Consider the following 72,089-nt stretch of genomic DNA (forward strand, 5'->3'; position numbering starts at 1 on the left):
GCTTCTCAAAATAAAGAACATTTTCTGGTCTAAAACCTATTAGATTGAGTACTCCTCCAGGGATTTAAATCCCAGCACCCAGTATATATATAATGCTTGGCATGTAGAAGATGCTCAGTAAATGTTTATGAATATTATAAATCTGGGTTAAGAATGACCCAGATTGCTTGTCTAATGGGTTATTGATCTCACATCTTCTACAGTAGAAAGCTATAATGTCTCTACTTCTACTATAGTACTATTGATTTATAAATTGAGTTGAATTCAAATCTCAAAAGAACTAAAATCTGTTTCCTACATTAAGCTGCCCATGCTCTGGGATTCACAGAATCATCACATATTAATGTAAGAAAGTATCTTAGAGAGTGTCCAGACTAGAAGTTTTCAAATGTGTCCTTGGGAACTCCACAATTTCATGCACAGCCTAAGGGACTTCTGAGGGGATATAGAGGGCGCCTTAATTCAAACTTATATTATGGTTCATCTAGGAGGAGAAAAAATAGCGGTTTTCAGCTTTGCAGAGTTTGAAAATCACTCGTCTTGACCAACTGCTTCATTTTACAGAGAAGAAGTGGAATTCCAGAAATATTCAGTGGCAAGCTCAAGTTCACAGTGTCAGAGCAAAACAAAGACTAGAACTCCTGGTGCAGACTGAATGCCCACAGCAGTCTCCTGCAGTCAGCTGTGCTGTCCCATGGTAAAAGTTACATGACATTTCTCCTTTTGTGGTCACATTGACCCACATGCATTTGAATATGTTTGCACATTGCTTAAAGTGATCTTACATTTCCATCATGAGTGTATCTTCCACTTCCCGAAATTGATTGTAATGTTCTCAGGGATGGGAGCTGAAGCCTCTATTTTCTTTGTGCCCTATCTCCAACACCCAGTGGAGTCTCAGTAAGTGTTATTCATAGGTTGACTGACTGACTGAACATGGAAGCTAAGATAGAGAGGCTTGGGAAAACTTTGGGGTTTAGCCACAGAGGGCAAAGGTACGGTTTCTAATCTATCAGACAACCTTTTTCTGCTGTGTTATTTGGAGACATGGTTTTGAGAAACAGCTGTAGGGCTCCATCAGTCTCCTAAAGCTTTAGAAAAATTTACTGCATTGTCAGTGCTTAGAAAATAGATTGTTACTGTGTTTTGTATATTTTAGAAAAAAAAATGAGGATAAGTACTCATAATTTCTCACCCACAGTGGAGAAAATAGATACATGAGAGCTGAGTTGGTGAATTAATGTAACAATTAATGGTGACTGTGTCTCAGCTAGGATCAAGTTGACCTCACTGAGGTTTAAATGGCCACTTAGATTGTTGCTGTTTTTTTCTGGGTTTTCAAACTTCCACAAAGGAAGGGAGAATAGGGAGGAGTGGCTTTGCGCATGTGCTTTGGAATCAGTCTATTTTTTCAATTTCAGTTTCACCATTTACTAGTCATATAACCTTGAACAAGTTACATAACCTGGCTAAGGCTCAGTTTCTCCATCTGCAAACTGCAGATAATATTTCCTCAATAGGATTTACATAAAGATTAAGCAAGACGTTGTATATGAAGTGAGAAGTGCTCATCAGTGGTTGCGAATATTATGGTGTATTCCTAGCAGTCCAGGATGAAAGCAAACTTTTAGATTACTGTTTTGCTATTACTGTTTTTTAGTTTACAAATGAGAGAACCTGAGGTGGCAAAATGATGAACTGCCATCTTACTTGTGTCAATTGACATTTTAGTTTGTTACCGATGTGTACTTTATGTATTTAGCAATGTTGCTGCTGGTTGTAGTATTTGAGGTAGCCATGAGGATGTGCCTCTCAGATCTCTCACCGCAGGAGCAGAATTGACTGAAGGTCTCGGCTGCTGAGCCTGGAAATCCATACTGGAATTGGTGCTGAAGCCATACTTGCTGTAGGCTGCTGCCAACCAATGACTGAGCCCAGCAGGGATCCCGAGGATGGCTCATTCCTGTGGGGGAGGACTCCTCTGGTGGACACCTTGAGCTGTGTAATTCCCTAGCTGTGTTGCTGAACTTCTTTGACCCTGCACTGCCATTTAAGATTCTCCCACCCAACTTGCCTTCTTCCTTCTGTCCTTCACAAGGGTCAGACCTACATAAGGATATGATAACTCTCATAGCCTCTCCTGGCTCCTTTCCCATGTTCCCTCACAGGAGTTTGCCTTAATAAAATACTTGCATATTTAACCCTCTCTGGATACCTGCTTCTCAGAGGACCCAGACTAACATACTGTGACCAGGCAGAGAGCAGGGCTGAAGCAAGTAACCTTCCTTTTTCAATAGGCAGTGCACCTTCGATAGCTAATGGTGATGACCAAAGAATCTCAGAACCATAAAGACACCCACAGATATATGGTTTATTCATCCTGGTGGTCTTCAGATGGTAAACACTTAAAGAGTGCACAACACATGTCTACTGCCTTGTTAACATATCTCAGATTTGCCTCATGTTCTTAAGTGGATGAAACTTCTGGTGCTGATAATCAAAGTCGTCAGCTGGTGAATGCCGAGCTGAAGTTAGAAAACAGTTCTGTTAAAAGCAATTTCTTTGCTGACTGGCCAAAGTGAAGAGTACTTAAGAACTGTTGTTCTTATTACCATAATAATCATCATTGAAAGAATTTTTAAACCTTGGATGAAGGAGTAGAAGGCAGAAGAAAGAAGTGACATTTGCATGGATTAGATAACTTACCAGTTCATTTAAAGAGGCCTATGAGGAAGATGTTATTATTTCCTTTCTGTGTGCAAGGAAATTGAGACAGAATGGTAACTTGCTCTAGGTCACTGTCTTAGTCTATTTTCCAGATGTTATAACAAGATATCATAAGGTGAGTAGCTTATAAACAACAGAAATTTATTTCTCATACTTCTTAAGGCGGGACAATTCAAGATCAAGGTGCCAGCAGATTTCGTGTCTGGTGAGGGCACACTTTCTCGTTCATAGTGTCTTCTCACTGTGTCGTCACATGGTAAAATGGGTGGCGGGGGTGGGGAGGGTTTCTCTAGGGCCTCTTATATAAGGACACTAAGCCCATTCATGAGGGCTCTGCCCCTATGACCTAATCACCTCACAAAGGCCCCACCTCCTAATACCATCACCTTGGGAATGAAGACTTCAACATATGAATTTGGGGGCGGGGGGTGCATAAACAATCAGACAATAGCAGTCATATAACAACAAACAAGAAAGAAAGAAAGGAAAGAAAGAAAGAAAGAAAGAAAGAAAGAAAGAAAGAAAGAAAGAAAAAAGTCCCTGAGCACACGTTTTTCAGATTGAATAATTCAGACAGATGCTTCTGTGTTTATGGAGCTGGCTATTGGTTGTTTTCTAGTATGGACCTAAGAAACTGGACCAGAGATTTCTAACCCATACATTGATTTTCTTCCTCAAATAGAGAATGTGCCTGCTCATGGCATGATAAGCTGAGCATTATAGTGATAGTAGGTAAAGGGAGTTGGAGAACGTCTGGAAGAAATGGTGAGGCATACTGAGTTCCCTAAGGGGAAATTATTTGCTTGCTATTCATTTCCAGAGGGATTTATAATTAGAGAGTGTTTGAATATATTACTCTCTAGATGGTCAGCTTCCATATGTGGCTATGCCTGGGTAGCAGTTACTCTCTATTATTCAGACAATTTAGGTCAACCCATACTTTTTCCTCACTTACTTTAATATTTGACAAGGCAGGTGGTGGCAGATATCAACCAATTATAGGAAAGAATACTGTGTTGTAGGAAAAGCGTTTGACCAGGGGTCAGAAGAGCTGAGTTCTTAGCTTGATTCCATTGATAATCAGCTGGGAGAGCTTGGATAAGTCTGTTTACTTCAGGCCTCAGTATCTTCAGCAATGAAATGAAAGGGTTGGAATAAATGAACCTCTAAAGACCCTCATAATTTAAATACCCTATAACTTGATGATCTTGGCTCAGATTGACTGAGGACTCTTGTGATAGTCCCTGGGTCATTGCCAGCTTCACTCTGAGCAGGGATCATTTGGTTTGAGCACACTTCATACCATTTGTCTTGTCTGGGCCAATCATAAGCCTTCTCCTCCAGCCTGGGCCTCAGCCAGGTGTCTCAGTTGTGGTGTGCTCTAACCAGAGCCAGCACCACCAAGATCTGTTCAAAACTCATCTAATCCTGCATTCAAAGGTGATGAAAAATTATTTGAGCCACCTATTAAACCATAGGAGCCTCTTAGAACATTTAGTTCAGGTTCCTTCTGAGTGCAGTCTGATAAAGGTATTTCGAGTAATCACAATAACAATATTATTATGAATCCCAAATTTCCATTCTGATATGAAGTCACCTTCATAAGTGCCCCCATGAAAACTCAGATATGGCAGGTGGTGTGTGTGTACACGCATGTTTACGTACATTTTTTTTAGATGCCCAGAGCAAAGTTACTCAATATCTCTAGAAGTGGCATTTCTCATTACAGTTCCTGGTAGTGCTGTAATGCAAAGAACAGGAAGTTGGAAGCTACTGAGGTACAATGTTTGTTCCCATTGACCTCTCCTCTTCCTGACATTTGTCTGAGTGACATTTAATGGACAGATGTGATGATTCCAATATCCATACTGGTTTCTTCTTTTCAAATATCTCACACATGTACATCTTACTAAGGATCTTCCTTAGAAACTCCACTAAATCGAAAGTAGAGAAATCTAAAATAAGCTTCAATATTTCATGTAGCATTTTACCCAATAGGATTTATATTTGAATGCCTTAGTTAATCACAATAGTTTAAAATTCAGATCCTTTTGAATTTAGATTCTTGGATGGTTCTTCTCTTGCCGCCTCCCTGAAAATGCTTAAGATCAGGAACATGACAATAATATCTACTTTAATGTTTGTTTGTTTATTGAAAAAACTCCTCTCCACTTTGAATATTGCACTGGTATCCTCTCCAGTACAATAAGGCAGGAAAAAGAGACACACAACACCTGACTGTAAAGGAATAAGTATCGCTGCTTTATCCTCAGAAAACATGACTATCTATGCAGAAAATCTGATGAAATCTACCCCAAAACTACTAGAATAAGTAAGTTCAGAAAGACTGAGAATACAAGGTCAATATACAAAACAATTATATTTCTATATGCTAGCAACAATCAGAAATAGAAATTAAAAAAACATTTACACTAGCCTCTAAAATATGAACTATTTAGATATAAATCTGGGAAAAGATATGAAATACCTGTATAGTAAAATCTCTAAAACCCTCCTGAGAAACATTGAATAAGACTGATATGGTTTGGCTGTGTCCCCACCCAAATATCATCTTGAATTGTAGCTCCCATAATTCCCATGTGTCTTGAGAGAGATCTGGTGGGAGGTAATGGAATCATGGCAGGGGCAGGGGTGGGTCTTTCCTGTGCTGTTCTCGTGATACATGAGATCTGATGGTTTTGTAAAGGGGAGTTCCCATGTACACACTCCCTTGCCAGCTGCCATGTAAGACATGACTTTGCTCCTCATTCACCTTCTGCCATGATTGTGAGGTCTCCATAGCCATGTGGAACTGTGAGTCAATTAAACCTCTTTTCCTTTGTAAATTACCCAATCTCAGGTATGTCTTTATTAGCAGCATGAGAACAGACTAATACAATGACCTAATTTAAAGATATCTTGTGTTCTTGTGTCAGAAGACTCAATATTGTCAAGATATCAGTTCTATCCAAGTTCATCTATGCATCCAATGCAATTCCAATTAAAATTCAAGTAGGCATTTTAAAGGCTATGGGTTGGGTGTGGGTGGAATTGACACACTAATTCTAAAATTCACATGGAAATACAGAGGACCTACAATAGCCAAACAACCTTGAAAAAGGACAAGATTGGAAGGCTAAAGTTAACTGATTTCAAGACTTATTATAAAACGACATCAATCAAGACAATATGGTATTGGCATAATGATAGACAAATAGATTAATAGAATTAAATGTAGATCCCAGTAATAAACCTGCACATATATGAAAAACTGGTGTTATACAAAGGTGTAAAGACAATTCAGTTGGGGAAAGGTTAGTCTTTAAAATAAATGGTGTTGAAACAATTGGATATTCATATGAAAAAAATTAAATTTTTCTCCATATCTCATACATTATACAAAAATTAACTCAAAATAAATCATGGACCTAATTGTAAGACTTCCACAATATTTCTAGAATACTGATATGGTTTGGCTCTGTGTTCCCATCCAAATCTCATCCGAAATTGTAATCCCCACATGTCAAGGGAGGGAGGTGATTGGATCATGGGGGCTGTTTCCCTCATGCTATTCTCGTGATAGTGAGTGAGTTCTCATGTGATCTGATGTTTTTATAAGCATCTGGCATTTCCTCTGCTTGCTTCTGTCTCCTGCCGCCATGAGAAGGTCCTTGCTTCCTCTTTGCCTTCTGCTATGATTGTAAGTTCATGAGGCCTCCCCAGCCATGTGGAACTGTAAGTCAATTAAACCTCTTTCCTTTATGAATTACCCTGTCTCAGGTATTTCTTTTTTTTTTCTTTTTTTAAATTTTATTATTATACTTTAAGTTTTAGGGTACATGTGCACAATGTGCAGGTTTGTTACATATGTATACATGTGCCATGTTGGTGTGCTGCACCCATTAACTCGTTATTTACCATTAGGTATATCTCCTAATGCTATCCCTCCCCCCTCCCCCACCCCACAATAGTCCCCGGAGTGTGATGTTCCCCTTCCTGTGTCCATGTGTTCTCATTGTTCAATTCCCACCTATGAGTGAGAACATGCGGTGTTTGGTTTTTTGTCCTTGCGATAGTTTGCTGAGAATGATGGTTTCCAGTTTCATCCATGTCCCTACAAAGGACATGAACTCATCATTTTTTATGGCTGCATAGTATTCCATGGTGTATATGTGCCACATTTTCTTAATCCAGTCTATCATTGTTGGACATTTGGGTTGGTTCGAAGTCTTTGCTATTGTGAATAGTGCCGCAATAAACATACGTGTGCATGTGTCTTTATACCAGCATGATTTATAGTCCTTTGGGTATATACCCAGTAATGGGATGGCTGGGTCAAATGGTATTTCTAGCTCTAGATCACTGAGGAATTGCCACACTGACTTCCACAATGGTTGAACTAGTTTACAGTCCCACCAACAGTGTAAAAGTGTTCCTATTTCTCCACATCCTCTCCAGCACCTGTTGTTTCCTGACTTTTAATGATCGCCATTCTAACTGATGTGAGATGGTATCTCATTGTGATTTTGATTTGCATTTCTCTGATGGCCAGTGATGATGATCATGTGTTTTTTGGCTGCATAAATGTCTTCTTTTGAGAAGTGTCTGTTCATATCCTTCTCCCACTTTTTGATGGGGTTGTTTTTTTCTTATAAATTTGTTTGAGTTCATTGTAGATTCTGGATATTAGCCCTTTGTCAGATGAGTAGGTTGTGAAAATTTTCTCCCATTTTGTAGGTTGCCTGTTCACTCTGATGGTAGTTTCATTTGCAGTGCAGAAGCTCTTTAGTTTAATTAGATCCCATTTGTCAATTTTGGCTTTTGTTGCCATTGCTTTTGGTGTTTTAGACGTGAAGTCCTTGTCCATGCCTATGTCCTGAATAGTATTGCCTAGGTTTTCTTCTAGGGTTTTTATGGTTTTAGGTCTAACATGTAAGTCTTTAATCTATCTTGAATTAATTTTTGTATAAGGTGTAAGGAAGAGAGCCAGTTTCAGCTTTCTACATATGGCTAGCCAGTTTTCCCAGCACCATTTATTAAATAGGGATCCTTTCCCCATTGCTTGTTTTTGTCAGGTTTGTCAAAGATCAGATGGTTGTAGATATGTGGCATTATTTCTGGGGGCTCTGTTCTGTTCCATTGATCTATATCTCTGTTTTGGTACCAGTGTCATGCTGTTTTGGTTACTGTAGCCTTGTAATATAGTTTGAAGTCAGGTAGCGTGATGACTCCGGCTTTGTTCTTTCGGCTTAGGATTGTATTGGCGATGCAGGCTCTTTTTTGGTTCCATATGAACTTTAAAGTAGTTTTTTCCAATTCTGTGAAGAAAGTCATTGGTAGCCTGATGGGGATGGCACTGAATCTATAAATTACCTTGGGCAGTATGGCCATTTTCACCATATTGATTCTTCCTACCCATGAGCATGGAATGTTCTTCCATTTGTTTGTATCCTCTTTTATTTCATTGAGCAGTGGTTTGTAGTTCTCCTTGAAGAGGTCCTTCACGTCCCTTGTAAGTTGGATTCCTAGGTATTTTATTCTCTTTGAAGCAATTGTGAATGGTAGTTTACTCATGATTTGGCTCTCTGTTTGTCTGTTATTGGTGTATAAGAATGCTGTGATTTTTGTACATCGATTTTGTATCCTGAGACTTTGCTGAAGTTGCTTATCAGCTTAAGGAGATTTTGGGCTGAGACAATGGGGTTTTCTAGATATACAATCATGTCATCTGCAAACAGGGACAGTATTTCTTTATAATAGTGTGAAAACGGACTCATACAGATACATTAGGAGAAAACTTTTGTGACCTTAGGTTAGGTAAATATCTTTTATATACAACAGAAACATAGCAATCCATAAAAGAACAAATTGTTAAATTGGCTTTCATCCAAATTAAAAATGTCTACTCTTCAAAATACATTGTTAAGAGAATGAAAAGACAAGACAAAGTCTGGGGAAATGTATTTGCAAATATTTATAGTAGACTTATCTAGAATTTTTTTTGAAAAAAATCTTAAATCTCAAAAATAAGAAAACAACCCAACTAAAAAATGGGCAAAATATTTAAAAATATGCTTTACTAAAGAAAATATGCAGAGGACAAATATGCACATGAAGCAATGTTCAACATTGTTAGTAATTAGGAAAATATAAATAAAAACCACAATGAGATACAACTACATATCAATTAGAATGGCCAAAATTCCAAAGACTGACCATATTGTATGTTGGTGGGGATGTGGAGGAAATGGAACTCTCATATGCTGCAAATGGAAATGTAAAATTATACAACCAATTTGCAATTCATTTTGGCAGTTTTCTAAAAACTTAAACATATACCTACCATATGATCCAGCTACTTCACTTCTAAGTATTTACCCAAAAGAAAGGAAAGCATATGTCCATACAAAGACTTGTACATGAATGTTCATAGCAACCTTACTTGTAACAGCTCATATCAAAAAAAACCCCACATGTCAATCAACAAGTGAACGAATAAAAAACCATGATATATCCATATAATGGAATACTCTTCAGCAAAAAAAGGAATGAACTATTGATGCACATTGTAGCATGGAGAAAACTCAAAATAATTTTGTGTGAGTGAAAAAAATGATACAAAATGATTATTTGCTAAATGAGTCAACTTATAAAAAATTCTAGGAAATGCAAACAGATCAATCCTAACAGAAAGCAGATCAGTGGTTGTTTGAGAGTAGATAGGAGGTGAGGAGGAGTGGAAGGAAAAAATTGCAAAAGTAATACAAATATCTATTAACCTGTATTTATTTCCTAGTAATGTTTGCAGGTAATTTGGTGATGGTTTTTTGGATGTATGCATATGATTAAATTTATCAAATTTTATACTTTAAATATGTGCAGTTTTTTATAGGTCAATTAAAAAACACTGCAAACAAAAACTGGTTAAAGATATGAAAATGATAATAAGATAAATAAACCTCTGGCAAACTGCATGAAATGAAGAGAATCAAGCAAACAATATGTTAGAAAAAAATTAATATGTATAAAGATAGGAAGCATTAAAAATGGTTAAAATGGTAAATGAATAGTTTGTAATATAATAATAAGCCTGAAAATATGTCAAATAGATAGCTTTGTAGAAAAACATATATATTATAAAATTTACTTAATATTAATAGAGAACTTCACTAGATCAATAATTATTAAATACATGGAGTTAATAAGAAAATCTCCACATCCAATCCAAGAAGAACCAGGCCCAGATTGTTTTAAGGACAACTTCTTTTGCCTAAACTTCAAGGAAGAAATTATCATTCTCTTTAGTTATTTTTTCCAGAGGACAGAAAAACAGAGAAAGCTCATTTTGTATGACTTTTATTAACTCAAGTGGTAAAGTAAGAAAAAAATACATAAGCAAATCAAAATTCCACATAATAGAAAAATAAAAATTTTTAAAAGATATTTCACTGTGACCAAGTAGGGTATATCTTAGGAATGGAACAATATTTTAAATATTAAAATTCAAATGACCACATTAAAATATTATTAGAATATATAAGTCTTTAATAAAATTCAGTATACATTTATAATTAAAAATTTTAAGCAACTTACGAAAAGAAGGGAGTATCCTTAAGCTAAACCATAAATCTATGGTTAACATCATACTTAATAGTAAAATGGGAAACATTTCTTTTCAAGTAGGAATAGGATAAGGATGTTTGCTGTCATTCTTATTGCTGAATATTGTGCGGGAGGTCCTAGTAAATTCAATAAGACAATAAAAAATGAAGTATAAAGATTTAAAAGAATGGAAACTGTCCAATTTGCAGATAACATATGCATACAAAAAATCAGAGTGAATGAACAAATAATACAACTAATAAGAGGCCTTGAAATGTTTGTAGGATACAAAGATCAACATGCAAAAACAAAATAGCTTTCTGGTGCTCTTAAAATAACCAGATGGAAAATACAATAGAAAAGAAGAACACAATCATAATAGTAAGAAATAGTGAAAGGCACCAAGAAATAAACTTATTAAACATTTTTGTAAGATTGTTATATAGAAAACTATACAACTTTAAGGATGAAAGAAAAACTTGTATTATGGAAGAGATGTGCCATACTAAGGTTTGAAAGACTCAATACCATAGAGATGTCACTTCTTCCTAAATTCATCTGTAGATTTCATGCAATTTAAATAAAATTACAAAATGGCTTCTCATGAAATTAAGTTTAACAAATATGGAAGGATAGCCTACACACTTCTGACAATGAGTAAGAAGAAAGAAGGTCTTGCCCTTTCATTATTAAGATTTATTATAGAGCAATAATAACTAAATCGGTGTTATACCAGCACAGCGATTAGACAAATAAACCAAGGGACTGGACTAAAGAAGCAAAAAAAAAAAAAGGAACCAAGAGCCATATATTTCCAGTCAATGAGTTCAGTTCAGTTCTACCACTGATGGTAATGGTTTGCAGGAATGAGATCCTATAAATATTTAATGCCTGAGTGACTGCTGAGGAGTGGAAGGGACAACGAGTTTGCCTGGGATGCAGATGGGGAGTTTTTGACTGAGCTCCCTTCAGTCAGGACAACTTCCAGCAAAAGATAGGATTTTCCGAGTGCTTTAAAGAAAACCAGAAGGCTTAAAATCCAAGAACAGGAAAAGTTTTTGATACTTACCCATGTGAGAAAAAGCATGCACAGAGAAGAGGAAATTCTGATGAAGGGAGCAATGACTGTGACCATCTGGGAGGCAGCACAGCTCAGTTAACAGCAAGGACTTTGGAGGCGGAAAGTATTTAATTCAAATCTTCTTCTACCACACACAGGCTGGATGACTTTGCCAGGTTCTCTATTCTCTGTAAACCTTGATTGCTTCTTCTGTGAAATGGAGCTAATGATATCTCCATTTGGTGTTGTGAGGATTATGTGAGCTCATGCATGCAATGCTCTTAGCTCAGTGGCTGTCCCATGGTAAGGGTTCAATGAAGGCTCCATGGCAGCTTTCTAGGGGAAGACAAGAGGGAAGGTTGGCAGAGAGGAAAGAGAGGTCTGTCCTGGCCAGTGTTGCTCAGGGCCCGAATCAGAGAATACTGAAATTCATGGCGGCATTTCCAAGAGGGTAGAGATGATTTTGAAGTACCTAACATATGTTGCCTTTATTATTTCACCATTCAAAAACTTTAATTCTATTTCCCATTGAATTTCAAGTTCCTCTATAGCGGAGACAGGTTTGTATAATCTTGGTAGTTTCTTTACCTGACAGGCACACAGTGCGTTCTCATTGTTAAAAAGGGTGAGGTGGGCAGGGTGCGGTAGCTCATGCCTATAATCCCAGCACTTTGGGAGGTTGAGGTGGGCAGATCATGAAGTCAGGAGTTTGAGACCAGCCTGGCCAATATGGTGAAACCCCATCTCTAATAAAAATTAGTGGGGCATGGTGGCAGGCACCTGTAGTCCCAGCTACTTGGGAGGCTGAGGCAGAAGAATTGCTTGAACTTGGGAGGTGGAGATTGCAGTGAGCCAAGATCATGCCACTGCACTCCAGCCTGGGTGACAGAGCAAGACTCTGTCTCAAAAAAAAAAAAAAAAGGGTGAAATGGGGACAAAGGGCAAAAGCACCAGGGTCAACATTAGCATTCAAGATTCCCTGTAGAAAAATGAAAAATGATGGTTTAAGTGAAGGCTCATAGTTCTTTGTTGGCAGTAATGGGTAAGAAATTGAATGAGACTTGTGTGACTACCAAGGGCAGGAGACAGATAGAGGGAAAAGTGTCAGAACCCTGTAATGCTTAGATTGAAGGAGAGATGGAAAGAGAAACCACCTTAATCAGGTTTTCCTTCTTGGAAAAGAAAGGGCAAGATAGCGGCGCCAACCTACAGCTAAAATGGAGATTGGAGAAGTGGTGCACTTTAGAACGGCCATGAACAGTTTTGTCTCCACTCTATTTAATTTGTTCTGGTTGCAATTTATCCACTTTTAGATGCTCAGGGTCTGCACTTTCTAACTACGAAAACATTTGTGGAATGTAGTAAGCACAGGTGCAGTGTTGCTTTTCACGGAAGTTTATGGTTTCAGTGAAATCCAAGTAATATAAATCTATTTACAGCCTATTTAGTCTCTGGCAAAATGTTCAATACTTATAATCATAATAGTTATCATTTACTCAGCATTCTTATATTCTAGGCTCTGGGCTAAGTACTTCATAAACATTATTTGTAATCCTTGAACTACATGAAAAATGGGTATTATGTCCCTTTTAAAAAGGAGAGACCCAAGATTAAGGAATTTGCCCAGGACCACCCAGCCAATAAGGAAAAGAGCAGGAAATTGAACTGGATCTGTCTGAGACTAAAGCTGTATCCTCTCAAGCACACCTGGCTGGCGATGCCTGGGACGTCATGGTCTTTGACCTTTTGATATAGACCCCGCATGGTGATTCTTATTAGTTGTATTTTACGCCATCGACCCATGATCTTCCTGACTTCTCTGTAAGTATCTTTTCCACTTATTTTGGATCTCCTCTTTGAGTAAATGAGCTTTGTGAATCCAGAGGTCTTTCTTTTGCATCTGAGCAGAAAAACCAAATGGAACAGAACAAATGTTGTTAGTGTGATCTCTGTACACATCTTTCTGGGTCCTGGCTTGTGCAGGCCTTTTCCAGAGGCAGAGAAAGGGGTTTCTAGGATTTGGCAGTGTCGGGCAAAAAGACCATGCTGGAAAAAAAAAAAATCTCTCTTTGGTAGTTCTGTCTTCTGTAATAATTTATTAAATTTGACTGTAATTTTTAATAATTTGTAATATCACTTTGTCTTATGATGCTAATGATTCATAAATCCAAAGCTCATCTAAGAGGGGTAATTCAATAATGCATTGGCAGAAATTTAAAAAAGACTTAGCTGGAACGAATTTTCTGGATAAAAGGAAGGTGCTGAGAAATGCGACACGATGTCCACAAGGTTTATTAGGAGAGGGCTGAGAGAAAGACCCTAGGTGGGCAGAGCTCCTGGGAGGGGCAAGCCGTGCAGGCCACCTCAGTACCACATCGCTGGTCACTGTGGCAACAAGAAGCACTGGGCTTCCAGGGGAGAGAGAGAGAGACAGAGGTGCGCAGAGTGGGCAGCTCCCCATGGGCCATCTCTACTCTAACACTCCTTTCTCCTCTCACATTGAGAACTACTTTTCTTCCATAAGTTTCATCCAAGTTAAGCGAAAAATTGAGCCCAGGAAATGTTAAAAGCCAGAGGAATGGAAAGATCAAGAAGGAGAATCTGCAGTACCTATTAAAGCCTCCCTCTCTCCATACCTTCTTAACAGTTCTCTGAGATTGCAAGAGCACATCAAACATGTACATTTTAATACACAAATACTGTTTCACATATTTGTGAAAAATCTCAATGCCAAGGAGACAGGGAAATGATTTTGCAGAGTGGGCATGAATAAGAATTAAAGCCACCAGGGCAAGGTCCCAGACCTGTGAGACTTGCGTGACTACCAAGGGCAGGAGACAGATACAGGGAAAAGTGTCAGAACTCTGTAATGCTTAGATTGAAGCATACAAATATACAAATAAATCTGTAACAATAATAATAACAAGGAGGCTATGGATATAATGTCAACTGAGTTCAGGGGAACCACAGGATTTACTGATTGTGAGTCTACTTGAATAATAAGAGAAGCCTATAAAAATATTAAAAACTTAGAGCATAGACAATGTGGGGCTGCAGACAAGGATCTTTTTCATCTTTCTGGAACTGTGTAGACAGATCAGCTGGATGGTCTACATAAGCAGAGAAAACAGGTAAATGAAAGGCCCAGGCCAGACCCTCCATCACAGGATCTTAACAGGGAGAACCTGTGAACCACCACTGCTATAAAGGACATTTTTTTAGCCTTTGAGTGAACCAGACCTGAAGTGCCCAAACCAAAGACATGAAACAAGCTTAATTTTTATAAAGATACCCAGGAAGACTAAAACCACAGATAACTGAAGGGATTCATTTCATTGGAGATGATTTATATTATTAAGAAAGTCTTTCCTATTATTATCTCAAATCCTTCCCAATGCAGATTGAATTCACATGGAATTAGGCAGTAGTAATTTAAGAAAAGCAGTTATGACCCTGTCTTTGAAATAATCTTCCTATTATGAAGAGAAGAAAAATAGCATCAGTGTTTTTTTGCAGTCTTGTTTTTGAGCCGGTACATACTTAAATTCTTGTATTTCTAGTTACATGAAGGCTTTAAGTGAGAAAAAGTTCTCATAGCCTCATTAGATTTGTTTACCTTGTTTTCTCTCCATCAACTCCATGAGAAAAGGGATTTTCTTTCTGTTTTGTTTAATGCTATATTTCCAGAGCCTAGAAATAGTGCCTGACATGTAATAGACATTCAGTAAATATTTGTTAGAATAATGAATCCGACTTTTATATCATCTAATCACTCTCCGTCTCTTATTTTACTCTATCCAATCTACCCTCAACTCTCCCAAGACCAGAGTAGTGTTTCTAAAACATGAATCTTGATGAAAGCACTCTTCTTTCTCAAACTTTTCAAAAGATGCACACAATGTAGGATAAGGCCATTATTTTATTATTATTATTATTATTATTATTATTTTGACAGAGCTTAGCTCTTGTTGCCCAGGCTGGAGTGCAATAGAGCGATCTCGGCTCACTGCAACCTCCACCTCCCGGGTTCAAGCAATTCTCCTGCCTCAGCTTCTGGAGTAGCTGTGATTACAGGTACCCGCCACCACATCCAGTTAATTTTTGTATTTTTAGTAGAGACGGGATTTCACCATGTTGGCCAGGCTGGTCTCAAACTCCTGACCTCAGGTGATCCACCCGCCTTGGCCTCCCAAAGTGCTGGGATTACAGCCATGAGCAACTGCGCCCGGCCCATTATTCTTTAATAAGCTATTCAAGTGCCTCTGTGATCTGGTGCCAGCTTATGACTTCAGGCTCACCTGCCACAGCCTGGCACCTTGTGCACCAAGACTGACGCTGTCCTCACTGATGAACCTTCTCTGCCAGGGCATTGTTCTTCTCCAGTTTTCTTCTTCCCTTGGCAAACTTTCATTCATCCTTAAAAACTCAGAAAGAATGTCTCTCCTTCTGGGAAGCCTTCTCAGACTAACCCCTGCACAAGATTATTTACTTTGGCACATCATATGCTTCTTAAGTGCTTCTACCAACATACTTATGATGTATTAGGATGCTGGATTTGTACGTCAGTGTTCCCTACGACTGTGTTCCTTGCTATTACCTCCATGTTAGTATCTTGGGATTCTGTAACATATTACCTCCATGTTAGCATCTTGGCCTACTTGGGATTCTATAATAAAACACCATAGGCTGTGTGGCTTATGAACAACAGAATGTATTTTTCACAGTTGTAGAGGCTGGGAAGGCCAAGATTAAGGTGCCAGCACAGTTGGATTCTGGTGAGGGCCTTCATTCAGGTTGCAGACTGCTGATTTCTCGCTGTGTCCTCACATGGTGGAAGGGTAAAGGCAGTTCTCTGGAACATGGTGGAAGGGTAAAGGCAATTCTTTGGGGTCATGTTTATAAGGAAACTAATCACAATAATGAGGATCCCACCCATAATCTAATCACTTGCCAAAGAACCCATCTCCTAGTTTCATCACATTGGTTACTACATTTCAATACATGAATTTTAGGGTTGAGTGACACACACATTCAGACTGTAGAAGTTAGGTACTGTGGCTTAGTCACTTTTGTAACGCTAGTGCCAGTGTGTTTGCTACAAAATTAATACTTGATAAGTATTTGGGGATAGAAACACCAAAAAGCGATTGTGCAATTACTGGCATTTAATTTTTTGAATAAAATGTTAATTTTGTTTGTAAATCTTAGTATTATTAAAAATAAGTTGATGATATTTGTAAGTTTTGTCTATTAAGTACATGGTACACAGTCTACCTTCACAAGTCATGAGTCTTCATTATTTTTATTGTAGTAAAATATACATAACATAAAATTTGATCTTCAACAAAATTGACAAGAACAAACAGTAGGAAAAGGACTCTCTATTCAATAAATAGTGCTGGGATAACTGGCTAGCCATCTGCCGAAGATTGAAACTGGACCTCTTCCTTACACCATGTACAAAAATCAACTCAAGATGGATTAAAGACTTAAATGTAAAATCCAAAACTATAAAAACCTTAGAAGACAACCTAAGAAATGCCATTCTGGAGATAGGACCTGGCAAAGATTTCGTGAAGATGCCAAAAGCAATTGCCACAAAAACAAAAGTTGACAAAAGGGATGTAATTATGTTAAAGTGCTTCTGCATAGCAAAATAAACTATCAAGAGTGAACAGACAGTCTACCGTATGAGAGAAAATATTTGCAAACTATGCATCCAACAAAGGTCTAATATCCAGAATCTATAAGGAACTTAAATTTACAAGCAAAAAACACCACCATTAAAAAGTGGGCAAAGGACATGAACAGATACTTTTCAAAAGGAGACATACATGAGTCAACAAGCATATGAAAAAAAGCTCAACATCACTAATCATTAGAGAAATGCAAATCAAAACCATGATGAGATACCATTTCACACCAGTCAGAAATGGCTATTACTAAAAAGTCAAAAAATAACAAGTGCTGGTGAGGTTGTAGAGAAAAGGGAACATTTATGCACCACTAGTGGGAATGTAAATTAGTTCAACTATTGTGGAAAGCAGTTTGGTGATTACTCAAAGAATGTAAAACAGAACTCCCAATCTACCCAGCAATTTCATTACTGGGTTATATACTCAAAGGAATAGAAATCATTCTATCATAAAGACACATTCGCATGTATGTTCATCACAACACATTCACAATAGCAAAGACATAGAATCAACTTAAATGCCCATCAACATTAGACTCGATAAAGAAAATGTGATACATATCCACCATGGAATACTATGCAGCCATAAAAAAACAAAATCATGTCCTTTGCAGGAACATGAATGGAGCTGGAGGCCATTATCCTAAACAAACTGAGACAGGAACAGAAAACCAAACACAGCATGTTCTCACTTATAAGTGGGAGCTAAATACTGAGTACACATGGACACAAAGAAGGGAAGAACAGACACAGGGGCCTACTTTATGTGGGAGGTAGGAGGAGGGTGAGGATAAAAAAACTACCTATCAGGTACTATGCTGATTACCTGGGTGATGAAATAATTCACCTAACCCCTGTGACACACAATTTATCTATGTAACAAATCTACACGTGTACCTCTGAACCTAAAATAAAAGTTAAAAAATAAAAGTAAATAAATACATAAAAATTTACCACTTTAACCATTTTAAAATATACGTTTCAGTGGCATGAAGTACATTCAAAATGCCATGTGATAGTCGGCATTACTCGTTCCCAGGAATTTTTTATCATCCCAAACAGAAATGCTATACTTATTAAAAAATAATTCCCACTCTTTCTGCCCCCAGACCCTGGCAACCACCACTCTACTCTCTGTCTGTCAGGGCTGAACTAGTCTAAGTATCTCATAAAAATGGAATAATATGCTATTTGTCCTTTTGTGTCTGGCTTATTTCACTTTGCGTGATATTTTGAAGATTCACCCATGTTGTAGGATTATCAGAATTTTACTCCTTTCTAATTGCACATATAACACATTTTGTTTATTCATCTGTTGATGGACATTTGGGTTGTTTCCACCTTTTAGCTATCATGAATAATGCTGCTATGAAGACTGATATATGAGTATCTGTTTGAGTCCTTGTTTTCAATTCTTTTGGATATATAACTAAGAGTAGAATGGCTGGATTACATGGTAATTCTGTTTAACTTTTTGAGAAACCATCAAACTATTTTCCACAGCAGCTGCAACATTTTATATTCACACCAGCAATGCATAAATGTTCTAATTTCTCCATATTCTTGCCGACACTTGTTATTTTCCATTTTTAATAATAGCCACCCTAATGAGTATGAATCAGTGGCTTTTGGATGGCATGGACATCTAGGTGTGGGCTATATTTATATTTTCAACTTTAAGCATAAAATTTGAGCAAAAAATTGTTATGCTTAAATTGTGGAAAAATTAGAAATTCACTGTTATTTATAAAACCATCCCGAGCTGGGGTATAGTTTTGAAACAATAAAGATACAATATAGGAGTAGAAAAAGAGGGGAAGGATGATAATATTCTCATGACCTGCATACAGCCATTTCTTTTGAGTTAATAACCTTCACAATGTAGTCCACAGGCACTTCCAAAAACATATTTAATTGACAAATGTATGAAGCAGGATCATGCCAGTAATGATCTCCAGTGAAATTGGTTTCTTTTTTTTTTTTCATTAGTTTGAGCATTTTTATGATTTCAAGGATGGAAAAAAGCTTACAGAAAACCACATATATGCAAATACCATGGATGTGAAAATATGCATAGAAACTGTGGCTTATTTTTATAAAACTTTTTTTTACAGCATATTAAGGCAAAACCAATGTTATTGCAATATTAAAGTTCAGAATTTCAGCAATCTATTAAGGCCTCTGGAGGAACATTAGTTACAGCAGGGAACTCCAGCACTTTAGAGGGCTGCCAATGAAGAAAGATGGTTCTCTCGCAGATTTAACTCAGGGAAGCATTTAATAGGAGGAATTTTTAAAAAGTGACTTTACAGCATTCTTTAAAGAAAATCAAATGCTCAGAATTGATTCATTCATAGTAGCTTAGCCTTGTTGTCCTAAAATTAATCGGCTGCAGGCAGTATTTCTCGGGAGAAGGAGTATTTCATGGAACAAGGAGTAGGAGGATGACCATCCCTTACATTATATGCTAGTACCATATCAGTACCATCATCCACAGTTGTAAGATTTCTGTGAACATTTTACTATACAGTTATTAAATAAAATCCTCCTTATTACAACCTTGCGATGTAGGCATTGCTGAGACTGTCATCTCTATTTGGGCAAAGCGACTCCAAGACCTGGAGATGGTTAGTCTCTTCCCCGAGCTCACACAGCTAGTCACTAGATAGGCAGTGTAGAATAGCACAGGATGTATGGGAGGGAGACAGACTGAAGTTCAAATCTCAGCTCTAGCACTCTCCAGTTGTTTCCTTGGAAAATCTTCCTAAGATCTTTAAGCCTCAGTTTCACTTTCTATGAAATAGGTTCGTAGCATCTACCTCATAGTGTTGTTTGAGAATAGATATTTAATAAGAGGAGCTATTCTCTTCCCTTTCTCCCAGCCATGACCATGTCAGACATCATTAACCAATACAGCACACTTTCCCACTGAGCATGGAGCAGTCTTAGAAGCCTTCTCAAGCTGACATTCTGGACAGCTGTGCTATAGCAACTGATCAGAGTAGGCAGTAGATGTGGGACTTACTTGTCATCCCGGTCCTTAGGGTTATGCTCACTGCTGCCTATATTGATCCTTTCATCTGTCCTTCCAGAACCCTCTTCATCAGCTTTTATTAACATCTTACATGAAAATCCAAGACATTTTTTAGCTGGGTCCATTTTCTCAGAATTCTCTCCTTCTCCTTCCTCCCCTCTGTTGCTACTAAGCCAACATGTTCCTATCCGACTGACTCTATCCCTGAGCCTGCAAAAGGCAAGCAGAGGAGAATAAATTAAATAGCTAAATGGAATAGAAGAGTGAGATGGGAAAAAATATCCAGACCATCTTGTGTCTTTTGTCATGTGCTTTCTAATTTTCTGATTTTATTGGCATTTTTCATTTGAGGAGTTTGGTCTAGTGACAGTATTCATTGAAATAGTCAAATCCCTTAGTCTGAAGGTTAGCAGTTATACAAGTATTTATAAATATATATAAAAGAGGTGCTAATAATATGTTCAGGGTCACCCAATGAGGCATAAATGAAAGTGGTAGACAGCATAAGTTTGAACCCTTGATAAATCTGTGGTTATAAAAGTGAATTCTTGAATTTAACATTTACACAATTTTTTTGAAGTAGTCATCTCTTCTTTTAGATTTCAATCTTGTGATCAAAGAATGTACCTTTAAAAAAATATTTCAAGTTCGAAGTTTCATTTTTCTTGAATGAAAACTTCAAGTAATTGAATTTTCTTTCAATTGAATTGAAAATTCTTACACTGGAAAGAAAGCATGAGTTCTTATTTGCTCTAATGCTAAACAAAGAAAATGTTATCACCTCCATCTCTCAGGCTCAAATGTGGCTGAAAAAAACTTCACACAAACTCTGAAACAAAGCAAAAACAGCTCTCCCACTGGATTTATCAAATATTTGTGAGCAACTGACTTAAAAGCTTCAATTGAAGTCCTTCCTGACTTAGAATTCTCCTTGACTTGGTGTCAGTGTTCAGATTATGAACAGTCTATTTAAACCCCACATAGTGCTTGGTTATCTTCAACCTTAAAACCATGCCTTGTGTTTCAGATTGTCTCCTAGATTCACTTGTTACCAAAATTTGTCCTGGGCTGCATTTCCTTCAGTGGCTCCACATAAAACAGATGGAAAATGGATAGAATATTGTCTGAAGGTCTAGACATAATTAACAAGATTTGCTTCCCAAAACCTATGTAGTAGGGTGTGGAACAGTGGAGACAGTGTACTGTATCAAAAGTTCCCCATAAATAACTATAGATGTGGACTACCTGGGCTAGTCCTGAGGCTAACATAATTCATTCAAGCATCTCAGTGGATTCATGCCAATCAATGGAAGACCCTAAGAAGTCCCTTCCAATTTTGAGACCACATGTTAGGCTGCAGAACCCAGTCCAAGCAGCACTCTTTACTATTTGACCATTTGGCTTTTGCTCTGCAGAGGACAGATCACCCCAGGGATAAGCAGGAAGATTTAAAAGCCTTGTTCTTTTTTTCTTAAATGTCTTCACGAGCTGAAGGAACATTTAAAAATAAAAACAGACATTTGTTTCTCAACAGTCGCAGTTCAAAATTGCATGTACAAGTCTCCCTGCGGTCATTTTTAAAACTTCAAAAGCTTTTTATGTTGCTTTTTAAACAGAAAAGCAATTTGGAAATAAAGGAAAGCATTTAGCATTCCCAAACAGTGACCCAGAGTATTGGCCCCCGTAGAGCACTATCAGATAACCTCGTTCTACCAGGACAGAAGAGTCAAGAGTGTGAACAAGACATATGTTAAAAGACCCACTTTGCAGATGTACATTGATTCTGGCTATCACTGGGGAGGACTCTGGGGAAAATTAGGAAAGACATTTATCTTTGGCATTTCCTGCACTGTGCCACAGTGAAAAAGAACATGGGCTTTATAGTCGGAAATGTGGATTTTAATTTTAGCTCCACCATCAAGCAGCTGGGGGACCTTGGACAATTATTTTAACCCCGTGATCCTCAATTTCTTCAGAGCTAACATAGGAATGATGGTATCTCCTTTCAATTTTTGTGTTAAATGAGATATAGGCTATATAACATAACTAGCACATGAAAGACACATAATGAGTGGTAATTTCTTTCCCCTGCCTTCTCCCCACATCACCAGCTACTTAGATCTCCACTCAGGGCAGCCTTCCTGGGCCTCACTTGGCTGCATTATAGGGTGGCATTTCCTATTAAAATTTACCCACACCATGGTGTAATTGTGTTCTCCGATCCCAGCTTGTGCCAGGTGGTCTAACCAAAATGTTCAACTCTCATATCCTTACGCTCAGCTCACAGATCATCGAAACGGTGCTGTTGGATTAACCTCTTATTCCTCCTAAGTAAGAGTAACATTTTACTTTTAACCTTTAGAAAAACAGTGTCTTAATGTAAAGGAATACCTATAATGGGGGGTGCGACTTCAGGCAAAGCAGGAATATGTGTGTATAAGGGGGATCATCTTCCAGTATTCACCCTTCAAATCACATAAACAAGTGCCTCCCTTCTACTTCAACACACAGAGCTAAAACTTGCTTTTGGTCCTCTGATATTAATGGTGACCTAATGGTGGAACAATAGGACTAGTGACCAAGTGCCTGTAATGTGTATCTAGAGGTTTCCCAAACTCCAGGCCTCTGCCTACCCTACACCCTTGCAGCTGGAATCCTTAGGCCTTACCTGGAGTTTCAGCCCCACACAGAACCTAGAAACAATTGCAGGCACTCTGCCTGAGGAGCTCTCAGACTCTGCAACCTCTGGTTCAGGAGTTGGCCATGCTCTGGCTTGATATCAACTTTCAGTGCTGACCTTTTCTTTTTTTGCTCCTCTATCACCAAGCTCCACACTACTTCTCCCTTTTAGTAACCAAATCCTTGTTTGGTGTCTCAATGAGGAGCTCAGATTCTCCCTGCTTGGATATTCCAAGGCTATCCTCTCATTTCCCTTCCACCCAGTCCAACCCTTCCTCCTTCCTGTTCTCTTAGAAGCTAAGGTTCTGTGCCTGAATTCCATCCCTTCAATAAAGAGTACACTTGTTTTGGGATTTGTTGAGCTGCCAATGTCAGTGATACCACAGATTTGGTAGATACAAACAAGGAGTACCTTGTCCTTGCAGGAAAGTGTACATTGAAATGGAAAATGCAGCATAGCTAATGATGAAAAGTATTAACATCAATATCAGGCAGACCTAAGACTACACTTCCTACAGCTTACTAGTGTTGGCAATTTATTTACCTTTCCCATGCTCTGGTTTCCTCATCTCAAAAACTGAACTAACAGTGCTTATCTCATAGGGTTGTTGCAAGGATTAGATCAGAAAATGAATATAAAGAAATTAGCACAATGCCAGAGACAGAGTAAATGCTCAAGAAAAATCAGATATTTTCATTAGTGTTAGCATGATGATTATTTAATAAGAGACATGTATGAACACAAAAGAGAACGGTGGAACAGGAGGACTAGTGACCAAGTGCTTGTAATGCATATCTAGAGATTTCCCGAACTCTCGGCCTCTGCCTACTCTACACCTTCACAGCTGGAATCCTTAGGCCTTACCTAGAGGTTCAGCCCCACACAGAACCTGGAAACATTCCTGACTTCTGCCTATGAACCTCAATGCATCAAATAATGTAGAAGGCAAAGATAAGTATAGCTTATATTCTTGAATAATATTTTCTCAAATAAAGTTTGAGAAAAAAATTGGGAGTTCAGTTGACATGTAGTTTCTATAGTGACCACATTAATAGGCAGCTGTAGTACATGCAAAGAGGTTGCCTATAAGTCAGGGAAGATATTTCCCTAGCAATGGAAAAGACAGCAAGACCAGACTCAGGAATAAAAGTTTTGCTTGGGGGTGAACTCAAAACACAGAAAGAACAAGAATGGACATTGGAAGTATTTGAAAAGATTTATCTGCCATTTCAGGTTAGTTTTTTGCTGCGTTTTGGAAAATGACATCCTAAACTTCCAGAAATTAAGTAATTCATCACTATAGAGATAGAAACTATAAATTCTGCTCATGTATTAATCATGGTTTTTTATTTTCTATATTTCATGATGTTTTGACATCTTGGGGCCTTGTGGATCTAGTGAAAAACTGACTGCCCCTCTCAGGGTTAGTTAATTCCTAGGGAAAGCAAAAAACTTACCTGTGAACACAGCTTTCATATGTAAACCAACCAATCCTGGATCCCCATGTGTCTTCTATTATTGGATTTTTACAGTCCAGATCACACAGGGCTAGGTACAAAACAATCAGAGACCACTCCTACAGCCCAGAGCTCGCCCAAATTATTCAAACCATGCTATCCTAAGCCTGCTCAGCTGCTTAATCTGCCTCACCCATTTCTTCGTGCAAAAGACATAATAAAGACTGTGCCCCCTCCCTCCTTCTTCCTCCTGATTGACCATGGTACTTCCCTGTGGCCCTGCACAGTATTTGAGCCCACTCCTCTTGGACACTATGACAAACTATCATTTCGGTGGCAACCATCTTATCTGTTGGCCTCACCATACCTGAATAAAAAGAAAATCCTAGGTACACTTGAAGCAACCCAAAGCAAGAGAAATCTACATTCAGAAGCCTCCAGCTTCTGGCTGGATTATCTTGGCAAGGCTCAACCGTTTAGAGCCTCAGTTTCCTCATCTATAAAACTGAAATAATAATTATTATCTAGCAGAGCCATGGGGAGAATTTATACGTGTGAAAGCACTCATCGTAGTTTATGCTTACCTAATGTTTGTTCCTACATTTGTTTAATTACCCATTCACTCATTGCTATCCACCTGTAGTCTATAAACACAATTCAATTATTACCTTGTCCATCCTTGTTAATTCTATAGTAAATTCTGATGCCCTTTCCAAGTGTATCTATGGCTTCTGAGCACTGTCATGAAATCTCACTCTTTTTTCACTCTGTGTGTGACTTCACCGAGAGCTCTCCCCTAGAGTCCCTTAGTTGATTTCTGCCACAGCTATTATAAAGTCATGCAATTTTGGAAAAGGCCAGTCTCACTGTTTATGCTGACATCTGTCAATCTTATCAAGCAATTTTGTCTACAAAAGGGGAGTCAAAAACCTTCTGTTGGGCAGAAAAAGAAATCACATTTTTGGCAGATAATTAGTAAAATAAACATCTGAAAGCTGTAGATAATTTGTATTGCCCTACAGGCTTTGTGGATGTTTTACCGCCTATGCTCCTCTAATTAGGGAATGGGGCTGATAAATGCTGAAGTGGAGAGAGATCCCTGAGACACAGAGCCAAATGCTCCAACTGGACTAAAATTACCAAGAAATCAATTAAAAGAAGGAAGATGACCAGTGTAGCAAAGAGCATCAGGGTGGGGTCAAGTTTGAGACAGATGGCAAATGAGGCAACTTCAAGAGAGACAGGCTGTCCCAGAGTTTTTTATTGTATTCCTGATGAACAAGACTAAGGAGAAATCTGAACACTTAACAAGAACTGTGCAAAAAGATCTGGCACCAAATGCAGGGTGGGATAAAGAGAGACACTGGCCTTGGACAGCCCAGACCTGGTTCACTGGCTCAGGCAGTTCTGCCAATGAGGTTTCCCTTTTTAGGGATGGCAGACAAGAGACCACTGCAGTGGTAAAGGAAGTAATATTTTTTTAAATTGTATAAATTATGAAGAGCTATATAAGAAGGGCTATTATCAATGACAGAATTGCTGTGCTTCAGTCTCTTGTTTGAAAGAATAAGTACAAATGTTTAAAAGCCCAGTGTCTGGAGTCAGATTAAGTAGGCTCAAATTCTAGCTTTGCTACTTGTTCTTTGTGTGAATGTAAACAAGTGGCTTGACGTTTTGAATCCTCAGCCTCCTTACTGCAGAAATAAATAAAATCATAGTGCCTACCTCATGGGCTGCTGGAAAGGTTAGAGGAGGTCTGCACGTAAATCTCTTCTCAGAGGTCCTAGTTCATAGGAAGCACTCAATAAGTATTATACATTAATATTTGCCCAGCCTCCTCAGGTGCCTGTTGCAGGTACAACTGCAGGATTTTCCAAGCGCAACGGCGAATTATCTCCTGCCCAAGCCTCTGACACTCCAGCGAGGCTTTCTCTGTGTGAGTGGGCCTGTTAATGTTAATGGAGGTGCAGGGGGCATTGAGGTGAGGAGGCTGACTAGGAAATTCCTATCATGGCTACAAGTTCCTGTGGAAGTGTTACAGTGTTTAATGTAATTGTTCTAATATCACCCATATTTGATATCATTGTTTGAGATTTTGGCTCAGAGTCCACAATTTACTATTCTGTGGAGTTGTTGGACTCTTGGACTGACCTAAACATTTCTAGAGTGAGATATGAATTCTACACCTTGCCTTGGATAATTATTACCTAATTAGCAACTTAGTGAAATACCGTTTTTGTTTGTTTGTTTGTTTGCTTTTTTTGGCTAGTATTTCCACAGCACAGAATTTCTCCACACAAATTCACTTAAGCCTTTTGATGGCAAGCTTGAGGAGCAAGTGCCTTTTTGTTGTTCTTTGTTAAAACAATTCCCCTGTTGTACGTGTCTTGCATGAGGCTGCTGTCAGTAAGAAATGCCTCTAGTCACCATTCAGCCATCTAAATATAAGACATTCCTTTGTACCAACTTTCACGTATGTATCTCCAGGCTGTGCAAATATTAAGAGTAATCTGGTTAAATTATCTCTGACTTTAAAGGAGTTCTGTACACCGTAGGATTTCATAGTCCTGTGACTTAACCCTTGAATTTCTCTAATAACCAAAAGAAAAAGGTTCTAAAAAGTGCTTATTACCTTTTTGTAAAGTTCTACTCTTTTCCTGCCCTTTCAAGTGCCTGAAGATCAACAGTTGTGCAATTAATGCAGTGCTCACTGCATTTTTTTTTTTCCAGATGGAAAACATACCCACTGTTAAGTAGTTTGGGACAGCGTCTCATTTGAGCAGCTAAAGAGCCAAAGTCCCTGCTACCCCACTACATAGAATCCATTGTATATCTATGAATAAGAAACCCTGGCATCTGGGGAGCTGGGCAAAGTAAGGGGGCTGGGACATACACTGTGCCAGGACCAAGTTCCTGTGCTGGATGGCCGATTGTAGAAGAAAAACAGGCATCAACAGAGCTGGTTGCAGTGGCTCACGTCTGTAATCCCAGCACTTTGGGAGGCCGAGACAGGCAGATCATGAGGTCAGGAGTTCGAGACCAGCCTGGCCAATACGGTGAAACCCCGTTTCTACTAAAAATGCAAAAATTAGCCAGGCGTAGTGGCGGGCGCCTGTAGTCCCAGCTACTCAGGAGGCTGAGGCAGAAGAATGGCTTGAACCAGGGAGGCGGAGCTTGCAGTGAGCCCAGATCACACTATTGCAGTCCAACCTGGGTGACAGAGCAAGACTACATCTCAAACAAACAAACAAACAAACAAACAAAAAACAAACCAGACATCATCAATTCAAAATTAACAGATGGGAAGAGAAGACTGATTTGCTAGGCAACTGGTTTCATCTGTAATGAAGATTATAGTGCTCAGTGACCAAGTCATATCTAATGAGATAAATGTGTTAACGTATTTTGGATACCAGAACGCTAGACAGCTGTATAATTTTAGGAACTCTCAGGGTTATTTTAATTGTTGATATTATTATCTTATTGTAACTGGTAGACACGGAAATTCATGTCTAGGTGCATTCAACATGAAGGAGTAAATTACTACAGTGCTCTGAATATTTCTGATAATTGGAAAACATTTAAATCCCCCAATTATTTATTTTAAAAATAGAACATCTATAGAAAAGTTGAAAATAGTACGACTCCCCTTTTTTCCTTTACTAAGATTGTGCAATTTTACCATATTTGTGACACTTCTCTCCCTGTCTTATTTATATTTATTTATTTAAAGTATGTGGAAGTACTCACCCAAGATATTGACACTTATTCCATATTATCTAATGTGCTGTCTACATTTAAATTCCCCCAATCATCCCCAATATATATTTTATAGAACTTTTTAAAATCAAAGATCCAGCCAAGTTAGCATGCTGTATTTTGTTGTTACGCTTCTTTAATCTCTTTTAACTTAGAAAATTCTCCTCCACTTTTGTCTTTTTTGCTTTTTATGATATTGGCTTTTTTGAAGAGTCCAGGAGCTGTCACAGAGTGTCCCACATTCTAGATTTATTTCATTTACTCCTTAAGTTTACATTACTTTGAAACATTTCTGGCAAAACTACTACATAGGTGATATTGTGTGTTTTGCTGCTTCTCATGAGGGGGCACAAAATGTCAGTTTGTCCCTCCGTTCCTAACAGTAACGCCTTTAAGGTTGGATTTGGCTGGGCTCTCTTAGGGAGCATTAGCATCAAGACTTCTGGCCACACCCCTTGGCACACTGCCCTTCCACAGCTTTCCATGAGGGCATGCCTGCTGATGACCCTGGGGACCAGGTTGGGCCATCAAGAAATAACCAATAAGAGTGATTCTGGAGAAGCTTCCCTTTGGAGCCTCCAGTTTCATATGACAGTCTCTGAGCCAGTCTATCCAGAGGAAAGCTTAACTGGCAGTTGGCATGCTGCTGAGACTGACACCCGTTAAGCCTCACCTTTATAACTCCAGATTCCTTTCATAATGATGGCTAGCCATGTACTGGCTAGTTTCCAGTTCTAGGCATGACTAGGTGGGCAGTGATATACTTTCGGTTTTCTTATTTGCTCAGTATACATGTGCATGGGCAAAAGACTTCACACATGACATTCATGAAATTTAGTGAGACTTGGCTAAAGATTACCAAACATTCTTAGGGACCTGTCTACCTGAACGAAGGAGATGAAGCAGGGAAATGAGAAAAAATAAATAAAACCTCAGATTCCAAAAACATTTATTGAGTATCTGTTATGCACTGGGTGCTTTCAAATGCACTGGCTCATATTACATTGCATAACATTGATTCTTCAGAAATATTGCTCCAGGATTATAGAATGGAACTATAATGTTTTATTATCACATCTAGTCCTTTAGCGGGTCAGACACAATTTAGTAGGACTCAGTGAGATAAACCAAGTCTTCAGGGGTTGTCGAGCCTTACAGTTTACAAAGCACTGCCACAAACAGGAGCTCATTCAATCCTCACAAAAGCCCCTGTATAGCAGGCTTTATTATTCCCATTTGCCAGTCAAGAAGTTGAGATCCAGGTAAAGTACCTTAGGGAGGTGACAGAGCTGGGGTGCTGATTCGTCTCTTCTGGTCCCAAGTCTGCTGCGCCTTCTCATGCTCTGGGGAACGACGTAGATCTCATGGCTGATTGTACTGTGGAACCAGGGCCCTCAGTGCTCCTTTCCATGTTGACTGTATTAATTTTGGTCCAGCACATAGCCACACCCATAATAACAGCAGCAGCAATAATAATGACTACAGCCACATTAATAATAACAATTACTTACTTTTTTGAAATTTGACATTGTCCTGTCTTCAGGTCAATTTCTCCAGCAAGATTAACTTTCCAGAAAGTTAACTTTCCAAAAGAGTTGATGTAAGTACCTATTATAGCATTACTAATATTTAGTTTCTTTTTCTTTTCTTCCCCCAGTCTAATCGAGATATAATTGACAAATAAAAATTTTATATCCTTACAGTGCACAATGTGATGTTGTGATATAATATGTATATATTGTGAAATCAATCAAGCCAATTAACATATCCATCACCTCACATAGTTATCTTTTTGTTACTGATGAGAACATTTGAGATCTATTCTCTTAGCAAATTTAAGTATAAAATACAGTGTTTTAAACTATAGTCACTATGGTCTACATTAGATCTCCAGAACTTATTTATCCTGCCTAATTGAGTTTTGCACCCTTTGATCAACATTTACCATTTTCCCCACCTCCACCTTCACCCCCTCCACAGGCCCTGGCAACCACTGTTCTACTCTGCTTTCATCTATGAGTTTGACTTTCTCTTTTTTTAATTTTATTATTATTATACTTTAAGTTTTAGGGTACATGTGCACAATGTGCAAGTTTGTTACATATGTATACATGTGCTATGTTGGTGTGCTGCACCCATTAACTCATCATTTAGCATTAGGTATATCTCCTAATGCTATCCCTCCCCCCTCCCCCAACCCCACAACAGTCCCCGAAGTGTCATGTTCCCCTTCCTGTGTCCATGTGTTCTCATTGTTCAATTCCCACTTATGAGTGAGAACATGCAGTGTTTGGTTTTTTGTCCTTGCTGAGAATGATGGTTTCCAGTTTCTTAGATTCCACATAAAAGTGAGAACCTGCGTTATGTCTTTCTGTCCTTGGCTTATTTCTCTTAGAATAATATCCTCTAGATTTATCCGTGCTGTCATAAATGACAGAATTTTCTTCTTATTTAAGGTTAAACAATATTCCATTACATGTATGTTTCTGTCTGTCTATCTATCTATGTAATCTATCACATTTTCTTTATCTATTCATCTGTCAATGGACACTTAGGTTTTTTGAGTAGCCTTCCTATTGTTTTCCATACTGACTATACCAATTTACATTCCCACCAACAGTGTGCAAGAGTTTCCTTTTCTCTACACCCTCACCAACACTTGTTATCTCTTGTCTTTTTGATAATGACAGACTCAACAGGTGTAAGGTGATATCTCGTTGTGGTTTTGATTTGAATTTTTCAGATCATAAATGATCATCTATTGGCCATTTTTATGTATTCTTTGAATAAATGTTTATTCAGCTCATTTGTCCATTTTTTAATACTGTTATTTTTCTTGCTATTGAATTGATTGAGTTCCTTATATATTTTGAGTGTTAACCCCTTACCAGATGTATGGTTTGCAAATATATTCTTCATTCTGTAGATTATCTCTTTCCCTATTGGTTTCTTCCTTTGCTGTGCAGAAGCTTTTCAGTTTGAGGCAGTCTCATTTGTCTATTTTTGCTTTTGTTGCCTCAGCTTTTGGGGTCATATCCATAAAATCATTGCCCAGACCAATGTCAAGAAGCTTTTTTCCTATGTTTCTTTGACAGTTTTATAGTTTTAGGTCTTACATACAAGTCTTTCTTCCACTTCAAGTTGATTTTTGTATATGATGTGAGAAAATGGTCAAATTTCATTCTTCTGCATTGGATATCCAGTTTTCCTAACACTATTTTTTTATTTTTATTTTTTATAAGATGGACCTCATGCAAGAAATAATTTGGGGTGAGTCTATAGAGCAAAGTGACAGCAATTTTATTAGGAAAATAAAAGAATAAATTATGGTTACTCCATAGGCAGAGCAGCCATAACACCATTTATTGAAGAAAATGTTCTTTACCTTTTATGTGATCTTGGCATTTTTGACAAAGACCAAGTAACCATAATGTGTGGATTTGTTTCTGAGTTCTCTATTCTGTTCCATTGGTCTGTATGTCAGTTTTTTATGCCAGTACCATGATGCTTTTATTACTATAATTTTATAGTATATTTTAAAATCAGGTAGCATGATGTTTTCAGCTTTGTTCTTTTTGCTCAAGATTCCTTTGGCTTTTTGGGGCCTTTTGTGGTTCCATATGAATTTTATGATTGCTTTTTCTATTTCTGTGAAAAATGCCATTGGGATTTTGATAAAGATTACATCAAATCTGTAGATCACTTTAGGTAGTATGGACATTTTGACAATATTAATTCTTCCAATCCATGAACACAAGATATCTTGCCATTTATTGTGTCTTCTTCTATTTCTCTCATCGTCTTATCATTTTCATAGTAGAGATCTTTTGCCTTATTGGTTAAATATAGCAAAAGCTGTACAAGAAGAAAAAACATTCCACCCCACTGGGAAGAATTCATCAGGATAGATTTCGATGAAGCACGATCTTCAAGTCACATGAATGTATGCAACAGAAGATGGGGTTTTGCCCTCGTTGGTTCCACTTGACAAATGAGGAACAAGCACAGCTGACTGTATTCATCCAAATTAGTACTCACAGTGCTTCCTAAAGGTCTTGACTCCAATTAGGAAGGATCCCACGAAAGGACTAAGTGGGAATGAGCTGCATTCACAGTTTCACCAAGTGTGGTATTAATATAATAATAAAATCTGCAATTTGTACCTGCATTAGTTCCTGTTGCTACTGTAACAAATTATCACAAATTTAGTTGCTGAAATCAAAATAAATTTATTTTCTGATAGGCCTGGAAGTCAGAATTCCAAAGTCAGTTTTACTGAGATAAAGTCAAGGTTTTGGCTGGGCTTGTTCTTTCTGAAGGCTATTAGGGGAGAATCCATTTCCTTGCCTTTTTTAGTTTCTCGTGACTACTTTCTTCATCTTCAAAGCACATGGCTCCAGTCTCAGCTTCCCTCATAACATTACCCTCTCGTTTTCTGGAGTCAAATATCCTGCTACTTCCCTCTTATAGGGACAGTTGTCATTTTATTTAGGACTCGCCCACATAATCCATTACAATTTCCCCATCTCAATATGCTTAATTACATTTTGTTGCCTTTTTGCTGTGTGTTAATAAGAAAGAGCAGTGAATGAAGAGGCAGAAGAATTCAGTTCAAATTCCATTAGTTTCCTGAACATAGTGATTTCTTCATGTAAAAATGCAATTGATAATAAAATCAGCTACCATAAAGGTTGTTGTGAGAACCCAATGACACACACATGTGAAAGTGATCAGTAATTTAATCACAGCCATGAAGCCTCTTCTGCTATATGAGGTACTGCTCACAGGTTCTGAAGATTAGGATGTGGATATCTTTGGAGATCATTATTCAGCCTACCCCGGTACCTCACTAAGCACTTTCACATATATGTGTCATCGAGTTCTCTTGATTTTTATGGTAGCCGATTTTATTATCAACTTCATTTTTACTTGAGGAAATAACTATTTTCAGCAAACAAATAGAGTTTGAATTTGAACTGAAGTCTTCTGCCTCTTCATTCATGGCTCTTTCTTACTAACCCACAGCAAAAGGGCAGGGAAATGTAATGAGACGTAAGGCTTTCCAACAGGTTGAGCTTTTGGGGTCATATCAGGTCAGTAAGGGGTCAGAATCTACATCTTCAGTAGAGAAAATTACTACAAAGAATTGTTAACCAGATACAGGCAGTCTGCTTGGCACAATTGTATGGGACTATAAAAATGATTTTGCAAGCTGTACTCACACAAAGCAATCTTAATCATCAAGGAGAAAATTGTGATTGTTCTGTGACCCTTAATAATTTTTATAAAAATATTAAAAATCTCTTATTATTGGTTGTAAATGTGTAGGGAAACGAAACACATAATAAAACAAACATTTATTTGGAACACTATAAAGCCTTAGAAACATGGAGATTTAAATATTTTCTATCTTTCTAAAAACCTTTTCAAGAATAATTTGAACAATTATTGACAAGAAGAATAATTCTTCTTGTCTTATAATGAACACTACTGAGCAAACATGTTTTCTGCACCTTGGCAAATTGTCATACTCCTTTCTAAGTTTGGATCAGCTTTTAACATTTATCTTTCTTGCCTTCAAAGTCATAAAATATCTCTTAGAGTTTCTTTAAAGTGAAGTTTGTTTTTTTTTTTTTTTTTTCCAATGTTCCTTTCTTTGGGATATTATCATCCTTTATGCCAAAACCATGTTTCTGATTTATGTTACATTTCGTTTCCCTGGCTTCCTCGCACCACATATCCTGACTCTCTCAAATGACAGCAGTGTCAATGGTCTCACGGTCCCCTAATTTTTTTTTTAACAACTTCATTTATGTTGGGTTTGAATTTCACTTCCAGTGGTATCACTTGTCAGTTCTTTGCTGCATTTTCAACTTTGCTGGCCGATTCCCTCTTTTGATTTTCTGTTTCTATAAAATGTTATGTGGGTTTATCACTGGGAGGCAGGGAGGCAACACATCCATATGCTCTGCTATCTGTGTGTGAACTGAATAACAGATGCACAGTAAACAACAAATGGATTGGGGGAAAAAATGACGTGATTGGTCACTTATCATGATACACATGTTATGTATGCAGATTTGTGGACTTAAGAGAACAATAAAGCTTGTACTTTGCAATTACTCACAGTTAACATACCATGGTAACTGAAATTTGACTGTGTTATTGGGGGTACTGACATTATTTAGCTAAACTCTTAAATTCATGCACCTCAGAACTGTGCAAAGTGAGGACTGCCTATATTAAAGAAGTGAAGAGGCAAGAAAAGGATACCAAGTTATCATACAGGCAGTAACTGCAGGAGGCAGCTATTACACATAGGGCTGGGGAAATAAAATGAAACTTGGGTGTTTTTAAAGTTTAGAGGCTTGGAGGAGGGCCCCATGGGAGCTGGACTTAGGCTTCTGAAGAGCTGCCATGAGGCTGCTGTAACAGCTGCTACCGGTTAAAGATGAGATGAATGCTGCAGTGACGCAGACAAGAGCAAGTAGCAAAGTGAAAAGGGTGGGTCTCTTTCCTCTCCCTCTCCAAGCCTTGCAGCCTTCCCTAGAACCTGATTAGCAGAGCCTAACGTGGAGCCAGGTGATGAAGGAAGACTGGTTGGCAGACTGGCAACATCACAAAGCAGAGAGGAGAAGGGTAAGCCTGAAGTTGAGATATGAAGCTGAATAACCAGGACAGTCTTATAGTCTCGGTCTGGGTCAGGATCCTTTCCCTGTTCTCCCTCCTGTAAGTGCTCCTCCTCATTAGCTCTGCAGACACAGGGCACCATGGAGAAGCTGCAATGGGAGCAAAGTTAGGATCAGGTTCAGCAGTGGCAGGTGAGGTTTGCTGACCCTACTACCTGCACAGGTGGCAACTGTGACATTTTAGTTCTGCTTGCAGTCTTGAGCCCAGGAAAGGCAGGAGCGAAGAAGAGAGGTGAAAACAATGTATATGGTGACCTTCTAGGGAACAGGATTGCTGGAAACAGGGAATAGGAAGCACCGGCACTTGGCTAATTAGAATCATATGGTGCTGCGCCCTGAATACTGAAGTGTCACCGCTGAGCACTCATACTAAGTAGCCAAATGCCCAGGGCAGATTCTGGACTCTTCTGCTGCAATGCTCCAACAAGACTGAGTACCAAAGTAACACTGATGTCCTTTCCCTGGGTCTTCAAGCTTTTACTTTACTCAGTTCTAATAGCCAACTATTCCACAGCCTTTCCTATTTACCTTAATAAGAATGCTATATATTTGGATAGCACTCCATGTCTTTCAAAGTATCAAAGTTCTTGAGCTTGCTTATTTCATACAGCAGTTCTGAGAGACCTGTGTAAACAGGAATGTTATTAGCCCCAACTTACAGATGAGAAAAATGTAACTTCGAGGTTTTAAGTAAACTGGAGCCAGAACTTCTTAATCTTCATCTCATGTTCCTACCTCTCTGCTGAGCTGATCTCCAAACCTAATCCGGACCACTCCCTCTGAAAACTGCAAGGATGAGCCCAGAAGGAGTCAATTTCTGTAAGCCAGTGTCTCTTTCCTCATTTTTCTCTGGGTACCTTACCTAGATAAGATTTTCCCTGCCAGAGATTCTACGTGAAACCTCATGGAGTTTATTGCAAATGTGGCCAATTTATTTACATTGGTAAGGGATAAAGGTAAAGATCGGGAGAAAGATAGCTATAGCTTGATCCCAACTGTATTGCTTTCTAAAAATATATAAGCTGATCAGAGTTCTTTATTTTGGCCTTCCTAAAAGGGATACCTCTATCATTTAACATTTTTCCTCATGCTGGAATTTTCTTCTGTGTATTCACACATCTTGAATGACTGGTACTGGGCACGTTAGCTATGAATCATCTACATTTCTAGAACCCTATTAATTCTCTATAGAATTAAATTAGGCCTAGCTCTTAATGAGTATTGCCAGTGAAGAGAATGTTTGTTCTTAATGGGAACATTTTCCATTAGACCAATATCTGTACCCCAAATAGAAACTATTGACGGGATCTCTAGTGTTAGCATGTTGCTTTATGTCCCTTGGCCTAACCTCATTTTGAGCATAGAGGAAAGATTGTGGGGTCCTAAAGTCAAAGTGATAGTCTTCTAAGCTCTAGATTCTCTTGAAAGCACTTGGTCAAATTTTACAAGAAGAGAAGATGATGACAATTTCAGAAAGAGGGAAAAAAGAAGAAAAATTATCTCTCTGTTCCCACAGGCAAAGAAAGCCACAAACCTAACATTTCCCAACAATTTAAAACCCACAGCTTTACAGTTTCTGGAAAAATTGCCAGAGTGTCTGCGGCAGAGTTAGAAATAGAAGCCAGGTGTTGGCCTCTCGTGTTCGTGCTGCCTTCCCTCTGTTCCTAGATGACACGAGGTCAATTCTTTCCGTCACGAGGTCCTCAGGGTTCTGCAGCTGTCATGTCTGGGAGCTATGTGTTAATGTGCACTGACTGCTGTATCTGATTCCTTTGGATAATGGGAAAACTTTGCAATATGTTCGACATGTCTCCCCGCCTCACTCTGTGTGTGATATGAATTCTGCATGTGTTCTGCATTGACCACCCATTCCAGGATCGTTTTTATCAATGTAGATGCCCTACCATCTGAATAATTGTAGACCAAACCTTGTTCTCTGACTACCAGATCAGGCCTTTGCTGACTTAGACCTGAAGAGAAGGAAAATATCACCTCCTGGACATTTGAATCCTAAATAGATGCAGTTGGTGTACATTTCTTTACATCAAGTGTAAAGAGCAGAGAATCAGTCTGCTAAGCAGGGCTTTAAGAAGGAGAATTCTCACATCTGCTGACAGGCAGTGATAATTCCTAGAGAGGGCATAGTGAGAGAATCCCAGTTTCCTGCTTTTTGTCCTGCAGTGATGATCATTGTTGAACATTTTGCAGAATTTTGTATTTTCTGTGTGCTTTTCTGCTTTCACACTAAATGCTTCTGGACACTGCTACATATTATTCCCATCAAGATCTCACTCTTTATAGTAAAGATGCTTGATTTTTAGAACAGGCAAGAATCTGAGGCAATTTGATCTGGCTGTAAATAAAGTAATCTCTTAGGTAGCAGTAGCCAGAGCAAAACCTAGCTCCTTGCTTCCTACTATAATAAAGGCTTTCCCAAACATACTTTCTGTAGGAAACCTTCCATTGACACTGATGACCTTTTTTTTTCCTTTTTAATTTTATGCTAGTTTGAGTTGTCTACTAATTTTTCTGTCTGTGTAGTAATGCATCCTCACTTCAACCTTGGGTCCCATAGGGTAGAAATTAAACTTGACACTTCTTCGCCTGCCTCTAACACAGTCTTGGGCAAGTGGCAGGTGTCCCTGAAGTTCTTGTTGACAAGTGATGGATTGTTGGCTTCCTTGAAATTCCTATAATTTTCTCTCAATTCTGTCCCCTAAGTTCTCTGCTTCTATTTTTACAGTTACTGTATATATTTAACTATTTACTTAGCATGTGTTCTTCAGGAAAATTTTTCTCCCCAGTTTTTTTCCATTCATTGCCTACAGTTTTGTAAAGTATGGCCTTAATATCTCTGCTCCTATTCTCCATGACAATACATAAGCTTCCTGAAGGCAAAAACATTTTTTGACACCATAAAAATGACTGATGCAGTAGTACCTTAAAAACTTCTTTTGAGTGAATGATTGGATAGTTTCCAAGTCATCCCAAAGTGTAGATTCTTGACTTGTAATGGAGATGGGGCAGATTACCTATTGTCTCTTTTTTCCTGTGGATATCTAACAGCTTTCTATGAGTTACTCAGTTAGAGGAGGAGTGTTCAGGTTCTCAGAGCCATCTCTTCCTGGAGAATCCAGCTATGTCTATTAAAATGCAACATACAAGTAAACATACATACACATGAAGAATATTTGCATTACCAGGATAAACCTTAGATTTTCTTCTGAGGACTAAAAACTAACCAATCTACAATGTTCTCTCTGTATTTCTAAACCATTTAATTGTTGTTGGTAAATAATATTGACACTAATAAAAATGCATGTATTTATTTTTATAGTTTTTTTAAGCATTCCTTTATAATCCGACAATGATGATGCTTTCATGAGCACTTTGTTTAAAATGAGTAGATTCTAAGCGTCTGGACAGTACTCTAAATTTCTGTAAGACATCTGTCAACCCATTTCAAATCAAGGGCAATTTTCAAGCTATATTTTTTCCCCACTTGGTTTTTTGTATGGAATTTATTTTGAAGTGGTTTTTGTGTTTTTTTTTTTGTTTTTTTTTTGTTTTTTTGCTTTTTTGTGTGTGGAGGAAAGAGCCTGCTGTTATTAAACTTAAAAGGGAGTTGGGCTGTTTTCTCTGGTAAAATTTCATTTGGGTAAGGTCAGTGAATGGCACCTGCTTTTCTTGAGAATTTGCATGAACACTGTAGTTATGGATTTCTTCCATACCTAATGTCAACACGTTGTCTCACAAAATGCCCATAGGGAAGGCCCCTCATCATTTGTCATCTGGGGCCTGTCTGCTCTTCTGGCTACTCTGGAAGGCCATCTGGCTACTTAATAAAACCAGTACATCTCTTGGGTCTGTTCAGTGATGCCTACATGCAATTTAGCTTTTTCATAGACTTTTCCAAGATCTGTCCTGGATGAGCATACTGCATGCCTCACAGAAAATGTCTCTGCTCTTTTATGCTTTCTTTGTTCTGAGTCTTGGAAAGTGTATAGAAAGGTTTCAGTGTTATGAGCACACACGGAGAGTAATTAATGGATACTAATTAAGCAAGGGGTGGGAGGTATAATGCTGTGTTATTGACCATTTTCAAGTATGTTGCAAGCAGAGTCTGTACTTTGTGTTCCTCTGTTCTTAGTATGAACACGACTTGGCATGAGAGGAGCTTGGCCATGGAGTGAGTAACCGGTGAGCAACTGTGCAGTTGATGCCCCAGGACATGGTACTAAACCTGGCTAGTTGGGTCTCTTACAGTTCCCTGCAGACTCCCTTCCTCTAAATCTGGACTGCAACCTGTCTCTAAGGTCCAGCTCAAGGCCCATATTATTTAACAATATTCATAAAATATTTGTTGAGTGCCTACGACATGCTGGACAATTGTTGGGGAGACAGTGAAATCTAAGACAGACATGTTCTGGCCCTCAGGTAACTTGCATTCTGGTGGGAAAGGTGGAACAGACAAAACATCAAATCAACAAATAATAAACAAGACAAGTGTAGCAGACAATACTAGTGCCTAATCTTCTTTTACTCTCTCCCTGTCCCCCTTGGCATTCACCTCTGTGCACAGAGGGCTGCTTATTGCCAGCCCTTGTGACTTTGCCTGAGGATTTTTTTTTATAATCTTGGCCAATGTACAACGCTAGCTGGAAAGGCCAGTCAATCAATGCTGACTGGAATCAATGAATAAATATCCTAGCTTCCTTTCTCTCAGGCGGGACAACTCTGAGGCATGTTCTATACTGTTGTGAAAAACAATTGTGAAAGATTTGGAAGTGGGTAAAAGAGATTACTGGATGTTCTTTCAAAGGAATGTTGGGTATGATTTAGTGACCCTCAGGCATTGTCTATTCCATAAGGGCATACAGCTTTGATTGTCTAAGTATTTTATTTTCTGTCTGTAGAGGCAGAAGTTTGTGGGGCACTGATGGCAAAGCTGATGGACTGCAGATGGATGTTTTCTGTCCATAGCAAAGCAAATGTTTACCACTCATGACAAAGTCAGTGGATTTTGTACAGTAGATAAGTCAAATTTTTATTTGAACTCTTTGTAATATCATACTAGTTCCCTTCATAATTGATAAGTTGAATGAAATCCTTGATATGTATTCATTTCATGTTTGCATGAAATAAACGATTTTACCATTTGAAAATTTTTCCTCAATAGAAGCTCCCCAGCAGGACTAAGCTTCAACTGGCTTCCTTCCCTTTCCTGCCTCACTTCCCCATTCTTTATCCATGTTCCTCAGGAGGAACTCCTTAATAAAAAAGCTGATTTACCTCAGGGTCTGCTTCAGGGGGGATCAAGACGACAAATAAATCCCACTCCCTGCATTCCTGAAGTGACAGACCCATTGTCTCCCTGACCTTCTCTCCTACAATACCTACAGTGATGTAAGAACTGTTTTATGTGAAAAAGGGGAAGAATATGCTTGTTTTACTCAAGAATCTGAGGAAAAGAGACATAAAAAGGTGAGGTAAGGAGGATGTATCAGTGGAGGGTACAACACAGATACCTTGTGATGCAATCCTTCCTTTATGACTCCTGAAATCTTCTGTGAAGTTATTAAGTTCAAGAAACACTTAGGTGTGGGTCAATTTCTGACTTTGAAAGGGCAAAGTTTATATCTGATGACAGTACAAGGATAGAACCAAAAGTGTGGAAATGCAGTTGATATGGTTTTTCTGTGTCCCCAGCCAAATCTCATCTTGAATTGTAGTTCCTATAATCCCTACGTGTTGTGGGACCAAGTGGAGGCCATTTAATCATGGGGGAGGTTTCACCCATCCTGTTCTCGTGATAGTGAGTTAACTCTCACAAGATCTGATGGTTTTGCAAGGGACTTCCCCTTTCACTGAGCACTCATTGTCTCTCCTGCCACCATGTGAGAAAGGGTGTGTTTGCTTCACCATCTGCCATGATTATAAGTTTCCTGAGGCCTCCCCAGCCATGCTGAACTCTGAGTTAATCAAGCCTCTTTCCTTATAAATTACCCAGTCTTAGTTAGGTATGCATTTATTAGCAGCGTGAGAACGAACTAAAACAGCAAATTATTACTGGGAGTGGGGCATTGCTATAAAGATACCCAAAACTGTGGAAGTGACTTTGGAACTGAGTAACACACAGAGATTGGAACAGTTTGGAGGGCTCAGAAGAACACAGGAAAATGTGGGAAATTTTACACTTTGGGGGACTGTTGGAAGGGCATGACTGTGTTTTGAATTGTGAGGACATGAGATTTGGGAGGGGCCAGGAGTGGAATGATATGGTTTAGCTGTGTCCCCACCCAAATTCATCTTGAATTGTTGTTCCCATAATGCCATATGTCATGGGAGGGACCAGGTGGAGATAACTGAGTCATGGGGGCAGTTTCTCCCATCCCGTTCTCATGATAGTGCGTGAGTTCTCATAAAATCTCACGGTTTTACAAGGGGCTTCCTCTTTTGCTGGGCACTCATTCTCTCTCCTGCTGCCAGGTAAAGAAGGATATGTTTGCTTCCCTCTCCACCTTTATTGTAACTTTCCTGAGGCCTCGCCAGCCATGCTGAACTGTGAATCATTCAACCTCTTTCCTTTATAAATTACCCAGTCACAGGTATGTCTTTTTTTTTTTTTTTTTTACATTTGGATATTCTTTATTTATAAAGTGCCTTTTCAAGTCTCTTGCCTGTTTATCCTTTGTACTGTCTTTCCTTTTCTTTTTTTTCTTTTTTTTATTTTTTATTATTATACTTTAAGTTTTAGGGTACATGTGCACATTGTGCAGGTTAGTTACATATGTATACATGTGCCATGCTGGTGCACTGCACCCACTAACTCGTCATCTAGCATTAGGTATATCTCCCAATGCTATCCCTCCCCTCTCCCTCCACTCCACCACAGTCCCCAGAGTGTGATATTCCCCTTCCTGTGTACATGTGATCTCATTGTTCAATTCCCACCTATGAGTGAGAATATGCGGTGTTTGGTTTTTTGTTCTTGCGATAGTTTACTGAGAATGATGATTTCCAATTTCATCCATGTCCCTACAAAGGACAGGAACTCATCATTTTTTATGGCTGCATAGTATTCCATGGTGTATATGTGCCACGTTTTCTTAATCCAGTCTATCATTGTTGGACATTTGGGTTGGTTCCAAGTCTTTGCTACTGTGAATAATGCCGCAATAAACATATGTGTGCATGTGTCTTTATACCAGCATGATTTATAGTCCTTTGGGTATATACCCAGTAATGGGATGGCTGGGTCAAATGGTATTTCTAGTTCTAGATCCCTGAGGAATCGCCACACTGACTTCCACAATGGTTAAACTAGTTTACAGTCCCACCAACAGTGTAAAAGTGTTCCTATTTCTCCACATCCTCTCCAGCACCTGTTGTTTCCTGACTTTTTAATGATTGCCATTCTAACTGGTGTGAGATGGTATCTCACTGTGATTTTGATTTGCATTTCTCTGATGGCCAGTGATGATGAGCATTTTTTCATGTGTTTTTTGGCTGCATAAATGTCTTCTTTTGAGAAGTGTCTGTTCATGTCCTTCGCCCACTTTTTGATGGGGTTTTTTTTTCTTGTAAATTTGTTTGAGTTTATTGTAGATTCTGGATATTAGCCCTTTGTCAGATGAGTAGGTTGCGAAAATTTTCTCCCATTTTGTAGGTTGCCTGTTCACTCTGATGGTAGTTTCTTTTGCTGTGCAGAAGCTCTTTAGTTTAATTCGATCCCATTTGTCAATTTTGGCTTTTGTTGCCATTGCTTTTGGTGTTTTAGACATGAAGTCCTTGCCCATGCCTATGTCCTGAATGGTAATGCCTAGGTTTTCTTCTAGGGTTTTTATGCTTTTAGGTCTAACATTTAAGTCTTTAATCCATCTTGAATTGATTTTTGTATAAGGTGTAAGGAAGGGATCCAGTTTCAGCTTTCTACATATGGCTAGCCAGTTTCCCCAGCACCATTTATTAAATAGGGAATCCTTTCCCCATTGCTTGTTTTTGTCAGGTTTGTCAAAGATCAGATATTTGTAGATATGTGGCGTTATTTCTGAGGGCTCTGTTCTGTTCCATTGATCTATATCTCTGTTTTGGTACCAGTACCATGCTGTTTTGGTTACTGTAGGCTTGTAGTACAGTTTGAAGTCAGGTAGTGTGATGCCTCCAGCTTTGTTCTTTTGGCTTAGGATTGACTTGGCGATGCGGGCTCTTTTTTGGTTCCATATGAACTTTAAAGTAGTTTTTTCCAATTCTGTGAAGAAAGTCATTGGTAGCTTGATGGGGATGGCATTGAATCTGTAAATTACCTTGGGCAGCATGGTCATTTTCATGATATTGATTCTTCCTACCCATGAGCATGGATTGTTCTTCCATTTGTTTGTATCCTCTTTTATTTCCTTGAGCAGTGGTTTGTAGTTCTCCTTGAAGAGGTCCTTCACATCCCTTGTAAGTTGGATTCCTAGGTATTTTATTCTCTTTGAAGCAATTGAGAATGGGAGTTCCCTCATGATTTGGCTCTCTGTTTGTCTGTTGTTGGTGTATAAGAATGCTTGTGATTTTTGTACATTGATTTTGTATCCTGAGACTTTGCTGAAGTTGCTTATCAGCTTAAGGAGATTTTGGGCTGACACAATGGGGTTTTCTAGATATACAATCACGTCGTCTGCAAAGAGGGACAATTTGACTTCCTCTTTTCCTAATTGAATACCCTTTATCTCCTTCTCCTGCCTAATTGCCCTGGCCAGAACTTCCAACACTATGTTGAATAGGAGTGGTGAGAGAGGGCATCCCTGTCTTGTGCCAGTTTTCAAAGGGAATTCTTCCAGTTTTTGCCCATTCAGTATGATATTGGCTGTGGGTTTGTCATAGATAGCTCTTATTGTTTTGAAATATGTCCCATCAATACCTAATTTATTGGGAGTTTTTAGCATGAAGGGTTGTTGAATTTTGTCAAAGGCTTTTTCTGCATCTATTGAGATAATCATGTGGTTTTTGTCTTTGGCTCTGTTTATATGCTGGATTACATTTATTGATTTGCATATATTGAACCAGCCTTGCATCCCAGGGATGAAGCCCACTTGATCATGGTAGATAAGCTTTTTGATGCGCTGCTGGATTCGTTTTGCCAGTATTTTATTGAGGATTTTTGCATCAATGTTCATCAAGGATATTGGTCTAAAATTCTCTTTTTTGGTTGTGTCTCTGCCTGGCTTTGGTATCAGAATGATGCTGGCCTCATAAAATGAGTTAGGGAGGATTCCCTCTTTTTCTATTGATTGGAATAGTTTCAGAAGGAATGGTACCGGTTCCTCCTTGTACCTCTGGTAGAATTTGGCTGTGAATCCATCTGGTGCTGGACTCTTTTTGGTTGGCAAACTATTGATTATTGCCACAATTTCAGCTCCTGTTATTGGTCTATTCAGAGATTCAACTTCTTCCTGGTTTAGTCTTGGGAGAGTGTATGTGTCGAGGAATTTATCCATTTCTTCTAGATTTTCAAGTTTATTTGCGTAGAGGTGTTTGTAGTATTCTCTCATGGTAGTTTGTATTTCTGTGGGATCGGTGGTCATATCCCCTTTATCATTTTTCATTGTGTCTATTTGATTCTTCTCTCTTTTCTTCTTTATTAGTCTTGCTAGCGGTCTATCAATTTTGTTGATCCTTTCAAAAAACCAGCTCCTGGATTCATGGATTTTTTGAAGGGTTTTTTGTGTCTCTATTTCCTTCAGTTCTGCTCTGGTTTTAGTTATTTCTTGCCTTCTGCTAGCTTTTGAATGTGTTTGCTCTTGCTTTTCTAGTTCTTTTAATTGTGATGTTAGGGTGTCAATTTTGGATCTTTCCTGCTTTCTCTTGTGGGCATTTAGTGCTATAAATTTCCCTCTACACACTGCTTTGAATGTGTCCCAGAGATTCTGGTATGTTGTGTCTTTGTTCTCGTTGGTTTCAAAGAACATCTTTATTTCTGCCTTCATTTCGTTACGTATCCAGTAGTCATTCAGGAGCAGGTTGTTCAGTTTCCATGTAGTTGAGTGGTTTTGAATGAGATTTTTAATCCTGAGATCTAGTTTGATTTCACTGTGGTCTGAGAGATAGTTTGTTATAATCTCTGTTCTTTTACATTTGCTGAGGAGTGCTTTACTTCCAAGTATGTGGTCAATTTTGGAATAGGTGTGGTGTGGTGCTGAAAAAAATGTATATTCTGTTGATTTGGGGTGGAGGGTTCTTTAGATGTCTATTAGGTCCACTTGGTGCAGAGCTGAGTTCAATTCCTGTGTATCCTTGTTGACTTTCTGTCTCGTTGATCTGTCTAATGTTGACAGTGGGGTGTGAAAGTCTCCCATTATTAATGTGTGGGAGTCTAAGTCTCCTTGTAGGTCACTCAGGACTTGCTTTATGAATCTGGGTGCTCCTGTATTGGGTGCATATATATTTAGGATAGTTAGCTCTTCTTGTTGAATTGATCCCTTTACCATTATGTAATGGCCTTTTTTGTCTCTTTTGGTCTTTGTTGGTTTAAAGTCTGTTTTATCAGAGGCTAGGATTGCAACCCCTGCCTTTTTTTGTGTTCCATTTGCTTGGTAGATCTTCCTCCATCCTTTTATTTTTAGCCTATGTGTGTCTCTGCACGTGAGATGGGTTTCCTGAATACAGCACAGTGATGGGTCTTGACTCTTTATCCAATTTGCCAGTCTGTGGCTTTTAATTGGAGCATTTAATCCATTTACATTTAAAGTTAATATTGTTATGTGTGAATTTGATCCTGTCATTATGATGTTAGCTGGTGATTTTGCTCGTTAGTTGATGCAGTTTCTTCCTAGTCTCGATGGTCTTTACATTTTGGCATGATTTTGCAGTGGCTGGTACCGGTTGTTCCTTTCCATGTTTAGTGCTTCCTTCAGGAGCTCTTTTAGGGCAGGCCTGGTGGTGACAAAATCTCAGCATTTGCTTGTCTGTAAAGTATTTTATTTCTCCTTCACTTATGAAGCTTAGTTTGGCTGGATATGAAATTCTGGGTTGAAAATTCTTTTCTTTAAGAATGTTGAATATTGGTCCCCACTCTCTTCTGGCTTGTAGGATTTCTGCCGAGAGATCCGCTGTTAGTCTGATGGGCTTCCCTTTGAGGGTAACCCAACCTTTCTCTCTGGCTGCCCTTAACATTTTTTCCTTCATTTCTACTTTGGTGAATCTGACAATTATGTGTCTTGGAGTTGCTCTTCTCAAGGAGTATCTTTGTGGCGTTCTCTGTATTTCCTGAATCTGAACGTTGGCCTGCCTTGCTAGATTGGGGAAGTTCTCCTGGATAATATCCTGCAGAGTGTTTTCCAACTTGGTTCCATTCTCCCCATCACTTTCAGGTACATCAATCAGACGTAGATTTGGTCTTTTCACATAGTCCCATATTTCTTGGAGGCTTTGCTCATTTCTTTTTATTCTTTTTTCTCTAAACTTCCCTTCTCGCTTCATTTCATTCATTTGATCTTCCATCACTGATACCCTTTCTTCCAGTTGATCGCATCGGCTTCTGAGGCTTCTGCATTCTTCACGTAGTTCTCGAGCCTTGGTTTTCAGCTCCATCAGCTCCTTTAAGCACTTCTCTGTATTGGTTATTCTAGTTATACATTCTTCTAAATTTTTTTCAAACTTTTCAACTTCTTTGCCTTTGGTTTGAATGTCCTCCTGTAGCTCAGAGTAATTTGATCGTCTGAAGCCTTCTTCTCTCAGCTCGTCAAAGTCATGCTCCATCCACCTTTGTTCCATTGCTGGTGAGGAACTGCGTTCCTTTGGAGGAGGAGAGGCGCTCTGCGTTTTAGAGTTTCCAGTTTTTCTGTTCTGTTTTTTCCCCATCTTTTTGGTTTTATCTACTTTTGGTCTTTGATGATGGTGATGTACAGATGGGTTTTTGGTGTGGATGTCCTTTCTGTTTGTTAGTTTTCCTTCTATCAGACAGGACCCTCAGCTGCAGGTCTGTTGGAGTACCCTGCCGTGTGAGGTGTCAGTGTGCCCCTGCTGGGGGTGCCTCCCAGTTAGGCTGCTCGGGGGTCAGGGGTCAGGGACCCCCTTGAGGAGGCAGTCTGGCCGTTCTCACATCTCCAGCTGCGTGCTGGGAGAACCACTGCTCTCTTCAAAGCTGTCACACAGGGACATTTAAGTCTGCAGAGGTTACTGCTGTCTTTTTGTTTGCCTGTGCCCTGCCCCCAGAGGTGGAGCCTACAGAGGCAGGCAGGCCTCCCTGAGCTGTGGTGGGCTCCACCCAGTTCGAGCTTCCCAGCTGCTTTGTTTACCTAAGCAAGCCTGGGCAATGGCGGGCGCCCCTCCCCCAGCCTCGCTGCTGCCTTGCAGTTTGATCTCAGACTGCTGTGCCAGCAATCAGTGAGACTCCGTGGGCGTAGGACCCTCCGAGCCAGGTGCAGGATATAATCTCGTGGTGCGCCGTTTTTTAAGCCGGTCAGAAAAGCGCAATATTCGGGTGGGAGTGACCCGATTTTCCAGGTGCGTCAGTCACCCCTTTCTTTGACTCGGAAAGGGAACTCCCTGACCCCTTGCGCTTCCCAAGTGAGGCAATGCCTCGCCCTGCTTCGGCTCACGCACGGTGCGCGCACCCACTGACCTGCGCCCACTGTCTGGCACTCCCTAGTGAGATGAACCCGGTAGCTCAGATGGAAATGCAGAAATCACCCGTCTTCTGCGTCGCTCATGCTGGGAGCTGTAGACCGGAGCTGTTCCTATTCGGCCATCTTGGCTCCTCCCCCCAGGTATGTCTTTTTTTAGCCATGTGAGAAGGGGCTAATACAGCAGTAGAAAAAAAGGGGAAATATAGGAATGTGGATACAGAGAGAAGAATAAGGGAGAATCTTCCTTTGGGAACCTCAAGGCAAGCACAGTGAAATCTCTAAGAACAGTAAGGTCCTAACCAACACAAGGGTAACCCTGTACTTGGTTTGTGTGCATTAATTTTTCTTCCCCAGTGGACTTTAAAATGCTAGAACAGGGGCCATTTTGCACCCTGTTCTAGTCCTTTACAGTGAAAGGGACAAATAGAAACAAAGAGGTAGTTGTATTAATATGCCAGATTAATGCAGACAAATTAACAGGGAAGCACCATTAAAATATAATACAATCTCAGGCAATAATTTGATAAAGTATAACCCAAGATAAAGATAGAAGAAAAATGGACTAAATTTGCCATGTAAACCAGGTAACTTTTAAGTTCTAAGGGCTATGGAATTTTCTGAAAACTCTATGTCAACATTCCATGGATGTAAGCAAACTGGGAAAAACTGGCAGACAGAAATGTGATAACTGCACAGCAAAGCCAAACCACCTAAATGATATTGATCTTCTTATTTGCTAAAGCAGGTTGCAGCACCCACCTAATTTATCTAAGAAATTAATCAATTATAAGTCAAAATAGAAACAGGGCACAATCATGGTTTACCAATTTGGAATTAGAATTACATCTGTCATTAATCTGTTTTACTCACTCTGGTTCTCATTGTGATATTGATAAACCATTACCAAGTTGAAATTCTTCCAGGACTGAACATTTTGGGGCCAGACTATTTCTGCCTTGAGTAAAAGACTGAATAGAGAGCAACAAAGCCATCAAAGGATCTTATTCTGAATAATATTCTCAATAGGATACAATAGAGTTGGACTCTCATCAGTAGAGAATACTTTGGCTTAAAAATCTAGTCATTCCTACTGTGGAGTCTAGATTTTAAAGTCCAGTGGTAACATCTTTGGAAAAATAAGCCTGGCTTGAGAGTTGAGGAAGTGCCCCACAGACTATTGGATGGGTTATATAAGGAAGAAATGATGGTTTCTCTTTTAAGGTCGGGTTATATTTGACTGTGAATCCATGTTGAGGAATCTCAAGGAACTGGAGAAAACATCTTGGCAAAGTTGAATCCCATAACTCATAACATCCAATACTTCTGTTCTTAAGAAAGCTTCCTTTTTCTGGTGGATCTTGTCTCAAAATTAAGTGCTTGATCAGAGTATATAAGCAGATGATACATTTTACTAACATGGGCCCAACAAAAATCAACTATGTGACCTAAAGAAATATAAGTAACTTAAAACTCCAGCTCTTAGCTCAAAGCCTAGTAATAGTCAACTAATTTTTGTTGAACAATTAACAAACACATTCTCAAATTTTGTTATCTGTGGACTATGGGCTTCCTAACCTAGTATACAGTTAGTATAATACAATCCTTGGATTAGCTTATAGGGAGGAAATGTTTGGAATACAGCCAGTTTCATTGCCAAATAAAGAATCATTGCTCTTAGTAAAGACTAGCTTATCTTATGGCAGGCCCTCTTGCACTGTGGTCTTTTTTTCTGTCCCTTGAATAAATCCTGGTATTCTCACCTCTGGACTTTTGCATATGTTATTCTGGCTGACTTGAATTTTGCCCCACCTCTACTTCAAGACTCAGCTTGAATGTCACTTTCTTGAGAAACCTTCTCTGACGTTGTGTAAGATAAATATCTCCACTGAACTCCCCATAGCACTGAGTACTTCCCCTTTGTAGCACTTAGCTGAGGTGTGATTTTGACATTTGGGCTGTGAATGAGCATATGTTCATCTCCTCTCACAACTCTATCAAGGCTGGAATTGTGTCTGCTTCTTCTCACCATTGTATCTTTAGCTCCTAGCATGGTGGCTAACACTTAGAAGATGCTCAAATATTTGTGGAATGAATGGCTTAAGCATGTTTCTCATAAACCCATGTACTCTGGTGTGGCATTGATCCCTTTAAGGATGCCCTCCAGGCTTTGTCTTCCAACTTCCACTTCTTTTCTTTGCAATTGTTTATTGCCGTGGACTTTTCACTTGGGATTTCTTCCAAGGTCTTTGCTCAAATGCTCTCTGGTTCCCTGAACTCCTTAGTTCTAAGAAGAGCATAATTTCTCCTTTACTCAAGGAAATATTGCTATTGGCCAGTAGTGATTAACCAGGTCAAATATCAATCAGATGATGAATTTAATTCAGAGTGCTGTAAATACCAGCCATTTCTACCCACTTACCCATCCAGCCCTTTGGTCTGAGATCCTAGTGATGGATCTGAAAAGAGCCCTCCTCCCAGGGAAGGTAGTTTTAAATCCATCCCCTTCTTTGTCTGGTAGTGAGTTGCTCCTTAGGTCACCCTTGTCCTTTATTTTGGCCAAGAAAATTACTACAAAGAAGGCCACTCATTGCCTTTTTCTCAGGGACTCTGAGGACCCTTTCCTAGCATTTAAGTAAGAATGTGTCACTTCTATCTGATAAATTAAAAATTAAATATTTGCCATGTGCAAGAAGTAGGAAAACAAAAGGTTGGGTCTATCTAATTCCTTTAATGTATGCACAGAAGCAGAGGCACTAAACATTGCCATTCAGAGCACGTCCCCTGGGAGAAGGCAGGGACACAGACTTCTGCTCTGTAGGTGAATTTTCCCTTTGCAGCTTGCCTGAATTCTACATTTGGACAATCTGCCTGCTTAAGGGCCTGCTTACTGATTGTTGTTTAATGCCAGTAAGCAGCAAAAGGAAAGCAGATCTACCAGGCCTTTTTGCTTCAAGACTAGTTGAGGCCAACCTGAACTGCTATGGAGAGCACCTATGGGCCCTTTTGAGAAACCGAAACTTAAGCATCAATATCCAAACCCTATGCCCTCTGATATTCTCCTGAGGCATCTGGCATGAGATTTCTCATGCTCCTTTATTTTGTGCCTGTCTTTCAGAATTGGGTTCTTAGGCAGTGGTGAACTGGGTAAGGGGAGGAGGAGGAATGTGTCTACTGTATTTAGGCAAAAAGCCATTCTTCATTCAGTAGTACAGTGCTAGAGCTGAGTTATATAAACAAGACTTTGAGACAGTATGGAAGATGGGAAAACCACATTCTTATTGATTAGCAACCCTCTTTCACAAATGGCAGAATAATATCAGTATCTGACTATAGTTGGAATAATTTTTCTTCCATTACAATTACAAGGCATAATATCTAATCACTTGTTTAAAAAGTATTTGATTAATTTATTTCATTTTTAAATAGGTAATAAGTCACATGGATCTATGCAAAGGTAGAGAGGAAGTCTCCATTCTATCTCTGCCCCCCATCAGCCAGTTGTCATTCCTTCTCCATGATTCTTCTGATCACTTTCTGAGGATATCATGTAGCTTGTCCCACTAGCCCCTACATTTCCTTAAAACAGAAGGACTTTATTAGATCACAGTTAAAACTTTTGAGATGCAAAACATTCCACATGACATGGTTTACTTCATATTCCATCTCAAATGGGCTCCCCCACCATTAAAGATGTTAAATTGAGCATTGATGTGATCCTCCCATTGCTAAGTTCTCCCATTTGAGTAGTGTGGAACGTTGTTTTTGGCACTGTACTGAAGTCGAATACATTAACCATTCACCTGATGATTTTATCATCAAGATTTGGGGACACTGATGGCAGATGGAGAAAACCCATCCTTATTTATTAGCAATTATTGTTAATGTGTCTGAATCAATACTTCCATTTGTAGTTGCACAATGATTTTCTAAATCTATTATTATTTTCCTATACATTAGTTGCCATTCTCCTGTAAAGTAGAGCTTTCTCTTTCCAACTGGGACTATTTAGTAAACTTTAAGTAAAATTCTTCGTAAGACAGAATGAATGTTTAATTTTCTCCTTTAAATTACTGATTGTCAAAGCTGATTTAGTTCAATAGTCTCAAATGGTGACCACTTTTTCTTTTGTTTTTTTTTTTTTGCTTTCTCTTTGAGTGCTGTTGTAGACTGATAGATTTCCATAGATTTCATGTCAGTTACAAACAGTATTCTTTTTGACACTCAAATTGTTATGTTTTTGGTTAGTTTGAGCCCCTTTCATCTGGATTCTATACCATTTGATTTGAACTTATTAATCTGTGAATGCTTCTTTGCCCATCATCCTGTGCTCACCCTGCCCCAAAGCAGAAATCAGATATTTCTTAAAGGATTTGATTTTCTTTAGGGGACAATGATATTAAAACTCAAACTCTGGGCATGAGGTGTGTGGAAGCCTCAAGGTGACCTTCTTTCTAGGTAACTTCAGTGCTAGATAACAAATAACATATTTTTTAAACTAAAAGTTCATATTGATATTTTCAGTTTATTTTTAATATTATATTGTTTTTACTTAGCGTCTTTGATTTTATAACTGGAATTTGCTAAAAAAAAACCTTTAATCTTAAAATTTACATAGTTTCTTTGTTTCATGTAAGAAATATAAAGAAAATAATTTCAAAATAGCAGTGCCAGTATTACTACTAAAATTTATTTGTAATTTTTGTGTACAAAATATCCCACTAAAAGTATACCCTTTACCTCATTTTTCTTTATCCTCTCTAGGTAACAAATTTTGCTAAATATTTGTTTATATTGCCAAATAAAGAAATCACAACCAGGAAGTTATGTTCCAAAATATTTCTTTTTGTAATTATAAGCCAATACATGTATGTGTTCCTATCACCTTATTTTCCCACGCAAGCAGTAGCATACTACATAACCCTCTATCTCTTGTATTTTTAAAGTACTGTGTCCTAGAGATCTCTCCACTTTTCATTGTAGGGCCTAGCAATCTGTTTCATTCTTTATTTTTAATTTTTAAATTTTTTATGGCTGCATGTTACTATGTTCCGAAGATGTACAATACTTTACTCAACCAAACACCCTATTGCTGTCACTTGGGTGGTTTCCAAACTTCAGCTATTAACAATGTCACAAGGAATAACTTTCCCTATATATCATTTTGTACTTGTACAGGAGTATCTGTAGGCAGTGAGACTTCTGAGTTAGGGGTAAAGTCATCTGTAATTTTGATAAATCTTACTAAATCCCCCTTCTTCAAGGTTATTCTGGTTATATCAGTTTCATATTTTCACCTGCGATGTAAGACAGTGTCTGTTTCCCAACATACTGTTTTGGGTGTTTTACCCCAAACTGGTAAGTATAAAATGCTATGTCAGTGTTAATTTGCATTCTTTTATTATGAATGAGGTTGAGCATCTTTTCATTTGTTTGGGGGCAACCAATATCTTCTTTTGTCTGTGCATAAACTGTTCAGGCCCATACCTTTTTATTATTACTGGCATTTTTCACAATGATTTCTAGATGCTCTTTGTGTGTAACGGAGAGTAGTCCTTCATCTGTGATACGAACTGCAAATATCTTTCTGAGTTTTGGTTTTACTTATGGTGATCACTTTCATGCTGAATTTTTTTTATATATGTAGAAATTAAAATTTACAATCTCTCTCTTTTAGTGATTCTGGATTTCTAATTACTCTTAAAGTCACATAAACATACTTGATTATAATTCAAATATATGTTAATAAAATGTACAAAAAAGAAGTTGTTTCATGTTTAATTTTTGCCTGACTTTTCAATATTACTCCATACCTTCTGTGTTGTTTTTAAAGAAAATCACATGCAAAATAACCCTGTAGTGGGAAGAGTGAAAAGTTGCAGGATAGAGTTAATGTTTGTTCCACAGACGGCTGTACGAGTCCAGGCACCTTATGGGAGGACTTAGAGATGGTCTACAGAAGGGATGGCAAAATAAAAAAGGCGGTTTAAAATGAGTCAAAAAATGATTCCAAAGTTAATCAGAATCTTCTCTTCTCCCTCGATTTCTGCAATCTCATGTCTTCCTGGCTCCCTCACACTTCTCTTTCTAGTCTTTCTCAGACTAACATCCTAGCCTTTTTCCACAAATAATCTCACCCAATCCAAAGGCTCCTAAAATTCTATTTTTAGTCTGAGACTAAATTTGTATTGTGGTCTAGTCTAGTCTCCAGACTTCTTTTCAGATATCCTGGCCTGATTCTGGTTGCCTGAAAATGGCTGATCTGAATGTTCCTGGATACCTCAAACTTCACATGTGAATAAACGGAATTTATTACTTTCCCACTATACTTCCTGTTTCTTCTACATTTTCGTACTCAGGTTAATGTTATCATTGCCTGTCCCAGTCACCCAAGTCCCAAAACTGGGAGATGGCTGAAATCTCTCCTATAACATCTCCATCTCCGTCACTCAATTCTATAAATTCTTCTCTTTAGTTATTATTTATTTATTTATTTATTTGAGATGGAATCTTGCTCTGTCGCCCAGGCTGGAGTGCAGTGGCATGACTTTGGCTCACTGCAACCTCCGCCTCCCGGGTTCAAACGATTCTCCTGCCTCAGCCTCCCAAGTAGCTGGGATCGCAGGTGAATGCTGCCATGCCCGGCTAATTTTTTCTATTTTAGTAGAGATGGGGTTTCACCGTCTTGCCCAAGCTGGTCTTGAACTCCTGAGCTCAGGAAATCCTCCTGCCTCGGCTTCCCAAAGTGCTGGGATTACAGGTGTGAGTCACCATGCCTGGCCCAGCTATTTTTTTTTTATTTTTAATTTTTTTTTATTTAAAATTTTTTTTTTGAGACACAGTCTTGCTCTGTCTCCAGGCTGGAGTGCAGCATCTTGGCTCACTGCAACCTCCGCCTCCCGGGTTCAAGCAATTCTCCTGCCTCAGCCTCCCGAGTAGCTGGGATTACTGGCACCCACCACCATGCCCAGCTAATGTTTGTATTTTTAGTAGAGACGGGATTTCGTCATGTTGGCCAGGCTGGTCTCGAACTCCTGACCTCAGGTGATCCTCCCACTTCAGCCTCCCTGAATACTGAGATTACAGGCATAAGCCACTGTGCCCGGCCCTTTTTAGCTATTCTTAAATCCTCCCTTCCTCAGTACACTCCCTACCTTAACCTATTTCCTCTTCATTCTCCATGCAACTCTTATCGTAGCATACCCTTTCTTAAGATACTTTTACGGCTGCTCTCTGCCTATAGACTTAAAGACAAATGTCATCAATTAATATATGAGTAAGAATAAATGCACATTCACTGAGAAGTTATTTTATGCCAGTCTCTGTTCTAATTGCTTCACCTATACTAATCGCATGTTATCTCAATTGGTCCTCACAATAACCTTCAATGTAGGTATGATTATTAGTCCCATTTTACTTAGGAACTGAGGAACCTGCCCTAGTATGCAACGCAGTAAGCAGAAAAACACGAGCTGATTGCAGAGTTATTCTCCCTCCTTGATGGCCTCCTGCTGACTTTTCTGGCTTCCTCTTCTGCCATCTTTTTTCTCCCAGCATTAAGTCTCAACTCCATGGAGCTGCTCTGTGAACTTATCACACTATTTGATGCCTCTATACTTTTGTACATGCGGATCCCTCTGCTTATTCCTCCGCTCATCTTTGCTGCATCTCCGCTGATTCCAAGTAAACTCTTACTCATCTCTTTGTCTAAGAAGCACATCATGATCCTTTCATCATCTCCCTACGTAGAGTCAGTCCTGACTACCAAAGACTTTTTGAATATGTCTTTCATTTCTCTCTATAAGCATAGAACCATAATGTGTTTTTACTATGACACTCATCATAGGACCTTGCAGTAATTTGTTAATGCATGTAACTTTTCTAATAAACTCTAAGTTCTTTGAGGGCAGGAACTCTGTCTTGGTGGAGGTGCTCAGTGCATCTTTGTTGGATGAATAAATGAATAATCAGTGCAGGCTATCCTCCCACAAGATTAGATATGAGGTTGCCTCTTCCCTGTCAACTTTCAGTGCTGTAAATACAAATTTTAATAGCGCTTGGAAAATTCCAATATTCTCTTCAATTTCTAGCCATTTTTCAATCTCGATGTTTTATCTTTTCCACAACACTGATTGTATCTTTGAGAAAATGGTATTTTTTTTTTCTCTTTCCTTCATTCCAAATGAAGTAAATTAGTCTGGTGACCCCTAGATTTTACCACTTATGAAACAATGGGGCCAACCCATTGGTAAGAGTAAAAGAAAACACCAAACTATTCAAACCTGAGGGCAGTTTCCTCCCACAGCAAAGTTATTCTTAAATAGCATTCCTTCATTTACTTTTTGCAGAACCACTTTTGGACACATTGTTCTGTCCTTTAATCATGCCAAATCAATCAACCAATTCTTCAGCTTTTCTATTTCTGGGCATTCCTTCAGTCTGCTATCACCGGAAACATATCCTTCAAATCTAATAAAATAAACCTAACACTCTTTTTAAACAACAACAAAAAAAATAGCTTCCAACTTGTCTGTACAATGTCCCAGTGAAGTCAGCACAAATGGCATCATCCTTGTCATTTTAGCAGTGGGCAGACCAAGCACAGAGACCAAGCGCCTTTGCCCAAGGCCATAAGACAAGTCAGTACCAGAGCTGGAATGAGATAGGAGGAACCCTGGCCCTTTGCCCTGGATTCAGACACTGGGTCATGTTAACCTTAGAATTCTTTTTCCTTAGTTTTATGCCCTCCAAAAGATTAGCGGATAGGGAAACAATGCAGCTATTAAAGACAGGATCTCTTCCCTTACTCTTAAATCCAGCACAATTAAGTTGACTTAAGCTGCAATGAAAGGAGATGCATGTGCTTCCCCCTCTGTTGTTTTTTTTTTTTTCCCCAAGTGGTGGAAGTGGCCATCTCTGAGGTCACCACAGGATTGACACCTCATATTTGGTCTTCCAAAAACCCGTCTCTAAACTCAAGCTTTCCAGTTTGCCATTGGGAATGTTTGCCTTTGGAAAGTCTTAAAGGGAGTCTCATGGGTTCTGTGGTTTTACCCTCTGTGAGAGAAATTGTCCTTGGCCACACCCTAGGCCAGTGTTCCACCTCGCAGCTGTTTGCACCTTCTCTCTGATATGAGAAAGGTGCTGGCGGCTCCCCTCTGTAGCCACTCTGGGAATAGGGGCCCCAGCAGTCTACTGGGAAAGAAAGTGTTCTTAAGAAACATTTCTTGGCAGCAAGCAAAATTTCCACAAAACTCTTAAATATAATAAAACGTAATTAAAGTGCCACGTTGAGTTAGCTCCCTTTGAAGTTTCACACTTGCATAATAAACCAAGTCATAAACCAAGATTCAAATTGGACATTATATTTCTTTTTACAGATTAATTCTCATTAATTATCTACTTGACCCCTGCTGTTATAGAGAAGTAAGTACCTGCTGCACCGTAATTCATGCTGATAAAAGGCAGTAAAAGATAAACTCACCACTGGAAATGGAATCTCACACCTGAATGTCACTTTGTAGTCAGAGAAAATTAGAGCCCATGTTTAGAAATCACCTTATCAAAACTTCAAATGATCTCAGAAATGAGGTATATTCTGCATTTCTGTCTTTTTTATCACTGAGGATTTCAAATTTTACGTTAAGTGGCTGGTCCTCTGATGAAAAATGTGGTCCTTTACAAAGCAGGTTTTTTTGCTAACCTGTGGTGCACAGATCTTAAAACTGTAGATCTGGCCATGAGAGATGGTATGGGACAGCTGTTTTGCACTGGGGTAAACATGTAAGGTTTTAGGGCTTCATTTTATCTTATCATGCAGTTTTACAGTCCCATTAATAACCACATAGACAAAGAAGGCTTTTCATTGAGACCAGTAAGAATTCACTAACTCACAGGTTATGCCACAAAGACTGATTACTTGTGACTCACACTCAGTGAAAGCTCTTAGGGTGAACTCTCATGAGTCTCAATGCTGAAAATTAATTTGCTTTGTGTGAAGAAACATTTATCTGTGTATACCTGCGCGCCTGTGTGTGTTTAGGCTGTCTACAAGTCGTTGATGTGTTCTTTCTTCTTGAGCTATGGACACGGAGAAGACTTCAGGAAGAGAAACACTGCAATATAGTGAAAGGATTAGCAGGGGACTGGTCAGAGAACCAGCAGTGAATTATTGGTGTAAAGAAGCAGTCTAGGAAAAGGCTTGAATTGAGCTAAACTGATGTTTAAAAAAGAGGACAAAAGAAAGTATGATAGATATGAAAGCCACAGGTTCTTTATATAGATAATTATTCACCTTGGGAAAGGTAACTTGATGTTTTCAAAGATTTCAGCCACTGAAACCTGGTTTGTTCATCTTGTCAAGGGAAGAGGGGAGAGGTAGTAGTAAGAAACAAAAGGATGGAGGACGCCCTTCTACCCCTATGTTCAGCAACTGCAGAGCAATATCTCAAAATGTCATGACAGCTAAAGCAAAGTGTTATGAATATAGCAGTGTTTACTAAGAAAATGAGTCTTTTTTTTTTTCTCACTGTGTATGCAGCCTGACTGAGTCAAGTATTTCACAGTGCTGCATGGTGATATAAACTATTTCCTCACTAAGAACACCAGCTTCCCCTAGGGTAAAAGCCTACAAAGCCAAATTTCTTATAAAGAGTTGTAAAAAAATAGTCAAAGAACAAATTTATGAGGTCACCTCCCCTTCCCTCTATCAACAAAGAAAGAAATCTGCCCAGAATGTTCCCTGGTCAATCTTGTCTAGTCATTCTTCAAATAGTAATAAAAATAACATTTTAGGGCTTTTTCAGATTGTATTCAAGGCTATGCACAAGATTGCTTGTTTTGTGGTCTTGAATCTAACCATTTGCCAGGCTAAATTGAATTTCGTTTTTTCGTTTTTTTCATAGTAATTGAATTTGTCATTGGCCATGAACCTAATGTACAACTGGAGAATGAGGTGAGGGGCTGGGGTGAGGGCGAAAGAAGTTGCCACAGTAGTAACAGCAGAAAATGGCAGGAAATAACAAGGAAATACAGGTTATGTGAATGTCCCTCCGAAAATCTTTAGAGACCTTGGAAATCTTAGGAGTACATGGTAACAGAGGTAACAGAGGCAGACTCTGGACATATTTTGTGTGTGTGACAGAATTTTACTCCTGGAAATCTCAGCCTGCTTTGCTAACAGGAAGCATGTTATGTTAATAATAAATGTTTCTTCGTTAATTCTTTTCTCCAATATACTTGTATTAGATAGAGAGTGTATTAGTCATGGTTCTCCAGAGAAACATAATAAATAGAACAGATATAGATGATATAGATATAGATACGCACACACACACATACACACACACACATACACCGAGAGAGAGAGAGAGAGAGATGCAATTATGAAAGCTGAAGTTCATGATCTGCTGTCTGCAAGTTGGAGACCCAGGAAAACCAGTGGTGAGGTTCTGGTCTGAGTCTGAAGATCTGTGAACCAGAACTGATGGTGTAAGTTTTAGTCCAAGTCTGAAGGCCTGAGACCTGGGAGCACTGATAATGAACCAGGTGTCCAGGGGAAGGAGAAGGCCAAAGTCCTGGCTCAAGCTGTCAGGCAGAGAGTGAATTCTTTCTTCCTTCACCTTTTTTGATCTATTCATGTTCTCAAAGGATTGGATGATGCCTACCCACACTGGGGAGGACAAACTGACCTACTCAGTCTACTGATTCAAATGTGAGGAAACCCCTTATAGTTATACCCAGAAATAGTGTTTTACCAATGATCTGGACACCCTATGACCCAGTCAAGTTGACACATAAAGTTAGCCACCATAGACAGAGCTTCCCTTTACTCCCATCATGCAAATCCCTCTTTTATTTGCTGACCAAAGACTGAAGCTGAGACAAGGAAGCTCCAGGAAACCCAGTGAAGTCAACATCTTCTGCTTTTTAAATATATTCGAGATCCCTTTTATAGCTATCTATGACATAAATGGAGCATGGGTCTGATCTTACTAGCTGGTCAGGACCCCAGGACCAAAATGTCATTCTTGACTTCCCCTGAGTGACAACTGTCCTCTTGTTCACCAGAACTGGCATTTTTTCCTTTGTCTCACACCTTGACACACTTTCCTTTTTGCTTAGTCTTCTTGATTCAAGTAAAATTTTAATACATTTCTGAAAATAAGCTGCAAAACATTAGGAAAAAAGAAATAGTCGAGCAGAAGGATGAAAGATTAAATCAAGGGAAAAAAGCTATAGAAATCAAAGACATTTTTCTCACATCAGATGACTGACCCATCCTCATAAGCAAAACGAATTGTACAAGAATGTTCAAATGTGCATTGACTACCTCTAGGTATTCACTTCATTTAGGTAAGGGAAGACCCTCTGCTTGTTTTGGTTTGTTCACCTGGAAAAAGCAAAGCCAGTGAACCTTTACCAAAAGGCTTCTCCAGGGACAACATTATACACAGACCTCTTGGTTCCTTGGTGTCTTAGTACATTTAGTGTTGCTATAAAGGAATACCTGAGGCTAGATGATTTATGAAGAAAAGAGGTTTATTTGGCTCATGGTTTTGCAGGCTCTACGTGAACCATGGCACAAGCATTGGCTTCTGGCAAGGGCTTCAGGCTACTTCCACTCGTGGCAGAAGGTGAAGAAGAACTAACATGTGCAGAGGTCACATGTCAAGAGAGGAAGCGAGAGAGAAAGGTAGGGTGCTAGGCTCTTTTTAACAACCAGCTCTTGCGGGGAACTAGTCGAGTGAGAACCCGCTCATTACCAGAAGGACAGCATCAAGTCATTCATGAGGGACCTGCCCCTGTGACTAAAAAACCTCCCATTAGTCCCCACCTTCAAAACTTGTGATTAAATTTCAACATGGGATTTGGAGGGGACAAACATCCAAACTATAGCACTCAGTCTAGGCTAAGGTAGAGTTGCTTGCTGGAGTTGTGAGAAACTGAAAAGTCATGAGGAAACAGATACTTTGCAGCCTCTAGAGATTCCCATATGTCTATTTTACCCCTTTAAAAGAAGGGACTATGGTTTGTTTGAAGGTTTTTGCAGTTAGTACTTTTCATAGCCTACAGAATGTGGCCAAAAGATTCTCTGATGAGTGTCTGAGACAAAGGCAGCAGAACTGTTTTTGTGTTGTCGTGGTAAATATATTATATGCTACAGGAAAATAAAGCCCAGGCTCATGCAAAAAGTAAAAAAGAAGAGCAAGACTAGAGGCAAAATGATAGTCTACCTGCTTCTCCCACCCAAGAAGCTTCTGGTCCAGTGGATAATTATAGAAGGAAGCCCTTTTCTCATGTACAAGTATGGGTACTGGAAAGGCAAGGGACAGACAAGGAGAGGCTCCTGTGACAGCAGTGTGCATGCTTGGCTTCAAGAGTCTAAAGTTAAAGAATACTCAAAAGTCTGTACTGTGGCCTGAAGGAATCGGCACTGTCAACCCAGTGCAAGTTTTTGAGACTGGCAGGCTTGTGTTGGAGCTGAGCTCCACCTAGGATGCCAGCTGATCAGCCCTCTGGTGCTGAAGAGAGAAGAGGCAAGACTCTAGAAGAGAATATAGGACAGGGATTGGGATGGAGAGAAGAGGAAGTACCTCTTCCCACTTTGCTTGGGGAACACATGTTTCCTGAGGCTGAGGGGGCAGGGAACTTGTTCACATCTGCATATACTAATGACAGTGAGCTGGGCCCCATCTTAGGAAAAGAGCTATTTGCTTCGAGAGTACAAGGGAAGAGTAGGCATATTTGTCATTGGCCACACATGAGGGAGTAGGTGAAGCCAGTTGCATTTTAGTCTTGATGAGTGTTTTGGAGAGCTTTCCAACATCTTTGGTTCAGCAAACCTTAAAACACATGTCACCATGGAACTTCCTTATTTGCCTTTATTTTAAAGCCCTGTGTATTTTTAGGACAATTGAATCCATATGTTTCTGTTTCATTTACACTGAACTCATTAAAGTGATGTTCAGTAAGAGCTGTTTGATGTACACAGAATCTTCTGTTACCATTTTACGAGCATTTTGAGTCATTTGAATTCAGTATTAGGGAGTCAACTAAACCAGATCTGAACAGGACACAGTTTAACTTGAAGCTTAAAACTCCTGAGACCTTGCTGGATACCATTCTTGGCGAAATATCTTCTCCCATCCCAGATTCACAGCCAAGAAGGCTATTGTATCAAGCCCAGCCCCAGAAGAAGGGTTAAGAGAAGTGTGTCAGAACACTTAATTGAAACAACAAACCCGAGAAATATATCTCAAACAAGGGAAGTGCCCAAAGGAAAAAAATTCATTTAATGTTAGTCCCTATTAGCTTTCTAATAGTGAGCATGAAACAACAACTAAAAGAGCAACCATCAGATTGAATCAAGGCAAAGAGGGCTTGATAACAAATCATGGTCGGTTATGGTGTGAAACTCAAGTTTCATTGCTTATATAGATTTCCATCACATACTTTATAATGTTTATTGAAATAATAAAATAAAAATATAAAGTGTTTTTTGGGATTTACAAAAGCAATGAAAAACAGAGAGTGTCATTGTAAGCCAAAGCAATCGAGAATTTTTCAAAGATCTAGTGTGTATTATACTGGATACAGGAAAATAGGGACTCACTGGAGATTCGATGCATGCAGAGGAAGGAAGTGGGTCCTTCCCTTCCAGTGTTCTTCTAAAAGTGAAAGAGACAGTGGTCACCAAGATAGGTATGGTTCCTACTCACAGGGAGCTCACAGTTTAGTGGAAGTGACAGACAAATGGAATCAACCATCATAAGAATAAATATCTAATGATAAATTATGATTGATGCATTAAAGAAAAAGAAAATATGATAGTGACTAAAAGGGAAGTTAGTTTACTAAGAGGGAGTGGGTTTCGAGAAGGCCTATTGGAAGAAGAGACGTTTTTAAATGAGACATAAAGAATGAGTAAGAAGCAGGTGAAAAATGCACCAGTTCTAGGCAAAGGACATAGAAGGCACAAAGGCCTTAATTGGAAGTTGGTTAAGAAAGGCAGCTGGGAGCTGGAGAGGAGGGGTATGACCAGATGATGCCAGCCATATCCCATCCATTTAAAGCTGTGCATTACATTAATCTACTCAGTTTGCCCAGGGTACATTGTCTGCTAGGATCTGTTATTCTTATTTTGTTTTACTCTTGAAGTTCTGTTCCCTTGCTTTTCAAGATTGTATTTACTTGTATATTTTTTCTTTTGCACCTGTTCCAAACAGTAGTTCTCAGGTCACTTCATCCTCTTAGGCAGTGGTTCTCAGAGTGTGGTAGTCTCTGGATTAGCAGTATTAGCATCATGGGGAACAGGCAGGATAGGAAATGGGAAGAGGAGGGCAGTTCCTGACATTTTAAAGCACCCACAGTAGGCCATGCCATTCTCCTACTAAACAGTCTCACAGAACACCAACCCTAAACAAGGTTGCAGACCATGAGAAATGAGACAAAGCAAGTCTACTTCATAATTTTATCTAAACACAGATAAAAATAAGGTCATTGTGCAGCCTACAAACTGCCAAACATCCTCTCTTGGCCACAATGAGTGGCTGCCACTTGTTTACTAAGTACAGCTTATCCTCTTGCTAGTCTCCGCTCTTTATAGATAAAACTTATTTAGACAGCCAATCATAGAATGGTATCCACTTTCCAGCAGCACCCAATCTAGAGCAAACACTTGCTTTCTTAAACTTTCAAATCACTCAACCAAAGCCCAAATCCTATTGTAGGATCTTATTAACACCTTACTGGGACACTCATATTTCCCATGGTGTGTGCTGTCCCTGGCTACAACAAATAATAAGACCAACTTGGTTAACTACAGCTGTGTTTCTGGTGGTCTTGGGCTGAAGGGCATTGCCACTTGGGCCCCACTGCATATCAACTGAATCTAAAACCCCAGGGGTGGGGTCCAGCCATCTGTGTTTACAGAGGCTCTCTGTGTGATTCTGATGCATGCTCCAGTTTGAGAACCATTGCTCCAAGGCAATGATTCTTAGTCCTGGCTGTCCATTCAATATGAGTGCCTGAATCTCCCAAAGATTCTGAATCGACTGGTCTGGAGTGGGATTTAGAAATCTGTACATTTTTAAAAGCTCCCCAGATGATTCTGTTGTGCAAACAAAGTTGAAAATCACTTCTTTAAAACAGTGATGTTGGCAGGTGCACCATTGAAGGATAATGTCCACATTTGAAATGCATTCCTATCAGGTTATAAGCAATTGCTGGGGGGCCAGTTGTAATTCTGCCTCTTGCTATCCATGACATCCCAGTGTGTCCTGCCACAGTTTGTTTTAGGGAATTTTGCCTTTGCTTCTTGCTCACATGTCAACATATTTCTAGTCATATTTTCTCTTGAGCTTAGCTACCTTCCTTCCTTTCTTGATTATATAAACCATTTCTCATCCATGAACACAGGATTATATCCATATCTATGTCTATATCTATATCTATCTATATCTGTATTTATGGCATAATAATAATTTTTAAGTCTCATAATAACCATAGCTAATTTTTATGAGCACTTAACTAATGTGCCAATCACTAGGTTAACAATCTTTACAACAATAACAGCAAGATAAATAATATTATCAACCACATTTCACAGATGAGGAAACTGAGGCTTGGAGATGCTAAGTACCTAGCCCAAGTTACCAGCTGGTAATGAATGGAGCCAGGTTTCACACGCAAGCTATTAAGTTCCAGAATCCACACTTCTAACCACCCTGCTCAGATTCCTTATCCAGATGGCTACATCTCCCTAGTCTGCTTTCCCTCCTAAACCTCCGTGATCTTTTCTTTCTTGGCCACCCCCATCGTCATGTTCTCATGATTACATAGGGTAGGAATAGATGTGAGGATGCTAAGGTGTCTGTTCTTTCAGGAATAGTAAACTTTTTCTGTGTTCTCTTCTATTCTCCCACCCTTCCTATAGAAATATCCCTCTTTCCATAGCTGTACAGCAAAGGGAACATAGCCTTGCTTAGTATTCAAAGAGTACAGCAGATATTCAAACTGTTGTCCTGGGACAAGAAGAACTTTTAAACAATCTAAAGTGTTTCCTGCCCCACACTTTGTTGGTTACATTAACATCATGGAATAAATTTGAACAGGATATCCATTTATTCATTTCTAGAACATGCACTTTTAGGCTTACCACCGGTTATCCTTTCTTAAATCCTTTTGACGAGCTTCTGTCCTTACATCTTTTCAGAAACAGTTTTTCATTAGAAAACCAAGAGCCGTATCATCATATCTGGAAAATTTGGCTTTCCAGGTACATCATAATCTGGGATAAAACAAGGACTAGAACTTAGTGGGCCTTCTGCCATCTAATGATAAGGGCCCTCATGGGATAGTGGTGAAGAGTGAATGACTTCACTTATTCAGATCACCCTGAAGACTGCATGGCATGTGCCACATTTCCGTTTTAATATTAACTTATATATTCAGACATCTGTGAAATTAGTATGTGTCTTAGAAGTAATGAATGACATTGAAATTATAATTGGCATTTTTGACTTTTACATTTGATGGAAAATGTTAGTAAACTCTCAGTAAATGTTATCTCTTCCTCTTTCTCCTTCCCCTCCTACTGCTCTTCTTCCAACTCCTGCTTTAAGTCCTAAGACTAACAGTCCTCATCTGGCATCTGAGCATGAGAAATACTCAGAATATCCTTTCCCCAGGTTGTATGGCCAGGTTATTACTTTTCTCCATAAGCTCAGGCAATAATGGTCACTGATCATTTAATCACCCTTAATAGAGAAGGTAATTCTCATCCAGGTACCTATACAACAGATATTGTGAGTCTACTATGTGCCATAAGCTCTGCTCTCTATGAGACATACGCCTGGCCCTCAAGCAGCTCACAATGGAACAGGAAGAAACCACAGAAAACAAAGAAAAACAGAGGACTATATACCACACCTCATTCCCACCTCGGACTGTCATCAATATCTTGTCTACCTCAGGGCAGAACTTGACGTTTGTCTTGTAAACTTAAAAAGCAAACCCAACTCCACAATGATGAACATTTTTCAGGTAGTGTGAGGAGAATGTTAAATAATTGTATACTATATGGCAAAATGCAACAAGAATCCCAACTAGACCTCTCTAATTTCCTGACATTATTGCTTCAATTGCCAAATTTTATTTTCTTCACAACCATTTCCCCACGAATCTCTCCCAATTCTCTGTCTCCAACTCATTTTTTTTTCGAGGATGGGTATCCACTCTCAATGGCACTTCCATGCCATCACACACACACACACACACACACACACACACACACACACACACCCCTTCCCCTGTATCTTTCCCTTTTCTAATACAAACACTAATAGTTCCTTTTCAGATTTTACAAATTATTTGCATCATCACAGTGATCAACTCCCTTTCCACCTTTCTACTTCTTAGCATTCACCCTTCTCAGTGCAGTAGAGGATTCTAACCAGGCACAATTGTGTGTGTGCATGTTTGTGTCTGTGAGTGTGTGTGTGTGAGGGAGAGAGAGAGTGAGAGAGAGAGAGAGGGAGAGAGAGAAGGACAGAAAAATACAAGAAAATATAATAAGTGAAAATATAACAGATGGACACAGGATAATATGAGACCAAAACTAACAAAAGCAACCCCTCATCCTAAGCCCAGAAAAGAGATCAAGTTACAGCAATGGTTCTCAACACTTTAGAATGTCTGGAGACATTTTTAATTGTCACAATTAGAGAGGTGATATAATATGAAACTAACATCTAGCAATAGAGATCAGAGTTGTTGCTAAACATCCTACAATGCAAAGAAAAAGCTCCATGACAAAGAATTTTCTGGCCCCAGATGTCAATCATGGTGATATTGAGCAATCCCTAGTTATACATTCTAGAAAAAGTGATGTGACTGTAGTTTTGAAAAAGGATTAAGAATTTCCCTGCAAATAAGTGAATGAAGAAGATTCCAGCAGAAAACCTTTATGGTAGGATTTTAGATGATCACTTTGACAAGAGTGTGAGAATTATTTTAAACATTTAGAGAGAGTTAATCTCTATTTAGCATGTAGAAAGTCATTAAAAAGCCAGATGATTTACAAAACCATTGTCATTTTAACCCTGCCAGGAAGTTAAGATTGTAAAGTAATCTAATGAACTAAAATCCAAGAGGGGTCAAGTCCCTCCTAAGACAGATGGGAACCATGGCTATTTTCATCTTTGGCAGAACAGAGAGAGGAGGAAAACACATTCATGGATGTGGGTAAGAAAAAAATAGCTGAATTTTAATGAACTTTTGGAGGCTGAGTGTGAACTGAGTATTAGAGCTTAGGATCCTTGAGAACCCCAGACAAAAGAGGAGTCCACGCCTACCCTATAAGGTATTTTACACAAGTCTTCACAATATCCTCATGTGAAAGATTGTGATCGGGGCAGAACTATTCAGAACAATCTCCTCTGAAGTGCAAGCAGTGTTTCTGCTGTAGTTTGAGAGTGAAGCACAAAAACAGAGAAATATTCTCATACTCAAAACCTTACACTGAATATCAGGCAAAGATGATCTACCATTGGGGAAAGGGCAGAGCAGCAGAGCAAGACCCATTCAGGTATGGGCTCACGAGGTCTCCTCTATCCTTAGGAAGAGCAAGAGACTTAAAAGCAACTACCCAGGGGATGCCTGCTGATTGAGGCAGAGACCCCTTGACTCCAGAGAAGGGATAAGAGAGCTGAGAGAGAAGCCCTGAGATACAGAAGTATGGAGTTTGCTGAAGTCTAAAGTTAGGGCAGGGGAACTTAGGCAAACCCTTTAGGCATTAAGAGCCCAAACCCTGCTAAAGTAATGATCCCAACCTCAAATATTTTGAAACCTGAAGTGAACTGAATGTAACTTAAGCAAAAACTCATACTCAAACTAAACACAACTAGAATGACTCAAACCTCAATACTAATGACCTGAAAGAAACAGAAATGCGCCCTTTTCTGTACATAAATATAACTGCATTAGACCATGCTGTTTTTACATATTTGTGGTGGTTAATAAAAAGTCACAAGACACAAAAACAACAAAGAAAACAAAATGATCCATTGACAATGAAGGAAAGAGTCAATGGTACCAGATCCAGAGATGGCCTCAATGTGGAAATTATCGTAACTATCATAAATATGTTAAAGTACCTAGACAAAAAGGTGACTGACCCTCATGGGTGAAGAAATTTCAGCAAACACATGGTAAGTATAAAAAAAATTGAAGTGGAAATCCCAGAAATGAAGAGATAATATAAGAAATGAGGAATTTCCTTATACATTCTTCTCAGCACCACATCACAATTATTCCAAAATTGACCACAAATTTGGAAGCAAAGCACTCCTCAGCAAATGTAAAAGAACAGAAATTATAACAAACTGTCTCTCAGACCACAGTGCAATCAAACTAGAACTCAGGATTAAGAAACTCACTCAAAACCACTCAACTACATGGAAAATGAACAACCTGCTCCTGAATGACTACTGGGTACATGACGAAATGAAGGCAGAAATAAAGATGTTTTTTGAAACCAATGAGAACAAAGACACAACATACCAGAATCTCTGGGACACATTTAAAGCAGTGTGTAGAGGGAAATTTATAGCACTAAATGCCCGCAAGAGAAAGCAGGAAAGATCTAAAATTGACACCCTAACATCACAATTAAAAGAACTAGAGAAGGAAGAGCAAACACATTCCAAAGCTAGCAGAAGGCAAGAAATAACTAAGATCAGAGCAGAACTGAAGGAGATAGAGACATAAAAAACCCTTCAAAAAATCACTGAATCCAGGAGCTGGTTTTTTGAAAACATCAACAAAATTGATAGAACACTAGCAAGACTAATAAAGAAGAAAATAGACAAAATAAAAAATGATAAAGGGGATATAACCACTGATCCCACAGAAATACAAACTACCATCAGAGAATACTATAAATACCTCTACGCAAATAAACTAGAAAATCTAGAAGAAATGGATAAATTCCTGGACACATACACCCTCCCAAGACTAAACCAGGAAGAAGTTGAATCCCTGAATAGACCAATAGCAGGCTCTGAAATCGTGGCAATAATTAATAGCCTACCAACCAAAAAAACTCCAGGACCAGATGGATTCACAGCCAAATTCTATCAGAGGTACAAGGAGGAGCTGGTACCATTTCTTCTGAAACTATTCCAATCAATAGAAAAAGAGGGAATCCTCCCTAACTCATTTTATGAGGTCAGCATCATCCTGATACCAAAGCCTGACAGACATAACCAAAAAAGAGAATTTTAGACCAATATCTCTGATGAACATCGATGCAAAAATCCTCAATAAAATACTGGCAAACTGAATCCAGCAGCACATCAAAAAGCTTATCCACCATGATCAAGTGGGCTTCATCCCTGGGATGCAAGGCTGGTTCAATATACGCAAATCAATAAACATAATCCAGCATATAAACAGAACCAAAGACAAAAACCACATGATTATCTCAATAGATGCAGAAGAGGACTTTGACAAAATTCAACAACCCTTCATGCTAAAAACTCTCAGTAAATTAGGTATTGATGGGACATATCTCAAAATCATAAGAGCTATTTATGACAAACCCACAACCAATATCATACTGAATGGACAAAAACTGGAAGAATTCCCTTTGAAAACTGGCACAAGACAGGGATGCCCTCTCTCACCACTCCTATGCAACACAGTGTTGGAAGTTCTGGCCAGCGCAATCAGGCAGGAGAAAGAAATAAAGGGTATTCAATTAGGAAAAGAGGAAGTCAAATTGTCCCTGTTTGCAGATGACATGCTTGTATGTTTAGAAAACCCCATCGTCTCAGCCCCAAATCTCCTTAAACTGATAAGCAACTTCAGCAAAGTCTCAGGATACAAAATCAATGTGCAAAAATCACAAGCATTCTTATACACTAATAATAGACAAACAGAGAGCCAAATCATGAGGGAACTCCCATTCACAATTGCTTCAAAGAGAATAAAATACCTAGGAATCCAACTTACAAGGGATGTGAAGGATCTCTTCAAGGAGAACTACAAACCACTGCTCAATGAAATAAAAGAGGACACAAACAAATGGAAGAACATTCCATGCTCATGCGTAGGAAGAATCAATATTGTGAAAATGGCCATACTGCCTAAGGTAATTTATAGATTCAATGCCATCCCCATCAAGCTACCATTGACTTTCTTCACAGAATTGGAAAAAACTAAAGTTCATATGCAACCAAAAAAGGGTCCGCATTGACAAGACAATCCTAAGCCAAAAGTACAAAGCTGGAGGCATCACACTACCTGACTTCAAACTATACTGCAAGGCTATAGTAACCAAAACAGCATGCTACTGGTACCAAAACAGAGATATAGACCAATGGAACGGAACAGAGCCCTCAGAAATAATACCACACATCTACAACCATCTGATCTTTGACAAATCTGACAAAAACAAGCAATGGGGAAAGGATTCCCTATTTAATAAATGGTGCTGGGAAAACTGGCTAGCCATATGTAGAAAGCTGAAACTGGATCCCTTCCTTACACCTTATACAAAAATTAATTCAAGATGGATTAAAGACTTAAATGTTAGACCTAAAACCATAAAAACCCTAGAAGAAAACCTAGGCAATACCATTCAGGACATAGGCATGGGCAAGGACTTTATGTCTCAAACACCAAAAGCAATGGCAACAAAAGCCAAAATTGACAAATGGGATCTAATTAAACTAAAGAGCTTCTGCACAGCAAAAGAAACTACCATCAGAGTGAACAGGCAACCTACAGAATGGAAGAAAATTTTTGCAATCTACGCATCTGACAAACGACTAATATCCAGAATCTACAAAGAACTCAAACAAATTTACAAGAAAAAAACAAACAACCCCATCAAAAAGTGGGCAAAGGATTACGAGCAGACACTTCTGAAAAGAAGACATTGATGCAGCCAAGAAACACATGAAAAAATGCTCATCATCACTGGCCATCAGAGAAATGCAAATCAAAATCACAATGAGATACCATCTCACACCGGTTAGATCATTAAAAAGTCAGGAAACAACAGGTGCTGGAGAGGATGTGGAGAAATAGGAACATTTTTACACTGTTGGTGGCACTGTAAACTAGTTCAACGGTTGTGGAAGACAGTGTGCCGATTCCTCAGGGATCTAGAACTAGAAACCCCATTTGACCCAGCAATCCCATTACTGGGTATATACCCAAAGGATTATAAATCATGCTGCTATAAAGACACATGCACATGTATGTTTATTGTGGCACTATTCACAATAGCAAAGATTTGGAACCAAGCCAAATGTCCATCAATGATAGACTGGATTAAGAAAATGTGGCACATATACACCAGGGAATACTATGCAGCCATAAAAAAGGATGACTTCATGTCCTTTGTAGGGACATGGATGAAGCTGGAAACCATCATTCTCAGCAAACTATCACAAGGACAAAAAAACAAACACTGCATGTTCTCACTCATAGGTGGGAATTGAGCAATGAGAACACTTGGACACAGGAAGGGGAACATCACACACTGGGGCCTGTCATGGGGTGGGGGGATGGGGGAGGGATAGCATTAGGAGATATAACTAATGTAAATGACGAGTTAATGGGTGCAGGACACCAACATGGCACATGTATACATATGTAACAAAACTGTATGTTGTGCACATGTACCCTAGAACTTAAAATAAAAAAAAAAAAAGAAATGAGGAATTTCTTTAATGGACTATACAGCCGACTGGATTAGGTAATCTGAAGATTTAGCAAACATAAAGACTAGTCAATAATAATTATAAAAATCAAATACAAGAGGGAGTATCATAAGAAACAGAACAGAACATCCAAGATGTTTGAGATAATATTGAATAATCTGACATACTTGGCCTTGAAGTTCCAGAAGAAAAGTGAAAGAAAGTAGACAGAAAAACATATTTTGAGATAATGTCTGAGAATTTTCTAAAATTCATAAAATATGTCAAACCCCAGATCCAAGAATCTTAAGACTTCTTAGTGAATTACATGTATGAGAGATGCAAAGAAAAACAAACCTAGGCACATAATAGTTAAATGGTTGAAAACCAAAGATAAAGAAAAAAATTGAAAGCAGTACCCATATACCTATTTTACAATGGTATTTACAAAGTTTTCTGCATTTTGGTTGGATTTAATTCAAAATAATTGGGAATTCTTTAATCAATATATTCAACAATGGAGTATCAAATGTTTTCAAAGAAGCAAACAAAAACAGGAATTTTATCACTACAAAATGAGGGGTCTAAATTTATTAAATATTGAGAGTTAAAACAGGGTTCAAGATTTAGTTTCAAAATTTCATAGTTGCATTTTATATTATCTTAGTTTTGGGGAAGGTTCTTTTGTTGGAATGCCTATATATAATTGGATAAATTTATATTTTCCATTGCAAAATAATAAAATGAGAAAGCATATGATCTTCTATTACCTATATCCAAAATATAATAGAGACAAATTATTTGATAATTTTTTGCTAGCATGTTTGTCAAAAGAAAGCCCTTAAATGGGAACAAAAAATCGTACCTCCAAGAAAATGAGTGCTGAAATATTTGCAAATTTGAACTAAAAATGGAAAAATAAAAATATCTCTCATTTAGCAATTTCTCTATTAGATTATACTATAAAAATGGAAAGCAGTCAGAGAAAAGAGATACTTCACATAGAGAACTGACAAGAATGAGTGCTGGCTTCTTGTCAAAAACAATGAAGGCTAAAGCAAGACTAA

This window comes from Pan paniscus, chromosome 4 (genome assembly GCF_029289425.2).
Source record: "Pan paniscus chromosome 4, NHGRI_mPanPan1-v2.0_pri, whole genome shotgun sequence".
Lineage (NCBI taxonomy): Eukaryota > Metazoa > Chordata > Mammalia > Primates > Hominidae > Pan > Pan paniscus.